Source organism: Electrona antarctica (assembly GCF_951216825.1).
Source record: "Electrona antarctica genome assembly, contig: scaffold_56, whole genome shotgun sequence".
Classification (NCBI taxonomy): domain Eukaryota; kingdom Metazoa; phylum Chordata; class Actinopteri; order Myctophiformes; family Myctophidae; genus Electrona; species Electrona antarctica.
In genome coordinates this window covers 832,773-895,931 of record NW_027638622.1, presented here as the reverse complement: position 1 = coordinate 895,931, position 63,159 = coordinate 832,773, and the positions used below count along the sequence as shown (strand labels likewise).

The 63,159-nt window shown below is 46.0% G+C and overlaps 1 protein-coding gene across 1 annotated transcript; it reads right to left on the bottom strand.

Annotated features, from left to right (window-relative positions):
• Window positions 1-8,997: 8,997 nt before the first annotated feature.
• On the bottom strand, window positions 8,998-42,050 carry LOC306917899 (uncharacterized protein). Its single transcript, XM_079530795.1, has 8 exons — window positions 41,657-42,050; window positions 40,710-41,008; window positions 36,325-36,511; window positions 21,228-21,558; window positions 16,416-16,689; window positions 13,388-13,637; window positions 12,862-13,158; window positions 8,998-12,421 (listed from the first exon to the last, which is right to left on the bottom strand). Exons 1-8 carry the CDS (start codon window positions 41,928-41,930, stop codon window positions 11,550-11,552), a joined length of 2,784 nt encoding a protein of 927 aa, XP_079386921.1. The 5' UTR covers window positions 41,931-42,050; the 3' UTR covers window positions 8,998-11,549.
• Window positions 42,051-63,159: the final 21,109 nt, after the last annotated feature.

Sequence of the window (63,159 nt, the reverse complement as noted above, 5' to 3'; positions counted from 1 at the left end):
CCCTAACCCTAACCCTAACCCTAACCCTAACCCTAACCCTAACCCTAACCCTCTCCACCTCCCTTAGAAAATTGTGGAGAATAAATCCCACATTATTCCTCTATGTCACTTAGGACCTGCTAGTGGGGTTGGCCAGTAAACAGGATGCATAGCACAGTGCCCTTACCCTATTCCCAATAGATCCTTGGCCTTGCCTTGTCTCTGGGTAGACCTAAGCGAGATCCGGGCCTGGATCGCTCGTCCCCGGTCCTCTATAGGGTGTCTCTTTGTCACAACCTAACCCCTAACCCTAACCCTAACCCAAACCCTAACCCTAACCCCCTAACCCCAACCCCAACCCCTAACCCTAACCCCCTAACCCCAACCCTTACCCTAACCCTAACCCTAACCCCTAACCCCAACCCCAACCCTAACCCTAACCCCTAACCCTAACCCTAACCCCTAACCCTAACCCTAACCCTAACCCTAACCCAACCTAAAGGGGTAGTTTAGACTATAGTCATTGGTTAGACCAGTCATTAGTCCTACAACTACAACCTATCTCAAACCCTCACCCTAAACCTAACCTCCCACGGGGCAGCACACCTAAACCTAACCTTAACCCTCACCTCCCACGGGGCAGCACACCTAAACCTAATCTTAACACATGTCTAACCAATGACTAGTCTAAACTAAGTATGCACCCCACCTAAATATGTCATTTTAGTCTGCTTACTAACACAACCTGAACATGTCATGTTAGATAATGATTGTATCAGTTAAGTAAGATGCATAAAAAATGACTCCAGTAGTTCTACAGTTGTGGAGTTTCCTACTTCGTCCATCACTGGCCACCAGGGGGAGTGAGAGAGTTACAGAGAAAGAGGCATAACTTGATTTGTTTTGTTTTTTTCCACAGGGAAGGTTTCCGATTGGAAGAACCACTTCACGGTGGCTCAGAACGAGCAGTTTGACGAAGACTACAAGAAGAAGATGAAAAACACTCGGCTCCAATTCTGCACAACTCTATGAAACCCCTAACTCTACCCTACTGTACCCTAACTGTACCCTAACTAACGCTACATTAATACAATAAAACAATCCGCACGACTCTATGAAAGACCTGGATCACCCCTGAGCCCTCATCATAATTTTTCGACCGCGGTCAAGATCGTGGATTTCACAATATCACGCCAGACTTCCCGGTCCTTCATTGCCATCCCCAGTTCCTGCTTACTGATGCCTGTGTCCCTAGCGATGACATCATGTGTCCCTAGCGATGACATCGGGGAACGACGGTTTTCTACCTCTGGTCTGCTTTGAGGCAGGACTCCAGAGAAGAAGGGAAGATATAACCTCATTGTCAGCTCTGTAGCAGTGGCCGGAAAACTGTGTTCTTCTGAATTGGACTAGTGACGAAACACGGGGAAGGTTGCCGTATATTAGCCTGAGCCCTACCTGTACCCTATCCACCCTAAACCCTAACCCCTACCTGCACCCTAACTGCACCCTAAATTAATAAAACACAACTCTGTGAAAGACCTGTATCACCTAACCCACAACCCTGTATGACCCCTAACCCCTACCTGTACCCTAACTAACCCTAACCCACCCTACCTACAACCCTGTACCAACCCTAACTCTAAATGAATACAATAAAACACAACTCTATGAAAGAAGACTTGTAACCCCTCCCCCTAACCCCAACCAGTCAGTGGCCTTGTGGTTAGAGTGTCTGCCCTGAAACTGGGAGGTCAGGGTTCGATCCCCGGCCGGGTCATACCAAAGACTGTACCAAATGCCAATGCCTGGATTGGGGGTCAGTCCCTGCTTGGCACTCAGCATCAAGGGTTGGATTGGGGGGTCAAATTAACTAATCAAATTGCCTTGGCTGCGCTCACCGCTCCTTGGGTGCGCTCACCGCTCCTTGGCTGCAGCTCACCGCTCCTTGGCTGCAGCTCACCGCTCCTTGGCTGCGGCTCACCGCTCCTTGGCTGCGGCTCACCGCTCCTTGGCTGCGCTCACCGCTCCTTGGCTGCAGCTCACCGCTCCTTGGCTGCAGCTCACCTCTCCTTGGCTGCAGCTCACCGCTCCTTGGCTGCAGCTCACCGCTCCTTGGCTGTGGCTCACCGCTCCTTGGCTGTGGCTCACCGCTCCTTGGCTGCAGCTCACCACTCCTTGGCTGCAGCTCAGCGCTCCATGGCTGCAGCTCAGCGCTCCATGGCTGCGGCTCAGCGCTCCTTGGCTGCGGCTCAGCACTCCTTGGCTGCAGCTCAGCGCTCCATGGCTGCGGCTCAGCGCTCCTTGGCTGTGGCTCAGCACTCCTTGGCTGCAGCTCAGCGCTCCTTGGCTGCGGCTCACCGCTCCTTGGCTGCAGCTCAGCGCTCCTTGGCTGCAGCTCAGCGCTCCTTGGCGTGTGTGACAAATTGTACGACTTTGACCCTATACCCCTACCTGTACTCGAACCCTAACCACCCTAAATTAATACAATTAATCACATCTCTATGAAAGAATAACTGTATTCACTCTAAATGAAGTGAATACGGCATTACAGTGTATTCACTCTAAATGAAGTGAATACGGTATCAGTGTATTCACTCTAAATGAAGTGAATACGGTATCACAGTGTATTCACTCTAAATGAAGTGAATACGGTATCACAGTGTATTCACTCTAAATGAAGTGAATACGGTATCACAGTGTATTCACTCTAAATGAAGTGAATACGGTATCGCAGTGTATTCACTCTAAATGAAGTGAATACGGTATCGCAGTGTATTCACTCTAAATGAAGTGAATACGGCATTACAGTGTATTCACTCTAAATTAAGTGAATACGGTATCGCAGTGTATTCACTCTAAATGAAGTGAATACGGTATCACAGTGTATTCACTCTAAATGAAGTGAATACGGTATCACAGTGTATTCACTCTAAATGAAGTGAATACGGTATTACAGTGTATTCACTCTAAATGAAGTGAATACGGTATCACAGTGTATTCACTCTAAATGAAGTGAATACGGTATCACAGTGTATTCACTCTAAATGAAGTGAATACGGTATCAGTGTATTCACTCTAAATGAAGTGAATACGGTATCGCAGTGTATTCACTCTAAATGAAGTGAATACGGCATTACAGTGTATTCACTCTAAATTAATAAAATAAAATAACTATGAAAGAAATGAGACTCGGATTCACTGTAAAATAATACAATTATTATATGCAGTTGTCTCATATTTATTTGAAACCAGATACTTATATTATGCAGAATGCGGCGCACACACAATATACAACCAATAAGGTTGGAGTAGGATGGATGGGTGGATGGATGGATGGGTGGATGGGTGGATGGATGGGTGGATGGGTGGATGGGTGGATGGGTGGATGGATGGGTGGATGGATGGATGGATGGATGGAGCACTGTTCTTTACACGATTGTCTTTCACAGTAAAATGCATCTTGTATCGTTTGAACTTTGAATACTTTATTTTTATTTATTTTTATTTCATAGACAGTAACAGTATTTACTATTTACACAATCTCTCTTATATGTTGAGTATTTCAAAGATAGTTTCCTCTTGAGTAGCAAAAAATACTTGATTCTAGTGCTCAGGATAAGTGCTGCGTACGTTAGGAGAGTTTCATGTTTATAATAACACGTTTATTATAATGTAGAGTTCTGCAGGAGGTTCTGACGTTCATGTTTATAATAAAACATGTACAACAGGAGGTTCTGAGGTCCAATGCTTTAAAGATGGAGTGCCATGATTTCTTTCCACCCTAAAACATGATCATCAGATCTTATTGTTATATAAGGAGGAATCATTTTTTCAAAAAAGTGTACAGTATTTGTTCAAATGTCGTTTTTATGTGGGCACGCCCACCAGCTCATTAAGTATGCCTGGTTTGCCTGGTGGGTGGTGATGGGTGGTGATCCACCTGAACTGAAGCCGCACCCACAGCTGTAGTTGTATGATAAAGGGGGAGGGGTTAGGGGAGGGGCTGATAATGTGATACTGTCACTATATTACTGTTTATTTCATTGGCCCGTTTGACTGTCAAGGGTTCAGCCTCCAGGAAGAAACCCTAAATACAAAGTTACTACACCATTGCACATCACAACGACTCCAGGGTGTCTAATGAAGTACTGTCACCTCATAGACACATGAAAAACTGGAAAAACACAAACAATTGTGGCACTCCATCTTCAAGCCAGTGTGCCGTGTTGTGTGGTCCACTAGGGGGCGCTCTGTGTATCATTCACATACCGTTACTGTCGGGCAGAAACCTCTGATCTCCATTTTAAGGTTAGTTTATTTCCATAAATGTGATCATCCTAGAGCATCAAAGGAGTTTGTATGACGGTTTGTATGACCGTCAGCAATTCATTTCAATTAACAACTGCACCTCCTCCACTGCCCCAGTCACTCATGGTGTCCCCCAAGGCTCTGTGCTCGGCCCCCTGCTTTTCACCATCTACATCCTCCCCCTTGGTCAGATCCTCCGCCACCACGGCCTTCAATTTCATTGCTACGCAGACGACACACAGCTATACCTCTCCACCTCATCCATCACCCCAGCCACCCACTCCACCCTCACCACCTGCCTCACAGACATAAAAACCTGGATGCAACAAAACTTCCTAAACCCCTCAGCTGCCGAAACCCTCCTTAATGCCTTCATCTCATCCCGACTGGACTACTGCAACAGCATCCTCTATGGCACCACTGCAAAAACCCTCAACAAACTACAATACGTCCAAAACTCAGCTACCCGCCTGCTCACCTCCACCCGCTCCAGAGACCATATCACCCCAGTCCTCCGTGACCTCCATTGGCTCCCCATCAAACACAGAATTGCACAACCTGGCTCCCCCCTACCTCTCCGCCCTCCTCGAACCACACGCACCATCCCGCTCCCTCAGGTCCAGCGATGCCGGCCTCCTTGTGATCCCCAAGAAGATCAGGCTCAAAATCTGGGGCGACTGGGCCTTCTCTGTGGCCGCCCCTACCCTCTGGAATGCCCTCCCCAAACAGATCCGGGATGCCCCCTCACTCCCCACCTTCAAAACCGCACTAAAAACCCACCTGTTCAGACTAGCATTCCCAGGCTGATGTATTTTTAACTTGTTACATGTAATGTTTTACTGGTTTTATTCTTATTTTCTTTCTTCTAATAAAGTTGTCCTTTTCTCTTGTCCCCCCCCCCCCCCCCCCCCCCCGGCCCCCACACATGTAAAGCGTCTTTGGGTATTAGAAAAGCGCTATAGAAGTCCCAGATATTATTATTATTATTAGATCTGCTACTTTTGCTCATTTAGAATTGTAATCCTGATACGTAACAATTTGGGACATGTGAGGTTTCCAGCCGACAGACGTTATATAAAACACTTTGGGATTAGTGTACTTATTAGTGTACGTATTAGTGTACTTATTGGTGTACTGCTAGTGTACTTATTGGTGTACTGCTAGTGTACTTGTCTCCACCAGGCCGAAGGCCGAAGGCGTGGTGGAGAGAGTATGTTTTGCACTCCGTCCGTGTGTGAGTGTGACCGTGTGTCCGTCCGTCCGTCTGTGTACAGCTAATCTCCGGCACCGTTAACTGGATCGGTGTCTCATTTTGCATACACACTCCCTGGATGCCAACGATGAACCTCTGCCCCAAGATCTCCAGAACGACCTGTTATAGCGCCACCAGGAGGCCGACTTTTGAAAAACACATTCTTTGATATTACTCCAGATTCTGTCCAAAAATCCCGCAAATCGTTACACACTATCTCTATAGAGCGTCGAAGTCCCGCCCCCTTTCTTGACGACGCCAGGCCCAGGAAATGAATCACAATGCATTTTTCCCTCATAGACATTTCAAAAAGTATTTATTTAACACAGCCGACGCGAATCGCGTATCAATACGTTATCAATTAATCAAACGTCGGGTGCGAATCACGTATCAATACGTTTCAATCACTTTTTTATAGCATACTTTCATTCATCTTTTTACCCACCCGGACAATGAAGAACCAACCCCCTATCATTGCTGCTTAGTCCCGCTCACGTGATCAGAAAAAAAAAATAATAATAAAAAAAACCCTCCCCTCCTGAAAACAGGAGGGCGGGCCGCTTTACGTGTAGAAGGCATGATCCAGTCGGTGTGTGAAAATAATCAAATTTCACCTAACCTCGCCTCACCAGGCTTTCCTCCACCTATTGGCTTTCACACAACACTATACTACTCGATTCCCCCCTCCCCTCCTGTTTCTCCTGCAGGAGGAGGGCCTTGCGAGATGGGGGCTCTGTCCTGGCTGGCTCTGTCTCTCGGAAAAAAACATGATGAACGGATCGCTGCCTAAACACATATGCACCGGGTCCGATCGACATTGCATTGCGTCTGCAACACACATGGACAGATGCATGTTTCCTTCTTCATACTGTAGCGACCAAACGATCCCCGAGCCTACAATACTACGAACTAACCACAGTATCGAGGGGCCGCCACGACAACAGACAGTGTGCCGTTGGTGGATCACGTATCGCCATGCAGAACAGTCATAATCGGAGATCGCTCGGACGCGTGTGATTGTAACGCTTTTTTATTCATTATAATTGTAGTGATAAGACCGCAATGAACGCATCGGGGACGTAATCGACCCGGGTGTAATGTATAACGAACTTTTCCGCGTCCTAAACCGTGGTGTTGTGATCCGTTGTCGTCGACATCACAGCCGGGTGAATCTTTTTTTTCCCTCCATCGCCTCCAACCTGCATGCCCAGGCATGTTCTCTTGTTAGTAAATATACTTCACTAGCTTGAAAAACAAAATCAGCTGATGATGACAACGCGTCTCACCGTTATACTATAGTTCTGAACCGAACGGTGGAATGGGACTTTTTATAGCCGTACGATCAATACTTTTGCTGCCCAATGTGCCCATGAACCCCCCCCCCCCCCCCCTCCAATGTTTTGCGATCAAGACAATGAGGCAATCATCATCATCATCTAAGAAAGCAGAGTTATGAAGGTTTATAGTCAGACATTGACAGGCAGATATAACAATAAACACAATAAATATGCTATACATCCTATACACCGAATGAAAGCCCTGAATGTGTACTTTTACGAGGAAAAGAGTAAACATTGATCCCATGTACAGTTTGTCATAAATTGGTTACATTGCACATTGCGCCCACCAGATATAACTGCAGAGAAGACATGGACCCGAACTCAATATTCACAAAATAAGGCCTATAGCGACATATAAATACTATATACCGTATGAAACAGAAGACTCTCTGCTTTCATAAGAAAAAAACTTCTACTGTAGTAATAATAAAAATCACACCCATGTGAAGTGAGTGGTGCAACTCTGTCCCATATTCTGTTCTCTGCTTATTCAATACAGCTCGCTATATACGGACTGAGGCAGAAAGTCATGTAAACCTTTTATTTACAGTTTGGTCTGTAAACTTCTACTGTAATAATAAAAATCACACCCCTGTGAAGTGAGCGGTGCAACTGTTCTCTACCGCGCAACTGTAGAGAACAGTTGCACCGCTCACTTCACAGGGGTGTGATTTTTATTATTACAGTAGAAGTTTACAGACCAAACTGTAAATAAAAGGTTTACATGACTTTCTGTCTCAGTCCGTATATAGCGAGCTGTAGTGAATAAGTACAGAACAGTTGCAACGCTCACTTCACAGGGGTGTGATTTTTATTATTACAGTAGAAGTTTACAGACCAAACTGTAAATAAAAGGTTTACATGACTTTCTGCCTCAGTCCGTATATAGTGAGCTGTATTGAATAAGCAGAGAACAGAATATGGTGTTGCACCACTCACTTCACATGGGTGTGATTTTTATTATTACTACAGTAGAAGTTTTTTTCTTATGAAAGCAGAGAGTCTTCTGTTTCATACGGTATATAGTATTTATATGTCGCTATAGGCCTTATTTTGTGAATATTGAGGAGTTCACGTCCATGTCTTCTCTGAAGTTATCTGGTGGGCACAAGCTGCATTCAATAACCAATTACTGTCTAACTGTACATGGGATCAATGTTTACTCTTTTCCTCGTAAAAGTACACATTCAGGGCTTTCATTCGGTGTATAGGATGTATAGGATATTTATTGGGTTCAATTTTATATCTGCCTGTCAATGTCTGACTTTAAACCATCCATAACTCTGCTCGCTGTTCAAGATAACCACTTCCAGGCAAATGCAGGTGTTGCAAAAAGGTCAATATCTCCAGAATGGAACATGGTAAAATCAAAATGTATTTTTTAAATTGAAGTGGACAAGTTCAGCTTTCTTTTGATGTATGCGTGTGATTCTCGCTATAAGAGAACATTTTGCTGTGGGCCCCCGAACAAGGCCTTTGTGCAATGTTAAGCGGTAGCAACATCCAAATAGGCCTGCCGAGATCTTGTAGCAATCAAAGTGTTAAAGACCTTTTAAGCGTCGTACGAAGCCAACTCGAGGCGTGACAAATCATGACAACACACACAATATGTTGGACCAAACAAATAATTACATAGAAGAAAAACAACAAAAAAAGTTTCTAATTCTTTGTTTGGCCCGAAAAATTGTGTTTGTTGTCATGATTTGTCACGACAAGAGTTGGCTTTGTCCGCGGCGTAAACGTCTTTAAATAAATACTTTCTGAAATGTCTATGAGGAAAATGAACGGAGAATCATTTCCTGGGCCCTGGTAGGGGGCGGGACTGCGACGCTCTATAGACATGTGTTCAAGACGGATCTGTCCGATATTTCAGATTCCATCGTAATTGGCTTTCAAAGTTGGCAGGATTGGCCCGTTTTGAACAAAAAGCCTCAAATCATGAACGGAGTGTGCAATTTACGTGAAATCTTTCACAGACTTTCACGGAATAAAATAATCATGAAGCAAAACACATCAACCTCAATACATAATGTGGTGGAATCTCATCTTGTACTTACAGATAATTTTAGCTACACGCTAAAAGCAACAGCTTTAGAACCAGGGGATGAGCGAGTGACGTCAGGACTTTAGAACCAGGATGAGCGAGTGACGTCAGGACTTTAGAACCAGGGGATGAGCGAGTGACGTCAGGACTTTAGAACCAGGATGAGCGAGTGACGTCAGGACTTTAGAACCAGGGGATGAGCGAGTGACGTCAGGACTTTAGAACCAGGATGAGCGAGTGACGTCAGGACTTTAGAACCAGGGGATGAGCGAGTGATGTCAGGACTTCAGCAGCTATGCAGAGTTATCCCGCAGAAAGAGTTTTATACGGATCTATAGACCCTAAGGAAGAGTTTTACACAGATCTAAAACATTAACATGAAAACAAGCACTTATCGTTATGTATGGCACAACGTTTTTTTTTGTTTTAAATAACATACACATTAATTATGCACAATGGATGAAATATAATGGAAAGCAACATGTAACAGTATCAAAGAAATGGAAGTCACTGATGACATCATTACTAATTCATTGTTTAACGTTCCTCACTGTTGTCTAGGGGTGGAGCTCGTTAATGTTAATTGATAACGATCACCTTATCGATCAGGCTTATCGATCAGGCTTATAGTGACGGGTTCTTATCGATCACCTTATCGATCAGGCTTATCGATCAGGCTTATCGAGACGGGTTCTTATCGATCACCTTATCGATCAGGCTTATTGATCAGGCTTATCTATCAGGCTTATCTATCAGGCTTATCGATCACCTTATCGATCAGGCTTATCGATCAGGCTTATCGATCAGGCTTATGGATCAGGCTTATGGATCAGGCTTATGGATCATCTTATCGATCAGGCTTATCGAGCAGGGTTCTTATCGAGCCCACTATCCAGCATTTTCTATTATTTTGTGGAAAGACGGGAGACGATACATTCTGAACAGAACCAGTATCTTTTACTAGGGCCTCAAATACAGTACATTTCTAACAGACAATTGACCTTTTGACCAATAAAATATTATTAAAGAAACTGTTTTGTTTACCCTGGCAGCGCTGGTTGGCAGTTATCAATACACTTTTAGACTGACATGTTTGTGCCAGCATGGATGATTACATTTATTTCTTGATCGCCTCTTGCCATGATTGTTTGAACATGACGTCATGGGCCGCTGTGCTCCATAACAGGCTTGATAAGCCCAAAGCTTATTGATAACGGGTACTCGATAAGCTTGTTATCGGATTTTATCGGGTATCGGGGTATCAAGCTCCATCCCTACTGTTGTCCATGTGAAGATAGACATCATTACTAATTCATTGTTTAACGATATCAACACCCTAGAATGTTACTTCTCTAAAGAAGTCCCATAGAACAATAGAGGGTGACGTCATCATCATAATTAAAACAATAGACGGTATGCAGGTGACATCATCAGGTGACATCATCAGGTGACATCATCAACATACCCAGAACCAAAGTTATGCTGGAACGCGTACCGAGTGGCAAAACAATATGTCCTGGCCTTGACAGCCCATTCATCCAATCAGAAAAGTCCTATCTGATTGACAGCCCATTCATCCAATCAGAAAAGTCCTATCTGATTGACAGCCCTTTCATTCAATCAGAAAAGTCCTTTCTGATTGACAGCCCATACATCTAATCAGAAAAGTCCTTTCTGATTGACAGCCCATCGTGAGGAACAATGCACTTGCCTCCCATAAGGATCCACTCATTGTCGTTTCTTTGCTGCTTGTTTTCTCCGAAAAATACTCCAAAGTTGTTGTTTTAGTCCAAACCACCCGACGTTCAGATGTAAACAGTGATTTCTGATCGCCATGTCACCGCTTGTGGTGAAACCTAACACATGTCGGCTGGTTAGGGTTAGGCTACACCCCATTCGACTGGTATCATGTATTGAATCGGCGAAATCATCCGTTATCAGCACGTTTGAATGGTGCCAAAATGTCCATACTGGCATCCTCACTGTTCAGTATGTCATTATCTGCGATTGTAGCATTGTCATTATCACTGATGTCCTGACGGAAGCGCGCCGTGTCTGGTGGCTACGTGAGGCACCGCCGAGCGAGGCGCTAGCCGAGCGAGTCGCCGTGCCGAGCGTTGCGAAGGCCACCAGACCCGACTCAGCACCGTCCGAGTTACGTCCTGATAGGCAGAGAATAGTATATATTAGTAGCTCCTAGTTGGAAATAGTTGGAAATGACATGTCCACCAGGGGGAAACCTTGACCAGGCTATGTGGTGAGGATGCCAGTATGGACATTTTGGCACCATTCAAACGTGCTGATAACGGATGATTTCGCCGTTCCAATGCAGAGATAACGGTCGAATCCGCTGTAGGCTAACCCTAACCCTAACACATGTCAGCTGGTTAGGGTTAGGCTAACCCTAACCCTAACACATGTCGGCTGGTTAGGGTTAGGCTAACCCTAACCCTAACACATGTCGGCTGGTTAGGGTTAGGCTAACCCTAACCCTAACACATGTCGGCTGCTCCTCCTCTCGTTGTTTTGGGCTGTGTGGGCGGAAATAGAATGGCGCCTATATAGGGGATATAGCTGGCTGCCTGCGGTCATTTCAAATGAACACCAGGGGGCGATGAAAGTGTTAAAGGTCTATAATTTCGCTGCTGACGCTGTTGCTATCGTCCAATCGGCTGACCTCCAGGTAGCTCCGTGACCCCGCACCCCTCCCCCCCCTGCCCCCCCGCAGCCGGTCCGAGTCCGGGGTGAAGAAGGGGCGCGTGTCGTCGCCCCCCTCCCCCTCCCCCCCCTCCTCCCCCTCCCCCAGGGAGGGGCGCTGCAGGGACACGGGACAGGAAGCGGAGGAGGGCAGAGCCCCGCCCCCCCCCTGGTGGGACGGCGTGGGGGGCTCGGTCACCTGCCTGCTGGGCACGCTGCTCATGACGCTGCCTCCCCCTAGAGGCTGGGAGGACTCACTGCTGCTGTCCGAGAGCAGCTGGGGGTCGCTGTTGTTCCGCCGCAGCCAGGGGCCCCCCGGGGGGGGCGAGGGGGGGGGGTAGGGGGACGAGGGCCCCAGGGACAGCGGCTGGAACAGGCTGCCGGCCCCCAGGAGGTGTTCGCGGTGCAGCGCGTCATCGATGCTGCGGCCCAGGTCGATGGGGGAGGGGGGCCGAAGGTCGTACAGCGACAGCGAGGAGTACGAGGGGTCCGTCAGGTCCTTCAGCGGGGGAGGGGCCCCGCGGACCCCCCCCAGCAGGGAGCCCATGGAGGAGCCGTCCCCGCGGTCCGCAGAGCGAGCCCGCAGGTTGCGTCCGTGGTTGCTGTTCTTGCCGCCGTCGTGTTGGTTGCTCTGGTTTCGGATCAGACTCTTGCTGATGTCGGCTCCTCCTCCTCCTCCTCCGGGAGGGGCGGGGCGTTCCTGGAGGCCCGCCCAGTTGTTGGGGGGCGCCTCCCCTCCGGCTCCTCCCCCTGACACGCCCAGCACCCCGTTGCTGTCAGACTTCTTGCAGGACTTCCCTGTAAAGATTTAACATATTCTATATCTATATACATATCTATATACATATCTATATACATATCTATATACATATCTATATACATATCTATATACATATCTATATACATATCTATATACATATCTATATACACCTTTATGTAACAGATTTATTTACAGTGTTAGGAGGTTAGGAGGTTAGGGAGGGTCAGCCGGTCAGTCAGTCAGTGTTAGGAGGTTAGGGAGGGTCAGCCAGCCAGCCAGCCAGCCAGTCAGCCAGCCAGTCAGTCACTCAGCCAGTCAGTCAGCCAGTCAGCCAGTCAGTCAGCCAGTCAGTCAGCCAGTCAGTCAGCCAGTCAGCCAGCCAGCCAGTCAGCCAGCCAGCCAGCCAGCCAGTCAGCCAGTCAGCCAGCCAGCCAGCCAGCCAGTCAGCCAGTCAGTCAGTAGTTCAGAGCTACGGTACCTGTCAGGCTCTGGACTATCTTGGACCAGCAGGTGTGCCTGTGGGACGAGGCTGCGGATTGGCCGGGCGACGGGAGTTCTCCTCCGGTTCGGCCGTCTCCCGGCCCGCCCTCCTCGTTGCCCGGACCCCCGGCGGGCCTCCAGAACGCCCAGGACCCCTCCTCGCTACCCGGACCCCCGGCGGGCCTCCAGAACACCCAGGACCCCAGCAGCAGCAGGGAGAAGCCCCAGGCCAGCTCCAGGAGACGGGCCCAGAAGTGGACCAACCACCAGCCCCAGTTGAAGCGCCTCCACTCCCCTAGAGAGGACAAGGACGAGTTAGAGTTTAACCCATTCTGGGCGGGAACCCTTTTTGGTGTTCTAAGCATTACGTTCTAATTTAGCTATTGAAAAATAGCAGATCTACAAGCTCATAGCGCGGCACCGAGTGCCGCGCTATGAGCTTGTAGGTCTGCTATTTTTTTTAAATCAGGTCCATAGTGACTAAATCCTTACCCAACAGGGTCACATAGTGACTAAATCCTTACCCAGGAGGCCGTAGAGCCACAGCGTGGCGTGGACGTGCAGGCCGCAGCACAGCGCCCCCAGGAGGGCACACACAGCCAGCACCCTGCCCAGAACCAGCCCGGTCCGCCCGCCGCGGGGCCAGGCCTTTCCCTCCGCCTCCGACCCGCCTCCAGACACGCCTCCAGCTGAGGCAGCCGGACAGCGCAGCCGTGGGAACACATAGCAGAGGAAGCCCAGACACACCGACAGACCCCAACAGAGAGACAGGACCTGTAGGGTAGAGGGTAGAGGGTTAGAGACAGCCAGACCCCACCAGAGAGACAGGACCTGTAGGGTAGAGGGTTAGAGACAGCCAGACCCCAACAGAGAGACAGGACCTGTAGGGTAGAGGGTAGAGGGTAGAGGGTTAGAGACAGCCAGACCCCACCAGAGAGACAGGACCTGTAGGGTAGAGGGTACGGGTTAGAGACAGCCAGACCCCAACAGAGAGACAGGACCTGTAGGGTAGAGGGTAGAGGGTACGGGTTAGAGACAGTCAGACCCCAACAGAGAGACAGGACCTGTAGGGTAGAGGGTAGAGGGTACGGGTTAGAGACAGCCAGACCCCAACAGAGAGACAGGACCTGTAGGGTAGAGGGTAGAGGGTTAGAGACAGCCAGACCCCAACAGAGAGACAGGACCTGTAGGGTAGAGGGTAGAGGGTACGGGTTAGAGACAGTCAGACCCCAACAGAGAGACAGGACCTGTAGGGTAGAGGGTAGAGGGTACGGGTTAGAGACAGCCAGACCCCAACAGAGAGACAGGACCTGTAGGGTAGAGGGTAGAGGGTTAGAGACAGCCAGACCCCAACAGAGAGACAGGACCTGTAGGGTAGAGGGTAGAGGGTACGGGTTAGAGACAGCCAGACCCCAACAGAGAGACAGGACCTGTAGGGTAGAGGGTAGAGGGTTAGAGACAGCCAGACCCCAACAGAGAGACAGGACCTGTAGGGTAGAGGGTAGAGGGTACGGGTTAGAGACAGCCAGACCCCAACAGAGAGACAGGACCTGTAGGGTAGAGGGTAGAGGGTTAGAGACAGCCAGACCCCAACAGAGAGACAGGACCTGTAGGGTAGAGGGTAGAGGGTTAGAGACAGCCAGACCCCAACAGAGAGACAGGACCTGTAGGGTAGAGGGTAGAGGGTACGGGTTAGAGACAGCCAGACCCCAACAGAGAGACAGGACCTGTAGGGTAGAGGGTAGAGGGTACGGGTTAGAGACAGCCAGACCCCAACAGAGAGACAGGACCTGTTGGGAAGGAAATTAATGAAGGAACAGTTCAGTACAGGATGAATGAAATAAACTGTAGCCTAGGTTGTCACAGGTTAGGGTTCATCATCATCATTTTTCGACCGCCGATTGTCGAGATCATGGATTTCACAATGCCACGCCAGACTTTCCGGTCCTTCATTGCCATCCCCAGTTCCTGCTTACTGATGTGTTCTTCTGGATCGGACTAGTGAAGAAACACGGGGAAGGTTGCTGTATATTAGATCAGTCGATGGGTGGACTAGTGTAGAAACACAGGGAAGGTTGCTGTATATTAGATTTGTCGATGGGTGGACTAGTGTAGAAACACAGGGAAGGTTGCTGTATATTAGATCAGTCGATGGGTGGACTAGTGTAGAAACACAGGGAAGGTTGCTGTATATTAGATTTGTCGATGGGTGGACTAGTGTAGAAACACGGGGAAGGTTGCTGTATATTAGATCAGTCGATGGGTGGACTAGTGAAGAAACACGGGGAAGGTTGCCGTATATTAGATCAGTCGATGGGTGGACTAGTGTAGAAACACAGGGAAGGTTGCTGTATATTAGATTTGTCGATGGGTGGACTAGTGTAGAAACACAGGGAAGGTTGCCGTATATTAGATCAGTCGATGGGTGGACTAGTGTAGAAACACAGGGAAGGTTGTTGTATATTAGATCAGTCGATGGGTGGACTAGTGTAGAAACACGGGGAAGGTTGCCGTATATTAGATCAGTCGATGGGTGGACTAGTGTAGAAACACAGGGAAGGTTGCCGTATATTAGATCAGTCGATGGGTGGACTAGTGTAGAAACACAGGGAAGGTTGCCGTATATTAGATCAGTCGATGGGTGGACTAGTGTAGAAACACAGGGAAGGTTGCTGTATATTAGATCAGTCGATGGGTGGACTAGTGTAGAAACACAGGGAAGGTTGCTGTATATTAGATCAGTCGATGGGTGGACTAGTGTAGAAACACAGGGAAGGTTGCCGTATATTAGATCAGTCGATGGGTGGACTAGTGTAGAAACACAGGGAAGGTTGTTGTATATTAGATCAGTCGATGGGTGGACTAGTGTAGAAACACGGGGAAGGTTGTTGTATATTAGATCAGTCGATGGGTGGACTAGTGTAGAAACACGGGGAAGGTTGCCGTATATTAGATCAGTCGATGGGTGGACTAGTGTAGAAACACAGGGAAGGTTGCCGTATATTAGATCAGTCGATGGGTGGACTAGTGTAGAAACACAGGGAAGGTTGCCGTATATTAGATCAGTCGATGGGTGGACTAGTGTAGAAACACAGGGAAGGTTGCTGTATATTAGATCAGTCGATGGGTGGACTAGTGTAGAAACACAGGGAAGGTTGCCGTATATTAGATCAGTCGATGGGTGGACTAGTGTAGAAACACAGGGAAGGTTGCCGTATATTAGATCAGTCGATGGGTGGACTAGTGTAGAAACACAGGGAAGGTTGCCGTATATTAGATCAGTCGATGGGTGGACTAGTGTAGAAACACAGGGAAGGTTGCCGTATATTAGATCAGTCGATGGGTGGACTAGTGTAGAAACACGGGGAAGGTTGCTGTATATTAGATTAGTCGATGGGTGGACTAGTGAAGAAACACAGGGAAGGTTGCCGTATATTAGATCAGTCGATGGGTGGACTAGTGTAGAAACACAGGGAAGGTTTCCGTATATTAGATCAGTCGATGGGTGGACTAGTGAAGAAACACAGGGAAGGTTACCGTATATTAGATTACCTGTAGGGTAACGGGTACAGCGGGCGACAGGGCAGGTGACAGCAGGTCCGCGGCCAGCAGCAAGGTGCACTGCAGCACGGCCAGCACGGCGGCCAGCGGGGGGCGCTCCAGAGTGGGCGGCAGCGCCACCACCTCCACCTGGCGCAGCGCCAGCAGCGCCAGCGCAGCCTGGCTCCACACCAGCAGGGGTAGCGGCAGGTTGTAGAGGGCGGTGACCGCCGGGCGGGGGAGGAGGTGGCGAGAGCCGTACGGGTCGATCAGGAAGAGACACGCCCTGGAAGAGACACGCCCCCAGACATTAAAGAGACACGCCCTGGAAGAGACACGCCCTGGAAGAGACACGCCCCCAGACATTAACAGTTTAAGGGCCCCAGACGGAGATCACCGCCAAGTTCAAGTGCACGGTCAGTTGCCCGAGATTGATAAATAGGACGGAGATTAATTATATCAAAACTGGTCGCATCGCTCCACAGCCTAGGAGCGCTTGTTGCCCAATCCTCGGTGACACGTCATTGAAAATGTTCCCTGCCTGTTTAGCGGACGAAAACGAAAATCTTAAAACGTTCATAACTCGATCTAAATCATCCCGTCTAATTCTGAAAAAAGATCCTGTGTTTGACGGCCTTCCGCGGTCCAGTCGCTAGTCACGATAGATTTATTCTTACCTCCCGTTGTTGTCGATCGACTCTAGAGTGGTGTGGCTATTGTTAGCTGCTACACACACACATTCACAACAACTTCCGGTCCACCGGTAAAAGTGGTCCGGGCGCTATAAATGGATGGGCACATTTTATTAATGGATTAAATCATCAGATCAACATACCGTATGGAATGAATTCTGTACTGGCCTCCATATATAGAGATCTAAGGGTGACAGCGGGGGCAGTGTCTTGAGTGTACAGGGTTTGATGAGGGCCCAGGTAGGGACGGGCATTAATATTCGGGCCTGTAAATGTTGATGACATCAGGGATCTCCATATATGGGCTTAATTGCGACAGCAGGTCGCATTTACTATGACATCAGGGATCTTCATCACTGTGATGTCACGAGACCTGGGCACCATATATGGGGCTTTCCCATGTATGGGGATTTTGAGTGACACACTGACTGACGGGAAATGCACGATTCCATAGTTAACTAATATTTAAATACATTATGTATTACCGTTGGCTAGGCACAGAGCTCCACGGTGGGGACTACCTTAGTTCTCCAGCCAGGCACAGAGCTCCGCGGTGGAGACCGTTAGCCAGGCACAGAGCTCCGCGGTGGGGACACTTCATTACCGTAGTCCTCCAGCTAGGAACAGCAGACCGCTAGCCAGGCACAGAGCTCCGCGGTGGGGACTAGTTATTACCTTAGACCTCCAGCCAGGAACAGCAGACCGTTGACCAGGCACAGAGCTCCGCGGTGGGGACTAGTTATAATAATAATAATAAAACTTTATTTGTATAGCACCTTTCATGACATGAAATGCAGCTCAAAGTGCTTTACAGAGCAATGGAGAAAAATAAATAAAAGCAAGGCATAAACATTAAAAAAAAACAAGAGCAGTAATGCAATACAGTGAGGACATGAATAACAAAAGAATTAAAAGATCAATTAAAAGCAAGAGTGTAGAAGTGAGTCTTGAGCTGCGCTTTAAAAATGTCTACAGAGGCTGCCTGTCGAAGGTACAGTGGGAGTTTTTCCACGCCGTCGGCCCGTAGAAGCAAAACGCTGCTTCCCCGTATTTTTTTGTTGCCATTTTTTTAGGCAAAGCGAGCAGGCCCGCAGTGGAAGACCTTAGGGGGGCGGTTTGGGACATATTTAGGCAGGCAGTCATGTAGGTAGGAAGGTGCGAGACCATTGAGAGCTTTATAAACAAAATCAATCCTAAAAACAACCGGAAGCCAGTGCAGTGAAGCCAAAACTGGAGTAATATGTTCTCTCATCTTAGTTCTAGTTAAAACTCTGGCTGCTGCATTTTGGACAAGTTGTAATCTGTTTGTTGTTTTCTTAGGCAGTCCAGAAAAAAGTGCATTGCAGTAATCAAGCCGAGAAAAAACAAAGGCGTGGATTAGCGTTTTTGCATCGTCCAATGACAAATAGGCTCTGATTCGTGCAATATTTCTAAGGTGAAAAAAAGCAATCTTGGTAACATGATTAATGTGTGAATTAAAATTCAATTCAGAATCAATAATGACCCCCAAGTTATTTACTGTACTGTTACTTTCTACAGTCAGGTTGCCAAGTCTGCTTATTATTGATTCTTTCTGCTCACTAGAACCGATTATGAGAACTTCTGTCTTATCCTCATTTAGCTTGAGAAAGTTCTCACTCATCCAGCATTTGATGCTAGACAGACAGGTCAACAACGGGCCTAAGGCACGGGGATCATCTGGAGCTACAGAAAGATATAGTTGGGTATCATCAGCATAGAAATGAAAATTGACTCCGTGATTGGTAATAAGTTCTCCCAACGGCAGTATGTACAGGGAGAATAACAGAGGACCAAGAATCGAGCCCTGAGGAATACCAGAACTAATGTCGTGTTTGTCTGAGTCAAACTCAGCTAGATTGACAAAATAACTTCTGTTTGATAGGTAGGAGGAAAACCAGGACAGGGCCGTACCAGACAAGCCTATCCAGTGCTCCAGACGCTGTATTAAAATGGAATGATCAATCGTGTCGAATGCAGCCGTTAGATCTAGAAGTAAGAGAACGGATACATTTTTCTTGTCAGCAGACACCCTGAGATCATTAATTACTTTTACAAGTGCTATTTCTGTGCTGTGACCTTTCCTAAAGCCAGATTGGAATTTGTTATGCACATTATTGTTCTGTAGAAACACATCCAATTGATGAAAGATGCATTTTTCTAAAACCTTGCCCAGAAAGGGCAGATTAGAAATGGGTCGATAGTTACCCAACACAGAGGGATCAAGATTGTGTTTCTTGAGTAAGGGCCTAACTACAGCAGTCTTCAGTGAGTCTGGAAAGAAGCCTGATTGTAGAGAGCTGTTTACAATTTTTAGGATATCTCCAATCACACTGTCTAAAACCTCTTTGAGAAAGGTGGTGGGAATTGTATCCAATGAACAGGAGGATGAAGTCATCTGTGATATGGTTTTGCGGAGTTCGTCTTCATCAATTGCACAGAATGCCAATAGGCTCCCCCTGGAGAGATCTACCCTGGCACCATTAGCTGCTGTTTGAGGGTTTGAGCTAGCAGCAGCACCATTCATAATATCAGCTCTAATGTTACAAATTTTGTTATCAAAAAAGCATGCAAACTCATTACACTTAGCTTTAGAAGCCGGGAACGACTGCTTGTAGGACTGGGGGGGGGGGGGGGGGTCGTTCAATGGTAGAGAATAAGACTCTGGCATTTTTCTTGTTCTCATTAATAATGCCAGAGAAATATGCCTGCCTTGCCAGACGCAAGGCTTTGTTATAGGCGACTGTCGACTTTTTAAGAATCTCTAGGTGGATGGTGAGTTCTGTTTTTCTCCAAGCTCTACGACATTCTTGCTTCAGTGAGCGTGTTTGCTCATTTATCCAGGGTGTTACTCTGGTGTTTCTTTTTTGTTTTTATAGGAGCCACTATGTCAAGAGCTGACTCTAGTTTAAAGGCGTAGTGAAACGGAAATGGTGGACATTTTATTTTGAAGTTTCAGACGGTCTCAAGTTGAAACACCGCTATGAAGTCTCTGAACCAATCAGAGCGTCGCATCCCTTCAGGCGATGGGACGGTAGCTAGGGACTGTTGCTATGCTATACGCAGCAGCGTGGTGTGTGTTTGTTTACAAATCAAATAGACGGCCAGCTGTACCAGTTTACTGTTATGTGGCTTATTTCTACCCTATAATGTTATCAGATACATATTTTAGCGTGATGATTAAGTTGAAACCGAGTAATACACTGTCTGGATGTTATCTGGAATGGGAATAAAAACGGAGGATTTCTGTAATCAATAGCAGCTGTACTGCACGGATGCGCACATATGGAGAGGATACGGGTGAGCTTCATTTTTATTGGCTTTTATCGATGTGGGCCTAGACACGTCATCACGCAGCAAGTTTTCGTTTTCAGGAAGTAATAAAAAAAATATTTTTATGGACTTTTGATATAAAAACACACAAATAAGAATTGTCCCATTTTTTTGGCATCCATTGTTAGGTATGCTCATATGATGACCACGGAGATGGTCTAAAGGTGTGAAAAACGTATTTTTTATTTCACTACACCTTTAAGATAAAAAAATTGAACCATATCATTCACTGAGGGAGTATCGGACACGGGGGGCCCCAGATGACGAGAGAACTCGTTGGCTGCAGATGAGCTAAAAAAACGCTTTTTTATAGTATATTCAGTGTTGTTTTTCTCTAGATCAGAGACAGTCATATTAAAACACAGCAAGTTATTACCTTAGTCCTCCAGCTAGGAACAGAAGACCGTTGGCCAGACACAGAGCTCCGCGGTGGGGACTAGTTATTACCATAGACCTCTAGCCAGACACAGAGCTCCGCGGTGGGGACTAGTTATTACCTTAGTCCTCCAGCTAGGAACAGCAGACCGTTGGCCAGGCACAGAGCTCCGCGGTGGGGACTAGTTATTACCTCAGACCTCCAGCAAGGAACAGCAGGCCGTTGGCCAGAAACAGAGCTCCGCGGTGGGGACTAGTTATTACCTTAGTCCTCCAGCTAGGAACAGCAGTCCGCTAGCCAGGCACAGAGCTCCGCGGTGGGGACTAGTTATTACCTCAGACCTCCTGCTAGGAACAGCAGGCCGTTGGCCAGGCACAGAGCTCCGCGGTGGGGACTAGTTATTACCTCAGACCTCCAGCTAGGAACAGCAGACCGTTGGCCAGGCACAGAGCTCCGCGGTGGGGACTCCTCATGCCGGGGGACAGCAGCAGGCCCAGAGCGGCTCCAGCGAACAGCAGCAGGAAGAGGCTGGCGGAGCCGTAGACGTGGAGCGGCCAAGCGAACGCCAGCGTCCGCGAGAGGTCGTCCCAGCGCAGCATGGTGCCGTTGGGGGGGGGAGGGGCGGTGGGGGGAGGGGTGGGGGAAGGGGCCGGCCGGCCCAGCGGAGCGGACCGGTTCTTCTGGGTAACGACTCCTCCACCTGGGACCCCCGTGGTGTTACGGAGAAAAGTGTTCCCTGTAGAAATGAGAGACATGCAGTTTAGTGGTGGTGTTATGGAGAAAATTGTTCCCTGTATAAATGAGAGACCTGCAGTTTAGTGGTGGTGTTACGGAGAAAAGTGTTCACTGTAGAAATGAGACATGCAGTTTAGTTCTGAAATGTGAATGTAATAAATATATAAATAAAGTTTATTCTATTATTCTGAAATGTGATGTTTTTGTCATATATTGTAGGCCTATTAACCCATTAAAACCACTTTAACCACTTTTATTTTATTATTTGGCTATTCAGAAATAACAGAAACACAAGCTCAAGGTGCGTCGTGAGCTTGGAGATCTGCTATTTTTGAAAAAAAATGCAAATCTTTGAATATATGAATTTGTGTTAATCAAATCTTTGAATATATGAATTTGTGTTACTCAAATCTTTGAATATATGAATTTGTGTTACTCAAATCTTTGAATATATGACTTTGCTTTTGGCACTTAATGTCATTACATTGAAAAGCCACCAGAGGGGAGTAGTGGACCATAAGACCGTTGCCTGGGCGTAGACTTCATTCAACATTCTCAACAAATCATGTATTCTGTACATTCTCAATAAGTGCTGTACTTATTGTACATACAATACTTATTGTATACAATACAATAAGTATTGTATACAATACAATAAGTGCACGCACGCACGCACGCACGCACGCACGCACGCACGCACGCACGCACGCACGCACGCACGCACGCACGCACGCACGCACGCACGCACGCACTTATTGTATACAATACAATAAGTGCACGCACGCACGCACGCACACACGCACGCACGCACGCACGCACGCACGCACGCACGCAGCTGAGTGTCCTTGAGCAAGACTCATGGTTTCCTCCGCCATTGGTGTGTGTGTGTGTGTGTGTGTGTGTGTGTGTGTGTGTGTGTGTGTGTGTGTGTGTGAACCACTGCCCGCCACATGGAATAACCTTCTCAGATTTCATTCATCTGGAGTCCATCGAGATCAATGCTTAGAGCTCCATGGACCCCCAAACTGATACTATTACACTCAGTAAGGACCCCCAAACTGATACCATTACACTCAGTAAGGACCCCCAAACTGATACTATTACACTCAGTAAGGACCCCCAAACTGATACCATTACACTCAGTAAGGACCCCCAAACTGATACCATTACACTCAGTAAGGACCCCCAAACTGATACCATTACACTCAGTAAGGACCCCCAAACTGATACTATTACACTCAGTAAGGACCCCCAAACTGATACCATTACACTCAGTAAGGACCCCCAAACTGATACTATTACACTCAGTAAGGACCCCCAAACTGATACCATTACACTCAGTAAGGACCCCCAAACTGATAACATTACACTCAGTAAGGACCCCCAAACTGATACTATTACACTCAGTAAGGACCCCCAAACTGATACTATTACACTCAGTAAGGACCCCCAAACTGATACCATTAGACTCAGTAAGGACCCCCAAACTGATACCATTACACTCAGTAAGGACCCCCAAACTGATAGCATTAGACTCAGTAAGGACCCCCAAACTGATACCATTACACTCAGTAAGGACCCCCAAACTGATACCATTAGACTCGGTAAGGACCCCCAAACTGATACCATTACACTCAGTAAGGACCCCCAAACTGATACCATTAGACTCGGTAAGGACCCCCAAACTGATACCATTACACTCAGTAAGGACCCCCAAACTGATACCATTACACTCAGTAAGGACCCCCAAACTGATACCATTACACTCAGTAAGGACCCCCAAACTGATACCATTACACTCGGTAAGGACCCCCAAACTGATACCATTACACTCGGTAAGGACCCCCAAACTGATACCATTACACTCGGTAAGGACCCCCAAACTGATACCATTACACTCGGTAAGGACCCCCAAACTGATACCATTACACTCGGTAAGGACCCCCAAACTGATACCATTACACTCGGTAAGGACCCCCACACTGATACCATTACACTCGGTAAGGACCCCCAAACTGATACCATTACACTCGGTAAGGACCCCCAAACTGATACCATTACACTCGGTAAGGACCCCCAAACTGATACCATTACACTCAGTAAGGACCCCCAAACTGATACCATTACACTCAGTAAGGACCCCCAAACTGATACCATTACACTCAGTAAGGACCCCCAAACTGATACCATTACACTCAGTAAGGACCCCCAAACTGATACCAAACTGATACCATTACACTCAGTAAGGACCCCCAAACTGATACCATTAGACTCAGTAAGGACCCCCAAACTGATACCATTAGACTCAGTAAGGACCCCCAAACTGATACCATTACACTCAGTAAGGACCCCCAAACTGATACCATTAGACTCAGTAAGGACCCCCAAACTGATACCATTACACTCAGTAAGGACCCCCAAACTGATACCATTACACTCAGTAAGGACCCCCAAACTGATACCATTACTCAGTAAGGACCCCCAAACTGATACCATTACACTCAGTAAGGACCCCCAAACTGATACCATTACACTCAGTAAGGACCCCCAAACTGATACTATTACACTCAGTAAGGACCCCCAAACTGATACTATTACACTCAGTAAGGACCCCCAAACTGATACTATTAGACTCAGTAAGGACCCCCAAACTGATACTATTACTCAGTAAGGACCCCCAAACTGATACTATTACACTCAGTAAGGACCCCCAAACTGATACTATTACACTCAGTAAGGACCCCCAAACTGATACTATTACACTCAGTAAGGACCCCCAAACTGATACTATTACTCAGTAAGGACCCCCAAACTGATACTATTACACTCAGTAAGGACCCCCAAAGTGTCAATGTAGTTAAAGGACCACTTCACCACTTTTCAACCTATCTTCATATAATAGGTCCTCACTAATAATCATGAAAAAAATGTTATATGTTGCATGTGCAGTGTGCATGTGCAATGTTATATGTTATGTTATATGTTCATGTGCAGCACTTTGGGTGACCTTCTGGTCTTTGTAAATGTGCTCTATAAATAAAGTTTGATTTGATTTGATTATGGGATGTAGAGATGGGCAAAATACAAATACTGGGTCACAGAATGTATTTAAATACAAAATACAAATACTGGTCTGAGAAATGTATTTGAGATACAAATACGTATTTTGTATTTTGAAAATACATTTTCATTAAAATGTATATAATGATAAGTACATTCATAATTAATTGCCAAATATTAAATTAATGACCTGTCAGAATGTCTAATACATTGAAGGTTATTAAGAATGATACACTTTATATTTTAAGCAAATCAATGTGCTATAACTGTATCAAACAGGACCCACAAAGGAATGGATTGGCCATCTGATTCATCACTGTCACTCCTCTTTGACTTCTACCTCAAGACAAATGTAGAAAGAGATTGATTGATTGATTGATTAGGCCTACCACCAATTTACATTTAAACCAACAATAAAAAACAAGATAAGTAAACAAGATACTAATGACTAAGATGAATAGATTATCAATTAAAGGAGCATTCAGTGATTTGGAAAACCCCCCGGTCTTCCCCGGTAACAAGATGTGCACATGCACGCACTACAGTGGGGAGAAACGCAACAGGCTGTAACAGCACACACACCAAGCCCTGTTCGATCATGATTGGTGGAAGGCCCCTCTCTATCCTGATTGGATGAAGGCTGGGCCACCTAGCCAAAAACGAAACCTACGGTCTTTTGACCCCCCCTCCCCCCCAGGGAGGAACAGGGAGGACCTCCTTATATGCTCAGCACACTCTATAGTAGGGAGGATTATCACAACAAAACAAAAGGAGTGATATTTGAATTAAGTGAAATCACTGAATATACCTTTAATTACCATTAATAATTTAACCTGAACAGCGTGATGTCACAACAAAAGGGCACTTCATTATAATAAAGGCTAAAAGGAACAGTGAGGCTACTAAGGATAAATGAAAGCTGATTTACTATAAACTCGTAAAAGTGGTGACTCATCTAAAATGTAAATGGTCTAGTTTAAAGTATGAATCACCATTTAAGAGTTCAAAGAGGGCATGGACAGGTTTTATATTGAACTGCTGTTTAAAACAAACAGCAGTTGTGCCACTAGGTGGCAACTGTTAATTTTTAATGAGATTAATTGCAGTCATATTTATTATAACATGTTGGTTGTTTGGTGTGCCCTGTTCTGTTCAGTTCCATGTGTCCACATGTTCTGCTTGTCCACAGAGTCAGACATGCCCAGCTCTAAAGCCTCCCTCCACCTTCCACTACTTTACTAATATTTAAATATGTCATGTTGTAAGCTTGCCTTAGCTTGCAATATCCAATAATCATGTTTAGATTAATACACCTTTTATCTCTGTGGAACAAGTAATCATTTAGTTGCAACTTGGAGATGTGAGGTAAAGTCTCATCTCAAGGCCCGTCCTACTCTGCCTCTCATTTGTGGTTCAATGAGTGTAAGCCAATCAGAAGTGACATCACACATTGTGTTGTGTTGTGTGTGGGCCTAAGCACACTTTAGATTCCATGCACGGACAGAAGAAGCTGTATTTTACGTCATTTCCGAGTTTTTAGACAGCTGGTGGATGGAAAAGAAGCTCCACCCCCTCGGCTGACTGCCGCGGAGGAGAGCGTTTCCGGGAATCTGTCAGTCGAGGCAGCTTCTGGAGCTTCTTTTCCATCCACCAGCTGTCTAAAACTCCGGAAAGACGTCGTCAGTCAGCTTCCTTTGGCCGCGCCTGTCGGCTCAAATGTGCCCACGGTGTGTGGGTGCATGTGTTTTGCCCCTACAGTTTAAACCTGAGGCTGTGTAAAATGACATTCAAAAGTTTTTTATGTATTTGAAATACAGAAAATACTAGATCTGAAAGTATTTAGATACAAAATACATCTCATTTCTTCCATCCCAGCAAAATACAAATTACAAAATACAAAAAAGTATTTCAAATACGTATTTCAAATACATGTATTTCAAATACTGCCCATCTCCAACGTTCCACAGCCTATGGGATGTTATAACATCCCATAGGCTGTGGAATGTTATAACATCCTATGGGATGTTATAACGTTATAACATCCTATGGGATGTTATAACGTTCCACAGCCTATGGGATGTTATAACGTTCCACAGCCTATGGGATGTTATAACGTTCCACAGCCTATGGGATGTTTTAACGTTCCACAGCCTATGGAATGTTGTTTTAGCTCTCCACACATTAGGGTGATCTACAAGCTCACACAGCGTCACAACGTGGCGCTCTGTTAGCTTGTAGATCTGATATTTCCGGCGCCCGACCCTGGAGTGCAACGGCGCATAAATCCAGCAATAATATAATCATATAATACACTTCCACGCACGCACGCACGCACGCACGCACGCACGCACGCACGCACGCACGCACGCACGCACAGTGTACATATTCCACTTCCTTCTCGCAGCACAGAGGTGCAGACGCGTCCCAGATGTGCAGATCACATTTCACAGCTGGATGCACTTAACCCCCCCCCCCCCCCCCCCTTTATACACACCTCTACCCTGAGTCCAGACCCTCCAGCTAGAGCACACACACACACACACACACACACACACACACACACGCACACGCACGCACACGCACGCACACACACACACACACACACACACACACACACACACACACACGCACACGCACACGCACGCACACGCGCTTCAGATGTCCACACGTGGACAGGAACAACTCATAAAGATCTCATTTCAGGTTGAAGGACATTCTGTAGCAGAACCTGCTATAGCATTCTGTAGCAGAACCTGCTATAGCATTCTGTAGCAGAACCTGCTATAGCATTCTGTAGCAGAACCTGCTATAGCATTCTGTAGCAGAACCTGCTATAGCATTCTGTAGCAGAACCTGCTATAGCATTCTGTAGCAGAACCTGCTATAGCATTCTGTAGCAGGGTTGTTAGATATGTTGACGTTAAGATGTTTAGTTACTAGTGAAGACTCTAGCAGGGTTTTGATTTTGTCTCTTATATTATGTAATGTTTTTCTTATTACTCTATTGTCATTGTTGTTGTAGAACAGTGCATTGCATGTGTCTTCACCATCTATGAATGGTAGATCTATGCATGGTAGATCTATGAATGGTAGATCTATGCATGGTAGATCTATGAATGGTACATATATGAATGGTAGATCTATGAATGGTAGATCTATGAATGGTAGATCTATGAATGGTGACAAATAAAAGCTTCATTCTTGGATCTCCTTCTCAAACAGTTACACTGTTGTCAAACCTAGTGAATAAACACATCATAGTCCAACTACACGGTTGTCAAACCTAGTGAATAAACACACATCATATGACATCATAATTACTATGATTCACTAACAGAAGGCCTTCCTCTCCGTATTAGGGTTAGGGTTAGGAAGGAGGCCTTCCTCTCCGTATTAGGGTTAGGGTTAGGAAGAAGGCCTTCCTCTCCGTATTAGGGTTAGGGTTAGGAAGGAGGACTTCCTCTCCGTATTAGGATGGGTGTCGCTTTGCCAAGAAAACACTTCACCAGATTCTATGAGCCAAAAAAAACTCTGATTCTATGAGCCAAGTCAGAGCCATCTAATAGAAGAGTTAGGACATCGAGGGGGCAGAAACCGAGCCCTCGAGCGCTGTTCATGCAGCCTGAACTGAGACAAGCTGGAGTTGGAAATACATTGTTTTCAACGAGGGCGGCGCAAACAAGAGCTATTTTAAGCATGTGTGCAACATGACAACTGTTTTAAAGTTTTAAAACACAGTACACAGTAGTTTTAAAGTACAGTAACAACTAAAGTCTCTTTAATGTTTATGTTGTACTACAAAACAATTTAAAATAAAGGGGATTTAAGATCATTAAAGCTGGGCTGTTGCCCTGAGTCCAATGCATTTCGGCCTACTTCCGGTCCAGGACTTGTCCCAGTTGGTTGTCCCCACGCTCAATGTGTAGTCTATGTAGGAGAGCCGTCATTGGACTGCATGAAGCCCCATGAAGTGACCAATAGAAGTCTATGTAGGAGAGCCTCCATTGGACTGAAGCCCCATGAAGTGACCAATAGGAGTCTATGTAGGAGAGCCTCCATTGGACTGAAGCCCCATGAAGTGAACCAATAGAAGTCTATGTAGGAGAGCCTCCATTGGACTGTAGCCACATGAAGTGACCAATAGAAGTATATGTAGGAGAGCCATCATTGGACTGAAGCCCCATGAAGTGACCAATAGAAGTCTATGTAGGAGAGCCTCCATTGGACTGAAGCCCCATGAAGTGACCAATAGAAGTATATGTAGGAGAGCCATCATTGGACTGAAGCCCCATGAAGTGACCAATAGAAGTCTATGTAGGAGAGCCTCCATTGGACTGAAGCCCCATGAAGTGACCAATAGAAGTATATGTAGGAGAGCCATCATTGGACTGAAGCCCCATGAAGTGACCAATAGAAGTCTATGTAGGAGAGCCGTCATTGGACTGAAGCCCCATGAAGTGACCAATAGAAGTCTATGTAGGAGAGCCTCCATTGGACTGAAGCCCCATGAAGTGACCAATAGAAGTCTATGTAGGAGAGCCTCCATTGGACTGAAGCCCCATGAAGTGACCAATAGAAGTCTATGTAGGAGAGCCTCCATTGGACTGAAGCCCCATGAAGTGACCAATATAAGTCTATGTAGGAGAGCCTCCATTGGACTGAAGCCCCATGAAGTGACCAATAGAAGTCTATGTAGGAGAGCCTCCATTGGACTGAAGCCCCATGAAGTGACCAATAGAAGTCTATGTAGGAGAGCCGTCATTGGACTGAAGCCCCATGAAGTGACCAATAGAAGTCTATGTAGGAGAGCCTCCATTGGACTGAAGCCCCATGAAGTGACCAATAGAAGTCTATGTAGGAGAGCCTCCATTGGACTGAAGCCCCATGAAGTGACCAATAGAAGTCTATGTAGGAGAGCCTCCATTGGACTGAAGCCCCATGAAGTGACCAATATAAGTCTATGTAGGAGAGCCTCCATTGGACTGAAGCCCCATGAAGTGACCAATAGAAGTCTATGTAGGAGAGCCTCCATTGGACTGAAGCCCCATGAAGTGACCAATAGAAGTCTATGTAGGAGAGCCGTCATTGGACTGAAGCCCCATGAAGTGACCAATAGAAGTCTATGTAGGAGAGCCTCCATTGGACTGAAGCCCCATGAAGTGACCAATAGAAGTCTATGTAGGAGAGCCTCCATTGGACTGAAGCCCCATGAAGTGACCAATAGAAGTCTATGTAGGAGAGCCGTCATTGGACTGAAGCCCCATGAAGTGACCAATAGAAGTCTATGTAGGAGAGCCTCCATTGGACTGAAGCCCCATGAAGTGAACGCAGTTTGCATAACTCTGTCTATATAAGGCTCTGAGCCAAGTTAGCTTGTAGAATCAGGTCCGTTTGGCAGGAGGAACCGTCTGGTGGTGGGATAGTAATAAATGTGGCTGTTAGGACAAGACAGCCTGACACTGTTGTTAGAGTCTAGAGATATATCTGTAACACTGTTGTTAGAGTCTAGATATATATCTGTAACACTGTTGTTAGAGTCTAGAGATATATCTGTAACACTGTTGTTAGAGTCTAGAGATATATCTGTAACACTGTTGTTAGAGTCTAGAGATATATCTGTAACACTGTTGTTAGAGTCTAGAGATATATCTGTAACACTCTGAAGACAACCTGTTATAGATATATGTAACCCATTTTGGGCGGAAACCCCTTTTGGTGTTAGCATTACGTTATGCTTTAGCAATTGAAAAATAGCAGATCTACAAGCTTGTAGCGCGCCACCGAGTGGCGCGCTACGAGCTTGCAGGTCTGCTGTTTTTTAAAAATTGAAGAACGACTGACATAGAAACATAGCTTTTTCAGAAAACTGTCAGGATGTAGAAGACATTTATAGAATCTGATCTCAGGTCAAAATGGGTTAAAATGGTCTGATCGTTCCCACACGTCGTACACAGGTCTGAATGTGACGCAAAACTGCCCAAAAATCACTTTCACCTAGAAAATCCATTCACATTTTTTATAATTCAGCTGACTGTGGAGACACATGCTGGAACTTTTTACTTTGAAATGTTTTATAGTTTCTTTAGAGTTATTTAATTTACACGCCCAATGCATTCTCAATGGCGAAAACACAAACTTTGGCACCACGTATTAAAAAAAAGAAAAAAATCATGTTTTAGATTTTTTCTTTTTTTTCTTTTTAATATATATATATTTTTTTTTTTCCAAAGACGTCCACAGACGTCTTGGGCAATTGATATTAACTTTTTAGGTGCCAGCAGGGGGAAGCATAAGCACACGTAAGGACTGCCACCCGTCCACTCTAATGCTGCGATCCTCGTTTCCTTTTCCGGGTTCGTTGTCTGCGAACATACTCGTAGATAACACCAGTAGGTACTGATAGAACATACGCGTAGATAACACCAGTAGGTACTGATAGAACATACGCATAGATAGCACCAGTAGGTACTGATAGAACATACGCGTAGATACCACCAGTAGGTACTGATAGAACATACGCGTAGATACCACCAGTAGGTACTGATAGAACATACGCGTAGATAACACCAGTAGGTACCGATAGAACATACGCATAGATAGCACCAGTAGGTACCGATAGAACATACGCATAGATAGCACCAGTAGGTACTGATAGAACATACGCGTAGATACCACCAGTAGGTACTGATAGAACATACGCGTAGATAACACCAGTAGGTACCGATAGAACATACGCGTAGATAACACCAGTAGGTACCGATAGAACATACGCATAGATAGCACCAGTAGGTACTGATAGAACATACGCGTAGATAACACCAGTAGGTACCGATAGAACATACGCATAGATACCACCAGTAGGTACTGATAGAACATACGCGTAGATAACACCAGTAGGTACCGATAGAACATACGCATAGATACCACCAGTAGGTACTGATAGAACATACGCGTAGATAGCACCAGTAGGTACCGATAGAACATACGCATAGATACCACCAGTAGGTACTGATAGAACATACGCGTAGATAACACCAGTAGGTACCGATAGAACATACGCGTAGATAACACCAGTAGGTACCGATAGAACATACGCATAGATAGCACCAGTAGGTACCGATAGAACATACGCGTAGATACCACCAGTAGGTACCGATAGAACATACGCGTAGATACCACCAGTAGGTACCGATAGAACATACGCGTAGATAACACCAGTAGGTACCGATAGAACATACGTGTAGATAACACCAGTAGGTACCGATAGAACATACGCGTAGATAACACCAGTAGGTACCGATAGAACATACGCGTAGATAACACCAGTAGGTACCGATAGAACATACGCGTAGATAACACCAGTAGGTACCGATAGAACATACGCGTAGATAGCACCAGTAGGTACCGATAGAACATACGCGTAGATAACACCAGTAGGTACCGATAGAACATACGCGTAGATAACACCAGTAGGTACCGATAGAACATACGCGTAGATAACACCAGTAGGTACCGATAGAACATACGCGTAGATAACACCAGTAGGTACCGATAGAACATACGCGTAGATAACACCAGTAGGTACCGATAGAACATACGCGTAGATAGCACCAGTAGGTACCGATAGAACATACGCGTAGATAACACCAGTAGGTACCGATAGAACATACGCGTAGATAACACCAGTAGGTACCGATAGAACATACGCGTAGATAACACCAGTAGGTACCGATAGAACATACGCGTAGATAACACCAGTAGGTACTGATAGAACATACGCGTAGATAACACCAGTAGGTACTGATAGAACATACGCGTAGATAACACCAGTAGGTACCGATAGAACATACGCGTAGATAGCACCAGTAGGTACCGATAGAACATACGTGTAGATAACACCAGTAGGTACCGATAGAACATACGCGTAGATAACACCAGTAGGTACCGATAGAACATACGTGTAGATAACACCAGTAGGTACCGATAGAACATACGTGTAGATAACACCAGTAGGTACCGATAGAACATACGCGTAGATAGCACCAGTAGGTACCGATAGAACATACGCGTAGATAACACCAGTAGGTACCGATAGAACATACGCGTAGATAACACCAGTAGGTACCGATAGAACATACGCGTAGATAACACCAGTAGGTACCGATAGAACATACGCGTAGATAACACCAGTAGGTACCGATAGAACATACGTGTAGATAACACCAGTAGGTACCGATAGAACATACGCGTAGATAACACCAGTAGTTACCTATAGAACATACGCGTAGATAACACCAGTAGGTACTGATAGAACATACGTGTAGATAACACCAGTAGGTACCGATAGAACATACGCGTAGATAACACCAGTAGGTACTGATAGAACATACGTGTAGATAACACCAGTAGGTACCGATAGAACATACGCGTAGATAACACCAGTAGGTACCGATAGAACATACGCGTAGATAACACCAGTAGGTACCGATAGAACATACGTGTAGATAGCACCAGTAGGTACCGATAGAACATACGCGTAGATAACACCAGTAGGTACCGATAGAACATACGCGTAGATAACACCAGTAGGTACCGATAGAACATACGTGTAGATACCACCAGTAGGTACCGATAGAACATACGTGTAGATACCACCAGTAGGTACCGATAGAACATACGCGTAGATAACACCAGTAGGTACCGATAGAACATACGCGTAGATACCACCAGTAGGTACTGATAGAACATACGCGTAGATAACACCAGTAGGTACCGATAGAACATACGCGTAGATACCACCAGTAGGTACTGATAAAACATACGCGTAGATAACACCAGTAGGTACCGATAGAACATACGCGTAGATAACACCAGTAGGTACCGATAGAACATACGCGTAGATAACACCAGTAGGTACCGATAGAACATACGCGTAGATAACACCAGTAGGTACCGATAGAACATACGCGTAGATAACACCAGTAGGTACCGATAGAACATACGCGTAGATAGCAGTAGGTACCGATAAAACATACGCGTAGATAACACCAGTAGGTACCGATAGAACATACGCGTAGATAACACCAGTAGGTACTGATAGAACATACGCGTAGATAGCACCAGTAGGTACCGATAGAACATACGCGTAGATAGCAGTAGGTACCGATAGAACATACGCGTAGATAGCAGTAGGTACCGATAAAACATACGCGTAGATAGCACCAGTAGGTACCGATAGAACATACGCGTAGATAGCAGTAGGTACCGATAGAACATACGCGTAGATAGCAGTATGTACCGATAAAACATACGCGTAGATAGCACCAGTAGGTACCGATAGAACATACGCGTAGATAGCAGTAGGTACCGATAGAACATACGCGTAGATAGCACCAGTAGGTACCGATAAAACATACGCGTAGATAGCACCAGTAGGTACCGATAGAACATACGCGTAGATAACACCAGTAGGTACCGATAGAACATACGCGTAGATAGCACCAGTAGGTACCGATAAAACATACGCGTAGATAACACCAGTAGGTACCGATAGAACATACGCGTAGATAACACCAGTAGGTACCGATAGAACATACGCGTAGATAACACCAGTAGGTACCGATAGAACATACGCGTAGATAACACCAGTAGGTACTGATAGAACATACGCGTAGATAGCACCATAGAACATACGCGTAGATAGCACCAGTAGGTACCGATAAAACATACGCGTAGATAGCACCAGTAGGTACCGATAAAACATACGCGTAGATAACACCATAGAACATACGCGTAGATAGCACCAGTAGGTACCGATAGAACATACGCGTAGATAGCACCAGTAGGTACCGATAGCCTAGCTACGTTTATGAACGTAGATGGCAGCGAAAAAGGGGGGGTGGGGTTGGGGGGAGACTGACGTGCTCTATGTGTCATAATTGTCCTTTTCTGTCTACATTTCCACAGCACCCCCCCCCTCTCTCTCTCTCTCTCTCCCCCCACCCCCCCCCTCTCTCTCTCTCCCCATGTTGTTCCATCTGGTTTCCATTACACCCTCTCCCCCTCCCTCCCTCTCTCCCTCCCCCTCTCCCTCTCCCTCTCTCTCTCTCTCTCTCCTCTGAGCACATTCTGGACCATATTTCGTGCCACCCTGAGTAGACCCCCTGCCCCCCCCCCCCCCGCTCTCTCTCTCTGTCAGAACTCTCTCTCCTCCACTTCATACCTTCCTTTTTACTTTTGTAAAAGAGTAATAATAAAACTAATCTGAGCCCGACTTCTCGCCCACGCTGTCTCATTCCTACTCCTTCCAGAAACATAAATAAATATATATTCCAGCTGTGAAAATACTTCCTTTCCTCCTGATCACAGGAAGAGGAAACTCCAGCTCCTCCTGATCACAGGAAGAGGAAACTCCAGCTCCTCCTGATCACAGGAAGAGGAAACTCCAGCTCCTCCTGATCACAGGAAGAGGAAACTCCAGCTCCTCCTGATCACAGGAAGAGGAAACTCTTCAATGAAGACATTGTTTTTCTTCTTGTTTTTTAATTACCCATTAAACTTTATTAAAGCGTCTGTCGTTTTAGAAACATAGAATAAAACTCTTAGGATTTAGAACAGTGGTTCTAAAAAACAGCAGATGTACAAGATCACAGCGTGTCACTTCATGCTACGCTGCAAGCTTGTAGATCTGCTGTTTTTGAACGCTATGGAAGCATGACTGCATGAGACTGCTGCTCAAAGCCCCAACATGCTGGAGAGCAAGTCGGGGTGCATACTTAGTTTAGACTAGTCATTGGTTAGACATGGGTTAAGGTTAGGTTTAGGTGTGCTGCCCCGTGGGAGGTTAGGTTTAGGGTGAGGGTTTGAGATAGGTTGTAGTTGTAGGACTAATGACTGGTCTAAACAATGACTAGTCTAAACCAAAAACTGTCTAAACTAAGTACTGCACCCGAGCAAGTCAGATGTTAGTAGAAATAAACGTACCCACTTGCCCTGCTGTGCTACGAAACCTGGTGTATAGATGTATGTACATGTCAACACTGAAACCTGGTGTATAGATGTATGTACATGGGTTAGGGTTAACACTGAAACCTGATGTATACACTATACAGTAGATGTTTGTTAACACACTGTTCAACCTGCTAAGAGCTCTGTTTTCATCTACTCTCCAACCTGCTAAGAGCTGTTAGGCTAACATCTATTTTCTAAGAGCTCTGTCAGGCTATCATCTACTCTCCAACCTGCTAGGAGCTCTGTTTTCATCTACTCTCTAAGAGCTCTGTCAGGCTATCATCTACTCTCCAACCTGCTAGGAGCTCTGTTTTCATCTACTCTCTAAGAGCTCTGTCAGGCTATCATCTACTCTCTAAGAGCTCTGTTATCATCTACTCTCTAAGAGCTCTGTCAGGCTATCATCTACTCTTTAAGAGCTCTGTTTTCATCTACTCTCTAAGAGCTCTGTCAGGCTATCATCTAAGGCGCTATGGAGCCACCTGCGCTCTAGCCTGTATGTACAGAGCTGATGCCTACTTATGTCCCCCTTGTTTGTTTATGCTTTGTTCATTTTGAGTTTGTTTACTTTGTCTTGTGTTCTGCCCTATGGACCCCCCTGTGAGTGTCTTGAATACAGTTTGAATTGAAATTGAATCATTATTGATTTAAAATTTTGACACGAAAACTACAGAAACCCAGAAGCCTCTTTTCTTACCCGTCTCAGTTGACTGTGCGGTTGTGGTTGTGGTAGTTCTTCGTGGCTGCGTAGCGTTCGTGGGCTGAGCGGTGGTCCCGGTGGGCTGAGTGTTGGTCCCGGTGTTTAGGTAGGCTGCAGGTGTGGTGGTTCCTCCTCGTATGGTGGAGGTGTGGGGCTGCGTGGTGGTTCCTCCTCGTATGTTGGGCTGTAACGATTACAAATGTAATATTTGTCATTGCAGGAGTGGTGGTTCGCGAGTGGAATAGTAAGAGAGCGGCGACACGCTTTCATCTCACCGCAAAGCGGGGTGCTATGGGCTATAGTTCCACACATTGGAACTATCCCATTGAGACAAAGAGGGGTGCTATGGGCTATAGTTCCACACATTGGAACTATCCCATTGAGACAAAGCGGGGTGCTATGGGCTATAGTTCCACACATTGGAACTATCCCATTGAGACAAAGAGGGGGGCTGTGGGCTATAGTTCCAAACATTGGAACTATCCCATTGAGACAAAGGGGGGTGCTATGGGCTATAGTTCCAAACATTGGAACTATCCCATTGAGACAAAGGGGGGTGCTATGGGCTATAGTTCCAAACATTGGAACTATCCCATTGAGACAAAGAGGGGGGCTGTGGGCTATAGTTCCAAACATTGGAACTATCCCATTGAGACAAAGGGGGGTGCTATGGGCTATAGTTCCACACATTGGAACTATCCCATTGAGACAAAGGGGGGTGCTATGGGCTATAGTTCCACACATTGGAACTATCCCATTGAGACAAAGGGGGGTGCTATGGGCTATAGTTCCAAACATTGGAACTATCCCATTGAGACAAAGGGGGGTGCTATGGGCTATAGTTCCAAACATTGGAACTATCCCATTGAGACAAAGAGGGGGGCTGTGGGCTATAGTTCCAAACATTGGAACTATCCCATTGAGATAGAATGAACACTTCCACATTCCATTGTTACAATGGGAGTCAACGCTAGTGTCACCACTCTCTTACTAGATTACTCTGGGTGGTTCCTCCCTGTGTGGTGGAGCTGTCACCATTAATTACAAACTTAAGTTAATTGTATGTTGGCTTTGCACTGAACATTGAAACGTTACATTTTGCCTTTTAAGTTTCGTAATCACATTGAGGAGAGACTTCCTAATGACTTACTAATCAAAGCAGGTGCGTCGGCGACAAAGCAGCAGACTGCAGTCTTTCCACCTTCCTCATGCCTGAGGAAGGTGGAAAGACCGAAACGGTGCATTATTAAACATAAATAAAAAGCTGTGTGCGGTTCCCTCCCTCTCCCTCCTTCGTAATCACAAACTGCACAGGGCAGAAATTACACATACCTTAACTTAAAGCTGCTATAATCAATTATGTCAACATTTTAATGACTTTGTTTTTAGTAATGAGTAAAATGCCCCCAAAAATGTAGTCTCTGTGACACATCTAGGGGCCACAATATGCATTCAAAGATGTTCCTAGAAGCTGGCTGGGTCTGAATACCAAAAAAAGAATCATTATAACAGACATATTATTGCTTATAACAGCTTTAAATATACAACAAAATCACTGACATGTTTAATTTTTTTTCTTGCACAAAATTGTGCAGATCTGCTAGTTCTTCTATTTTAAAAAAAAAAAATCAAAATGTGTGGACATTTTTCAACGTGTAAACAATTGACGATTATGAAAAACAATTTGTGATTATCGCAAAACATTGTGATTATAATGGTAAATGGTGCATTTATATAGCGCCTTTATCCAAGGCGCTTTACATAGATTGTGGATTGCATTCACACATCCACACACACATTCACACACCTTTACATATATTGAGCATTACATTAACCCATTCACACACACATTCACACACCGATGGTGGAGGAAACCATGCAAGGCCAACCTGCACATCAGGAGCAATCAGGGGTTCAGTCTTGCTCAAGGACACTTCGACACTAACTCTGGGGGAGCCCACAGGGATCAAACCAAGGAAACTCTTCTCCACTTTCTCCTCCCTCCTTAAACCCCCTCCCCCCACTCAACCCTCATCCCTCACCTTTGCCACCTACTTCGAAAAGAAGGTTGATGATATCAGTAGCTCCTTTACCCCCCTCCCCCATAAAGAAGCACTCGACTCAACCAATGCTAACCATAACATCAACCATGCATGTCCTCCTTCTCTCCTCTATCCCCAGACGAGGTCCTGAAACTAGTCACATCCACTAGACCTACCACCTGTCCTCTCGACCCCGTCCCGTCTCCAATCTTCCAGACCATCGCACCTGACCTGCTCCCCTTCATCACCTCCATCATCAACATCTCAGTAACCTCAGGCTGCGTCCCATCTGCCTTCAAGTGAGCCAGGGTATCACCACTCCTCAAAAAAACAACTCTTGACCCCTCAGATGTCAAGAACTACAGACCGGTATCACTCCTTTCCTTTCTTTCCAAAACCCTTGAACGTGTTGTCTCTAACCAGCTTTCTCTCCATCTCTCACAGAACAACCTGCTGGATCCCAACCAGTCAGGATTCAAGAAGGCACACTCCACGGAAACTGCACTCCTCGCAGTCACAGAAGCACTACACCCTGCGCAGGCTGCTTCCCACTCTGCAGTCCTGATTCTCCTAGACCTATCGGCGGCATTTCACACAGTGAACCACCAGATGCTCCTAGACACCCTAGCTGATCTAGGCATCGGCGGGACGGCGCTGAAGTGGTTCTCCTCCTACCTCTCGGACCGGACCTACCAGGTTTCTTGGAAAGGTTTGCTATCATCCCCCCGTACCCTCCAAACTAGGGTCCCACAGGGATCTGTACTTGGTCCCCTCCTCTTCTCACTGTACACTAAATCCCTTGGCACTATCATCTCTGCTCACAATATATCCTATCACTGCTATGCCGATGACACACAACTGTTTCTATCCTTCCCCCCCTCTGCCACCCAGGTGGAAGAGTGCATCACTGCATGCCTGGCTGACATCTCACAGTGGATGTCTTCCAACCACCTCAAGTTGAACCCAGACCAGACTGAGCTTCTGTTCTTCCCAGCTAAGTCCTTCCCTATGCGGGAGCTAACTATCTCCGTAGACAACGCCCTGGTAAAGTCTGTCCCGACAGCCAGGAACCTTGGTGTTGTCCTGGACAGTCAGCTCTCGTTCAAAACACACATCACAGCTGTCACTCGATCCTGTAGGTTTACACTCCATAACATACGACGAATTAGACCGTTCCTCACCCAGGAGTCAGCCCAGCTCCTAATCCAGACAGTCTTGTAAAAACTTGACTATTGCAACTCCCTCCTTACTGGCCTACCGGCATGTGCACTTAAGCCCCTCCAACTGATCCAAAATGCCGCAGCTCGCTTGGTCTTCAACCAGCCAAAATTCTCCCCCCTTCTCCGCTCCCTCCATTGGCTCCCGGTCGCTGCCCGCACAGAATACAAAACTCTGATGCTGGCATTCAAAGCAACCAAAGGCATGGCTCCCCCATATCTCACAAGTATGATCGTACCATACAAACCCTCCCGCGCACTCAGATGAGCCAACGCAGGGAAGCTGGAGGTACCTTCACTAAAAACGCTGGAACAACGCTCCACACGTCCCAAACTTTTCTCCCTTCTGGCTCCAAAACTATGGAATGCACTTCCCATCACAGTCAGAACTGCAGCCTCACTCCCAATCTTCCGCCGTAGACTGAAAACCCACCTCTTCAGACTCTACCATGGCCCGTAGCACTTGCCCTAGCCTAGCCCCTTAGATAGCACTTTATGTAGACTTAGGTAGTATTTTAAACAGACTTATAGCTTGTTACGTAGACAGCACTAGAATTGCATTTTTATGTAGTCATAGAACTTTTTAGTACACATACGTATAATATATAATATAGTATAGTATGTATAGTTTACATAGATACTCCACTGTTACGTTCTTAGTTTACGCTTGAGTCATGATAACTACTTTTTATATATGTGATGTATGCCATGCTTTTGTTATTTGTTTTTGTTATTGCTTAATGTAAATCGCTTTGGATTAAGAGTGTCTGCTAAATGCCTAAATTGTAAATTGTAAATTGAACCGGGAACCTTGTGGTTCCCATCCAGCCACTCTACCCCTGAGCCACGGCCTAGTACCTGTGTGGTGTTGGACTGATTATCATCCTAGTCCTGTGTGGTGTTGGACTGATTATCATCCTAGTCCTGTGAGGTGTTAGACTGATTATCATCCTAGTCCTGTGTGGTGTTGGACTGATTATCATCCTAGTCCTGTGTGGTGTTGGACTGATTATCATCCTAGTCCTGTGTGGTGTTGGACTGATTATCATCCTAGTCCTGTGAGGTGTTAGACTGATTATCATCCTAGTCCTGTGAGGTGTTAGACTGATTATCATCCTAGTACCTGTGTGGTGTTGGACTGTGGGTCAACGCTGGGACTGTCAGGTTCTCTCTGTGAAGAGGAGGAGGTGGTATTGGTTTCTCTCTGTGGAGAGGAGGTGGTGGTGTTGACGTGGGGACTGGGTGAAGCTTTCTCCTCGGAGGTGGGTTTGGAGGTTAAGGATTCTATGGAGCTGGGTTTGGAGGTTCTGTGTTCCACGGTGCTAGAGGAGGATTCTACGGAGGTGGGTTTGGAGGTGGGGGGTCCAACGGTGCTACTGGAGGATTCCTGCCTCGTTGAGCGAGTGTTGGCTGTAAGTTCACCTACAATACAGATGGATGCATTATGATAATGGCATAATCAACCTCATATTCTGATACTAATTATTGCTATAAAGGACTGGTTTTCAACCCTTTTCACATCAAGGTCCATTATTTATTCATCAGTTGAGCCACGGACCACCATTTGATGACATTTAGCCACCATGCGCTGACATGCAACAGGACATAACACACCGCTGGGACAAATGCTAAAACCGTTTTGTTGCGTCTCGACATATTGGTGTGGTTTGGGCTTCGGGAGACCCTGAACACATTTAGTCTACATATAAACAGTTTAGTGTTAGCGTTAGCCTAACGCTAGTCGTTACTGAACACATTTAGTCTACATATAAACAGTTTAGTGTTAGCGTTAGCCTAACGCTAGTCGTTACTGAACACATTTAGTCTACAAATAAACGGTTTAGTGTTAGCGTTAGCCTAACGCTAGTCGTTACTGAACACATTTAGTCTACATATAAACAGTTTAGTGTTAGCGTTAGCCTAAACCTAGTTGTTACTGAACACATTTAGTCTACAAATAAACGGTTTAGTGTTAGCGTTAGCTGTTACTGAACACAGTCTACATATAAACGGTTTCTCTTGGTAATACAGATCTATTTATAGCATGTGAATCATGAAGTAATGTCTAACCTGTCAGTAGTCGTGCCCGTGCCGTTGTGGGTGTAGCCGTAGGGTCAAACGGTGCAGCCGTAGGGTCAAACTGTGCAGCCGTAGGGTGAAGTGTAGCGTTGGTTTCAGGCCGAGAGGCTGATGGAGTTGACACAGTGATGGTTGATGGAGGTGACAGAGTGATGGTTGATGGAGGTGACAGAGTGATGGTTGATGGAGGTGACACAGTGATGGTTGATGGAGGTGACAGAGTGACGGTCACAGCGAGCGCCGTCGGCTTCTGGGCTGCAGCCATTTTTAATGAGGAGCCTTGGTGCGGACGAGTGGTCTGAAACCGAGACGTTTCCGTGCCAGGCGTGTCGGGTTCCGCTGCTCCAGCGCGCTCTATGCCCAGCGCCGTCGGAACCGGAGCACTTCCCCCTGAGCCCCCCTCCTCCTCCTCTCTCTGTGGGCGTGGCCCTGAGCCCCCCTCCTCCTCCTCTCTCTGTGGGCGTGGCCCTGAGCCCCCCTCCTCCTCCTCTCTCTGTGGGAGTGGCCGGGCCTCGGAGCCGCCCGGTGCCGTCACTGCATGGGGGTTAATTTGATTAGATTGTATCAGAAGTTATCAATTAATCAAACTGTATTAAAGAGACCATGAGACTTATTGATACCGGGTACTCGATAAGCCCAAAGCTTATTGATAACGGGTACTCGATAAGCCCAAAACGTATTGATACCGTGTACTCGATAAGCCCAAAGCTTATTGATCCCGGGTACTCGATAAACCCAAAGCTTATTGATAACGGGTACTCGATAAGCCCAAAACGTATTGATACCGTGTACTCGATAAGCCCAAAGCTTATTGATCCCGGGTACTCGATAAACCCAAAGCTTATTGATACCGGGTACTCGATAAGCCCAAAACGTATTGATACCGGGTACTCGATAAGCCCAAAGCTTATTGATACCGGGTACTCGATAAACCCAAAGCTTATTGATAACGGGTACTCGATAAGCCCAAAACGTATTGATACCGGGTACTCGATAAGCCCAAAGCTTATTGATACCGGGTACACGATAAGCCCAAAGCTTATTGATAACGGGTACTCGATTAGCGTTTTTCGGTTATCGAGCTCCATCCCAACATGTATAGCCCTTTATCTCTGAATAACGTCTCAGATTGAGCTGGATTGAACAACGCAACCATGTTAGCGCCTTAAAATATGAATGCTTCTAAGGACTCTTAAATAGACGATGATCACGTTAGCTTTAGCCGATCGTCGCTAACTGTTTTTGTTGGACCAGAAACGGTCTTCTTCTTCATGTGAAATAAAGCGAGTCTATGGTGGCGGTAGCAACAGCGCCCCCCACGGGTTTTAGTGGCGGGTTATGAGTTAATAAAGTATTCAATCAATCAACCAATCATGTAACAGTCTTACCAGTGACATCACTGGAGGGCGTGGTGGTGACACTGGGCCGAGGTAACGTCGCACCTATCGTAGTCCGGCTGAACGCCACCTCAGTCCTGATTGGCTGAGAGGCGGTGGGCGGGGTCAGCAGAAAGGAGAGGGTTCTTCCCACTCGGGGCTCCTCAGGAACCTCGTTGCCCCGGACCGCCCCGTCATCGAAGGGGGTGTAACCGGTGGGCGGGGCTAGGGAGGGATCGGGGGAGGTGCTGACGACGGCATGGGAGGAGCCATGGTGGAGGGAGGAGAGGAAGAGGAGGAGGAGGGCGGCCATGTTGTTCCTCTGAGGGGCGGAGCTTCAAAGGGTGGGTGGGTCCGCTGTCAGACCATCTCCCCATGCGGAGCTCCTCTCTCTGTTGACGGAGAATAAATAATTAATCTGATGATGTTTTAAAGAAATCATGACATTTCTGAGGCCATTCATGTTTCTAGAAGATGCTTCTAAACTTGTATTCTATCGCTAGTTTTGATCACTTCAAATACTCTTTCATCTTAACCCATTCTAGACGGGAACCCCTTTTGGTGTTTTAACTAAGCATTACTATTTTTGAAAAACCGTGAAAATGCGGCACAAATCTTTGAATATATATTCTTTCAGAGCGGACGTTTTATTTTGACGTCAGGCCTAAATGGGTTAAAATAACTAATGACCAAAAATAGCCGATCTACAAGCTCACAACACAGTGTTGTACGGTGGTGCAGATAATCAGGGACAGTCTAACGGCCCTCCTGTCCTGGTGCAGATAATCAGTGAGTGTCTAACGGCCCTCCTGTCCTGGTGCAGATAATCAGTGAGTGTCTAACGGCCCTCCTGTCCTGGTGCAGATAATCAGTGAGTGTCTAACGGCCCTCCTGTCCTGGTGCAGATAATCAGTGAGTGTCTAACGGCCCTCCTGTCCTGGTGCAGATAATCAGTGAGTGTCTAACGGCCCTCCTGTCCTGGTGCAGATAATCAGTGAGTGTCTAACGGCCCTCCTGTCCTGGTGCAGATAATCAGTGAGTGTCTAACGGCCCTCCTGTCCTGGTGCAGATAATCAGTGAGTGTCTAACGGCCCTCCTGTCCTGGTGCAGATAATCAGTGAGTGTCTAACGGCCCTCCTGTCCTGGTGCAGATAATCAGTGAGTGTCTAACGGCCCTCCTGTCCTGGTGCAGATAATCAGTGAGTGTCTAACGGCCCTCCTGTCCTGGTGCAGATAATCAGTGACAGTGTGTTTATGTAATGCTGACTCAGAGGTCATAAGGTCAACTCCAACACCCCAACGTCCTTATATGGTCCTTCCTCCTCCTGCAGTAGAAAGTGACCGAGTACTCAAGATCTACAGCTTGTAGATCTGATATATAGATGTATAACAGCAGATCTACAGCTTGTAGATCTGATGATGAGGTCATTCTAATATGTTTGTAAATTCTGACTACAGGATTCTACTTGTTGTAACAAAGTATTTATACCTTATAGTAATATAGATACTTGTACTGAAGTACAACATGTGACTCAGGACAGGGTGTGGTGGTTCGGTGTACAGTTACACACACACACACACACACACACACACACACACACACACACACACACACACACACACACACACACACACACACACACACACACACACACACACACACACACACACACACACACACACACACACACACACACACACACACAAACCTGTGTGTTGCGTAACCCACAGTCTGACCATGCATGGCAGAAAGAAAGCCAGATGGTTTCACTCATGGAGGCAGATGTACCCTCGCCTCCTATTCCCTTACCTCCTATTCCCTCACCTCCTATTCCCTCACCTGATATTCCCTTACCTCCTATTCCCTTACCTCCTATTCCCTCACCTCCTATTCCCTCGGTGAGGGAATAGGAGGTAAGGAAATAGGGAATAGGAGGGACAGTCAGCGTGAGGGACAGTCAGCTCTCGTTCAAAACACACATCACAGCTGTCACTCGATCCTGTAGGTTTACACTCTATAACATACGACGAATTAGACCGTTCCTCACCCAGGAGTCAGCCCAGCTCCTAATCCAGACAACAGTCTTGACAAAACTTGACTTGTAACTCCATTACTGGCCTACCGGCATGTGCACTTAAGCCTCTCCAACTGATCCAAAATGCCGCAGCTCGCTTGGTCTTCAACCAGCCAAAATTCTCACATGTCTCCCCCCTTCTCCGCTCCCACCATTGGCTCCCGGTCGCTGCCCGCACAGAATACAAAACCCTGATGCTGGCATTCAAAGCAACCAGAGGTATGGCTCCCCCGTATCTTGCAAGTATGATCGAACCCGACAAACCCTCCCGCGCACTCAGATCAGCCGACGCAGGGAAGCTGGAAGTACCCTCACTAAAAACGCCGGGACAACGCTCCACACGTCCAAAACTCTTCTCCCTTCTGGCTCCAAAACTATGGAATGCACTTCCCATTGCAGTCAGAACTACAGACTCACTCCCAATCTAAACTATGGAATGCACTTCCCATTGCAGTCAGAACTACAGACTTACTCCCAATCTAAACTATGGAATGCACTTCCCATTGCAGTCAGAACTACAGACTCACTCCCAATCTAAACTATGGAATGCACTTCCCATTACAGTCAGAACTACAGACTCACTCCCAATCTAAACTATGGAATGAACTTCCCATTTAATACAGTCAGAACTACAGACTCACTCCCAATCTAAACTATGGAATGAACTTCCCATTACAGTCAGAACTACAGACTCACTCCCAATCTAAACTATGGAATGAACTTCCCATTACAGTCAGAACTACAGACTCACTCCCAATCTAAACTATGGAATGAACTTCCCATTACAGTCAGAACTACAGACTCACTCACAATCTAAACTATGGAATGAACTTCCCATTACAGTCAGAACTACAGACTCACTCACAATCTAAACTATGGAATGAACTTCCCATTACAGTCAGAACTATAGACTCACTCCCAATCTAAACTATGGAATGAACTTCCCATTGCAGTCAGAACTACAGACTCACTCCCAATCTAAACTATGGAATGAACTTCCCATTACAGTCAGAACTACAGACTCACTCACAATCTAAACTATGGAATGAACTTCCCATTACAGTCAGAACTACAGACTCACTCACAATCTAAACTATGGAATGAACTTCCCATTACAGTCAGAACTACAGACTCACTCCCAATCTAAACTATGGAATGAACTTCCCATTGCAGTCAGAACTACAGACTCACTCCCAATCTAAACTATGGAATGAACTTCCCATTGCAGTCAGAACTACAGACTCACTCCCAATCTAAACTATGGAATGAACTTCCCATTGCAGTCAGAACTACAGACTCACTCCCAATCTAAACTATGGAATGAACTTCCCATTGCAGTCAGAACTACAGACTCACTCCCAATCTTCCACCGTAGTCTGAAAACCCACCTCTTCAGACTCCATCATGGCCCGTAGCACTTGCCCTAGCCCCTTAGATAGCACTTTATGTAGACTTAGATAGCATTTTATACAGACTTATAGCATGTTATGTAGACAGCACTAGAATTGCATTTATGTAGTCATAGCACTTTATAGTATATAGGCCTATAGTATAGCACGTATAGTTTATATGTATAGTTTAATTATTTAGATGTTCCACTGTTACGTTCTTAGCTTACATATGTTTCATGATAACTACTTTCTATGTATGTGATGTATTGCCATGCTTTTTGTTATTGCTTAATGTAAGTCACTCTGGATTAAGAGCGTCTGCTAAATGCCTAAATTGTAAATTGTTTTGTTGAATCTAGTGTCTCACACCTTCCAGGAGGTCCCCGGTCCCGGACCCCCTGGAACCCCGTATAGGATCCCTGGGGGGTCTCCGGGCGGACCCCCACTCTGAGAACTAGAGAGCCATACAGTAGTACATTATAGCACAACATGTGTCTTATGAAAACACACCAGCTCCTCAACAAGCTCTATACTGTAGCTACTAACACCTCCTCCAGCTCTATACTGTAGCTACTAACACCTCCTCCAGCTCTATACTGTAGCTACTAACACCTCCTCCAGCTCTATGCTGTAGCTACTAACACCTCCTCCAGCTCTATACTGTAGCTACTAACACCTCCTCCAGCTCTATACTGTAGCTACTAACACCTCCTCCAGCTCTATACTGTAGCTACTAACACCTCCTCCAGCTCTATACTGTAGCTACTAACACCTCCTCCAGCTCTATACTGTAGCTACTAACACCTCCTCCAGCTCTATACTGTAGCTACTAACACCTCCTCCAGCTCTATACTGTAGCTACTAACACCTCCTCCAGCTCTATGGTGAGTCAGAGAAAATACATCCCCTGCAGCCCACACTTTGGTTTCAGTCTGTGATGCGCGCGCACGCACGCACGCACGCACACGCACACACTAGGAGAAAGATAGATACCCCTGGGGGGCATCTTTCTACCGCCCCCACCCCAACCCATGCACACGCACGCACGCACGCACGCACGCACGCACGCACGCGCACACACACACACACACACACACACACACACACACACACACACACACACACACACACACACACACACACACACACACACACACACACACACACACACACACACACACACACACCGTCTATGGAGTCCATAGACTCCATAGTGATAGTCCATAGACTCCATAGTGATAGTCCATAGACTCCATAGTGATAGTCCATAGACTCCTTCAGTGATAGTCCATAGACTCCATAGTGATAGGCCAGACTCCAGACTCCATAGTGATAGTCCATAGACTCCATAGTGATAGTCCATAGACTCCTTCAGTGATAGTCCATAGACTCCTTCAGTGATAGTCCATAGACTCCTTCAGTGATAGTCCATAGACTCCTTCAGTGATAGTCATACATGTGATTCAGTGTGAGGTGTTTTAGTCCATAGAGTCCAAACTCATACATGTGATTCAGTGATAGTCCATAGACTCCAAACTCATACATGTGATTCAGTGTGAGGTGTTTTAGTCCATAGACTCCAAACTCATACATGTGATTCAGTGTGAGGTGTTTTAGTCCATAGACTCCAAACTCATACATGTGATTCAGTGTGAGGTGTTTTAGTCCATAGACTCCAAACTCATACATGTGATTCAGTGTGAGGTGTTTTTTGTGTGCAGTGATTTGTGTGAGGCGTTATACGAATATGCAAAGAATGTGTGTGTGTGGGCATGCGTGTGTGTGTGTGTGTGTGTGTGTGTGTGTGTGTGTGAGTGAATGAAACTGTACTCACACTCTATGATCTTATCTTTCTGTTCACTGCTTCTATCCACACAGTACGCAGCCCTGAATTACACACGGTCGATTGGTCAATCGCTGAATTCAGCGGTGTGTTATTAATAACAGACCGCTCCGCTCTATAACAGGCCGCTCTATAACAGAACGCTCTATAACAGAACGCTCCGCTCTATAACATACCACTCTATAACAGACCGCTCTATAACAGACCGCTCTATAACAGACCACTCTATAACAGACCACTCTATAACAGACCGCTCTATAACAGACCGATCCGCTCTATAACAGACCACTCCGCTCTATAACAGACTGCTCTATAACAGACTGCTCTATAACAGACTGCTCTATAACAGACTGCTCTATAACAGACCGCTCTATAACAGACTGCTCTATAACAGACCGCTCTATAACAGACCGCTCTATAACAGACTGCTCTATAACAGACCGCTCTATAACAGACCGCTCTATAACAGACCACTCCGCTCTATAACAGACCGCTCTATAACAGACCACTCCGCTCTATAACAGACCGCTCCGCTCTATAACAGACCGCTCTATAACAGAACGCTCTATAACAGAACGCTCTATAACAGAACGCTCTATAACAGAACGCTCTATAACAGACCGCTCTATAACAGACCGCTCTATAACAGAACGCTCTATAACAGAACGCTCCGCTCTATAACATACCACTCTATAACAGACCGCTCTATAACAGACCGCTCTATAACAGACCGCTCTATAACAGACCGCTCTATAACAGACCACTCTATAACAGACCGCTCTATAACAGACCACTCCGCTCTATAACATACCACTCTATAACAGACCGCTCTATAACAGACCGCTCTATAACAGACCACTCTATAACAGACCGCTCTATAACAGACCACTCTATAACAGACCGCTCTATAACAGACCGCTCTATAACAGACCGCTCTATAACAGACCGCTCTATAACAGACCACTCCGCTCTATAACAGACCGCTCTATAACAGACCGCTCTATAACAGACCACTCCGCTCTATAACAGACCGCTCTATAACAGACCACTCTATAACAGACCACTCTATAACAGACCACTCTATAACAGACCGCTCTGCTCTATAACAGACCGCTCTATAACAGACCGCTCTATAACAGACTACTCCGCTCTATAACAGACCGCTCCGCTCTATAACAGACCACTCTATAACAGACCGCTCTATAACAGACCGCTCCGCTCTATAACAGACCGCTCTATAACGGACCGCTCTATAACAGACCGCTCTATAACAGACCGCTCCGCTCTATAACAGAACGCTCTATAACAGACAGCTCCGCTCTATAACAGACCGAACTATAACAGACCACTCTATAACAGACCGCTCTGCTCTATAACAGACCGCTCTATAACAGACCACTCTATAACAGACCGCTCTATAACAGACCGCTCTATAACAGACCGCTCTATAACAGACCACTCCGCTCTATAACAGACCGCTCTATAACAGACAGCTCTATAACAGACCGCTCTATAACAGACCGCTCTATAACAGACAGCTCTATAACAGACAGCTCTATAACAGACCGCTCTATAACAGACCACTCCGCTCTATAACAGACCACTCTATAACAGACCGCTCTATAACAGACCACTCTATAACAGACAGCTCTATAACAGACCACTCTATAACAGACCGCTCTATAACAGACCACTCTATAACAGACAGCTCTATAACAGACCACTCCGCTCTATAACAGACCACTCCGCTCTATAACAGACCACTCTATAACAGACAGCTCTATAACAGACCACTCCGCTCTATAACAGACCGCTCTATAACAGACAGCTCTATAACAGACAGCTCTATAACAGACCACTCCGCTCTATAACAGACCACTCTATAACAGACCACTCCGCTCTATAACAGACCACTCTATAACAGACCGCTCTATAACAGACCGCTCTATAACAGACCGATCCGCTCTATAACAGACCGCTCTATAACAGACCGCTCTATAACAGACCGCTCTATAACAGACCGCTCTATAACAGACCGCTCTGCTCTATAACAGACCACTCTATAACAGACCACTCTATAACAGACCGCTCTATAACAGACCGCTCTATAACAGACCGCTCTATAACAGACCGCTCCGCTCTATAACAGACCACTTGTTTCATTTCATTACCGTAAGTTAGGAAATAACTCGTTTTGTTGTGTGTTGGGTCAATTTAATAAATGTATCTATTAGGTAGCTGTGTAATACATGGAATAATGTCTGGCTAGGTGGTCGTTGTAGGGAGATAATTCACCTCCTTTATGTAAGGGATAATGTCTGGCTAGGTGGTCGTTGTAGGAGATAATTCACCTCCTTTATGTAAGGGATAATGTCTGGCTAGGTGGTCGTTGTAGGGAGATAATTCACCTCCTTTATGTAAGGGATAATGTCTGGCTAGGTGGTCGTTGTAGGGAGATAATTCACCTCCTTTATGTAAGGGATAATGTCTGGCTAGCTGGTCGTTGTAGGAGATAATTCACCTCCTTTATGTAAGGGATAATGTCTGGCTAGGTGGTCGTTGTAGGGAGATAATTCACCTCCTTTATGTAAGGGATAATGTCTGGCTAGGTGGTCGTTGTAGGGAGATAATTCACCTCCTTTATGTAAGGGATAATGTCTGGCTAGCTGGTCGTTGTAGGAGATAATTCACCTCCTTTATGTAAGGGATAATGTCTGGCTAGGTGGTCGTTGTAGGGAGATAATTCACCTCCTTTATGTATTACATAAAGCAGGTGAATTATCTCCCTACAACGACCACCTAGCCAGACATTATCAAGGGATAATGTCTGGCTAGGTGGTCGTTGTAAGGGATAATGTCTGGCTAGGTGGTCGTTGTAGGGAGATAATTCACCTCCTTTATGTAAGGGATAATGTCTGGCTAGGTGGTCGTTGTAGGGAGATAATTCACCTCCTTTATGTAAGGCATAATGTCTGGCTAGGTGGTCGTTGTGGGGAGATAATTCACCTCCTTTATGTAAGGGATAATGTCTGGCTATAGGTGGTCGTTGTAGGGAGATAATTCACCTCCTTTATGTAAGGGATAATGTCTGGCTAGGTGGTCGTTGTAGGGAGATAATTCACCTCCTTTATGTAAGGGATAATGTCTGGCTAGGTGGTCGTTGTAGGGAGATAATTCACCTTCTTTATGTAAGGGATAATGTCTGGCTAGGTGGTCGTTGTAGGGAGATAATTCACCTCCTTTATGTAAGGGATAATGTCTGGCTAGGTGGTCGTTGTAGGGAGATAATTCACCTCCTTTATGTAAGGGATAATGTCTGGCTAGGTGGTCGTTGTGGGGAGATAATTCACCTCCTTTATGTAAGGGATAATGTCTGGCTAGGTGGTCGTTGTAGGGAGATAATTCACCTCCAGGGTAAAATAGCTCGAACCAGTGCTGATTATTTCGTTAGGACCCACTACAGTGGTGTTCGATACACACTCTCTGTTACCCCCTTAATCAGGTCTGACCACCACTTCATAACCTTCTCCCTCTCTCTCTCCACCCTCCCGCCCAAACCTACTAACCCTCCGAACACCACCACCCGATGCAATCTCAAGTCCCTAAACCCCTCCTCCCTCTCATCCTCTATTCTCTCCTCTCTACCCTCCCTGGAGTCCTTCCTCTCTCTCTCACCTAACACTGCAACCTCATCCTTCCTCTCCTCTATCTCATCGGCATTCGACCAACACTGCCCGCTCTCATCCAGGCCAGCTCGCTCATGTCCACCGGCTCCCTGGTTATCTGAAACTCTCAGATCTGAACGAACACCTCTAAGGGCAGCCGAAAGAAGGTGGCACAAGACAAAGCTACCTGATGACCTTTCCCACTTTCACTCACTCCTCTCTGCCTTCTCCCTCTCACTAACCACTGCTAAAACCTCTTTCTACCACACCAAAATCCAATCCTGTACTTCTAACCCAAGGAAACTCTTCTCCACTTTCTCCTCCCTCCTTAAGCCCCCTCCCCCCACTCAACCTGCATCCCTCACTGCTGATGTTTTTGTCAACTACTTTGAGAAGAAGGTTGACGATATCAGCAGCTCCTTTCCCCCCCTCCCCCATAAAGTGGCATCTGACTCAACCAACACTAACCCCAACTTACCATGCATGTCTTCTTTCTCTCCTCTTTCCCCAGACGAGGTCCTACAACTAGTGACATCCACTAGACCTACCACCTGTCCTCTCGACCCTGTCCCGTCTCCAATCTTCCAGACCATCGCACCTGATCTGCTCCCCTTCATCACCTCCATCATCAACACCTCAGTAACCTCAGGCTGCTTCCCATCTGCCCTCAAGTCAGCCAGAGTAACTCCACTCCTCAAAAAACCAACCCTTGACCCCTCAGATGTCAAGAACTACAGACCGGTATCACTCCTTTCATTTCTGTCTAAAAGCATTGAACGTGTTGTCTCCAACCAGCTCTCTCTCCATCTCTCACAGAACAACCTGCTGGATCCCAACCAATCAGGATTCAAGAAGGCACACTCCACAGAAACTGCCCTGCTGGCAGTCACAGAAGCACTACATGCTGCCCAGGCTGCTTCCCACTCTGCTGTCCTGATTCTCCTAGACCTATCGGCGGCATTTGACACAGTGAACCACCAGCTGCTCCTAGACACCCTAGCGGATCTAGGCATCGGCGGGACAGCACTAAAGTGGTTCTCTTCCTATCTCACCGACCGGACCTACCAGGTTTCCTGGAAAGGTCTGCTATCATCCCCCCGAACCCTCCAAACTGGGGTCCCACAGGGATCTGTACTTGGTCCGCTCCTTTTCTCACTGTACACCAAATCCCTTGGCACTATCATCTCTGCTCACAATATATCCTATCACTGCTATGCCGATGACACACAACTGTTTCTATCCTTCCCCCCCTCTGCCACTCAGGTGGAAGAGCGCATCACTGCATGCCTGGCTGACATCTCACAGTGGATGTCCTCCAACCACCTCAAGCTGAACCCAGACAAGACTGAGCTTCTCTTCTTCCCAGCTAAGTCCTGCCCTATGCGGGAGCTAACTATTTCCGTAGACAACGCCCTGGTAACGTCTGTCCCAACAGCCAGGAACCTTGGTGTTGTCCTGGACAGTCAGCTCTCGTTTAAAACTCACATCACAGCTGTCACTCGATCCTGTAGGTTCACACTCTATAACATACGACGAATTAGACCGTTCCTCACCCAGGAATCAGCCCAGCTCCTAATCCAGACAACAGTCTTGTCAAAACTTGACTATTGTAATTCGCTCCTTACTGGCCTACCGGCATGTGCACTTAAGCCTCTCCAACTGATCCAAAACGCCGCAGCTCGTCTGGTCTTCAACCAGCCAAAATTCTCACATGTCTCCCCCCTGCTCCGCTCCCTGCACTGGCTCCCTGTCGCTGCCCGCACAGAATACAAAACTCTGATGCTGGCATTCAAAGCAACCAAAGGTATGGCTCCCCCATATCTTGCAAGCATGATTGAACCCTACAAACCCTCCCGCGCACTCAGATCAGCCAACGCAGGAAAGCTGGAAGTACCCTCACTAAAAACGCCGGGACAACGCTCCACACGTCCCAAACTCTTCTCCCTTCTGTCCCCAAAACTGTGGAATGCACTCCCCGTTGCAATCAGAACTGCAGCATCACTCCCAATCTTCCGCCGTAGTCTGAAGACCCACCTTTTCAGACTCCATCATGGCCCATAGCACTTATCCTACCCCCTTAGATAGCACTTTTTAGACTTAGATAGCATTTGAAACAGACTTATAGCATGTCATGTAGACAGCACAATAATTGCATTGTATGTAGTCATAGCACATCATAGTACATATGTATAGCATAGTATATATGTTTAATATGTATAGTGTCATTATATAGATATGTTCTAGTTACGTTCTTAGCTTACGCATGTTTCTTGATAAATGCATTTTATATATGTGATGTATTCCCATACTTTTGTTCTTGCCTAATGTAAGTCGCTCTGGATTAAGAGCGTCTGCTAAATGCCTAAATTGTAAATTGTAAATTGTAAACTTAACCGGGATGTGGAAACCTCTACTTCAATGCTCTACGAGTTGCTTAGCCATTAGCCAGTTATTCTGTCTCATCTAGAAGACTCGTACCCAAGGTAATACAAGCCATTCAAGGTATATGGGTTGTAAAGCCAGATACCTTGATTCGTATATGTTGACCTGTTGGAGATACCGCGTGCGTTGCCTGGAATCCGGTTTAGAAGCCATGGGAGCCGCCTTTTATGCTGTGCAAGTCTAGTGTTACGATGATGTCACCACTGTGTATATCCATCTTTGGAGTTTCTACATTAATCTGATGTCAGCGCTGGATATCGCTGTTGTGTCCATATATGGGACTATGGGTTATTCCATATATGAAACTATGAATTACCACCTAGGCAGACATTATCCACCTTCTGTCATTTCCTGCCATTCCCACAACCATAATATACAGAGAAACATGGCATATTTTGGATATAGTTTGAATTGGTGATTAAACATGATGAATTAATTTTTAAGCTGTGATTCATTTGTGCGTGTGCGTGTGCGTGTGCGTGTGCGCGTGTGCGTGCGTGCGTGCATGTACACGTGCCTGGGGTTGCATAAGTAAAGTAAGGTACACGTAGCCGCAGTGAGGTCAGCCAAGGTGTCCATATCACCTTAACCTTAACTCTATACATACTAAACACACCTATCACCTTAACTCTATCACCTTAACTCTATCACCTTAACTCTATCACCTTCTGTCTAAACACACCTATACCAGTATCACCCTGACCCCATACATCCAAGTACAAAACGCTGATGCTGGCATTCAAAGCAACCAAAGATATGGATCCCCCATATCTGGGAAGTCTGATCGAACCAAAATGGCTCCAAAACTATGGAATGAACTTCCCATTGCAGTCAGAACTACAGACTAACTCCCAATCTAAACTATGGAATGAACTTCCCATTACAGTCAGAACTACAGACTAACTCCCAATCTAAACTATGGAATGCACTTCCCATTACAGTCAGAACTACAGACTAACTCCCAATCTAAACTATGGAATGCACTTCCCATTACAGTCAGAACTACAGACTCACTCCCAATCTAAACTATGGAATGAACTTCACATTACAGTCAGAACTACAGACTCACTCCCAATCTAAACTATGGAATGAACTTCCCATTGCAGTCAGAACTAGAAAAAGTGCCCTTCTGGGCACAGGCCTCCACCAGGAGGATAGGAGTGTGTGTGATGTTTGGCAAAATGTTTAGGAGTAATTTCTTGCAACAATTTTCTTCATTTTGTTGAGGAAATGCAGAGCCAGATCACTCATAGCATCTCTGAGGATAGAATTCTGGATGAGCAGGACATGTGCAGCATTTTGTACAAAACGGGCTACTCCTGAGAACTTTGGAAGGCAATCTTAGCTAATCAGTGTAGAATCTGAGAAATCCAACAGGCTCGTCTTGATCACATGACTACAGAGATCATGTGTACCGATTTGCGTGAGATTTGGATGAAATCTGTGCGACTAACATAAACAATGTGTTTTGCAGAAATCGGCCTCATGGTGGCGCTATAACCGGCAGATGTGGAGGGATGCAGGGAAAATGTTTTTCCATGGCCTCTAGGGAGTGCACATACATAAGTTGTCGATGCAGTTATAGGTAAAAACAGGAATTGGCCTGTTATAGCGCCACCATGAGGCTGATTTTGGAAAAAAAATGTGGCATGTCGTCCTCGGCCTAGTGGTAATGTGCTTGTATAATTTCATGGAAATTGGACACCGTTTGTGATTTGTGGCATTTTGTTCGAAACGGACCAATAATGTGAGTTTTGGAAGCCAATCTTAGCCAATCAGGATGGAAGATGGGGAATTGTGCAGATCTGTGTTGATCACATGACTATGGAGATAGTGTATACCGAATTGTGTGATGTATGGATAAAATGTGTATGAGTTATCTACAGAAATGTGTTTTGCCTAAATCGGCCTCATGGTGGCGTTATAACAGACCGTTGAGGAATATTTGGGGCAGAGGTTCGTCGTTGGCATCCAGGGAGTGTGTGTGCAAAGTTTGGCATGGATCGGGCCAACGGTGCCGGAGATTAGCTGATAACGGACGGACGGACGGACGGACGGACGGACGGAAGGAAGGACACACACACACACACACACACACGGACGGAGTGCAAAACATACTCTCTCCCCATGCCTTCGGCCTGGTGGAGACAACTACAGACTCACTCCCAATCTAAATTATGGAATGAACTTCTCATTGCAGTCAGAACTACAGACTAACTCCCAATCTAAATTATGGAATGAACTTCCCATTGCAGTCAGAACTACAGACTCACTCCCAATCTAAACTATGGAATGAACTTCCCATTACAGTCAGAACTACAGACTAACTCCCAATCTAAACTATGGAATGCACTTCCCATTACAGTCAGAACTACAGACTAACTCCCAATCTAAACTATGGAATGCACTTCCCATTACAGTCAGAACTACAGACTCACTCCCAATCTAAACTATGGAATGAACTTCACATTACAGTCAGAACTACAGACTCACTCCCAATCTAAACTATGGAATGAACTTCCCATTGCAGTCAGAACTAGAAAAAGTGCCCTTCTGGGCACAGGCCTCCACCAGGAGGATAGGAGTGTGTGTGATGTTTGGCAAAATGTTTAGGAGTAATTTCTTGCAACAATTTTCTTCATTTTGTTGAGGAAATGCAGAGCCAGATCACTCATAGCATCTCTGAGGATAGAATTCTGGATGAGCAGGACATGTGCAGCATTTTGTACAAAACGGGCTACTCCTGAGAACTTTGGAAGGCAATCTTAGCTAATCAGTCGTTGGCATCCAGGGAGTGTGTGTGCAAAGTTTGGCATGGATCGGGCCAACGGTGCCGGAGATTAGCTGATAACGGACGGACGGACGGACGGACGGACGGAAGGAAGGACACACACACACACACACACACACGGACGGAGTGCAAAACATACTCTCTCCCCATGCCTTCGGCCTGGTGGAGACAACTACAGACTCACTCCCAATCTAAATTATGGAATGAACTTCTCATTGCAGTCAGAACTACAGACTAACTCCCAATCTAAATTATGGAATGAACTTCCCATTGCAGTCAGAACTACAGACTCACTCCCAATCTAAACTATGGAATGAACTTCCCATTGCAGTCAGAACTACAGACTCACTCCCAATCTAAACTATGGAATGAACTTCCCATTGCAGTCAGAACTAAAGACTCACTCCCAATCTAAACTATGGAATGAACTTCCCATTGCAGTCAGAACTACAGACTCACTCCCAATCTAAACTATGGAATGAACTTCACATTACAGTCAGAACTACAGACTCACTCCCAATCTAAACTATGGAATGAACTTCCCATTGCAGTCAGAACTAGAAAAAGTGCCCTTCTGGGCACAGGCCTCCACCAGGAGGATAGGAGTGTGTGTGATGTTTGGCAAAATGTTTAGGAGTAATTTCTTGCAACAATTTTCTTCATTTTGTTGAGGAAATGCAGAGCCAGATCACTCATAGCATCTCTGAGGATAGAATTCTGGATGAGCAGGACATGTGCAGCATTTTGTACAAAACGGGCTACTCCTGAGAACTTTGGAAGGCAATCTTAGCTAATCAGTGTAGAATCTGAGAAATCCAACAGGCTCGTCTTGATCACATGACTACAGAGATCATGTGTACCGATTTGCGTGAGATTTGGATGAAATCTGTGCGACTAACATAAACAATGTGTTTTGCAGAAATCGGCCTCATGGTGGCGCTATAACCGGCAGATGTGGAGGGATGCAGGGAAAATGTTTTTCCATGGCCTCTAGGGAGTGCACATACATAAGTTGTCGATGCAGTTATAGGTAAAAACAGGAATTGGCCTGTTATAGCGCCACCATGAGGCTGATTTTGGAAAAAAAATGTGGCATGTCGTCCTCGGCCTAGTGGTAATGTGCTTGTATAATTTCATGGAAATTGGACACCGTTTGTGATTTGTGGCATTTTGTTCGAAACGGACCAATAATGTGAGTTTTGGAAGCCAATCTTAGCCAATCAGGATGGAAGATGGGGAATTGTGCAGATCTGTGTTGATCACATGACTATGGAGATAGTGTATACCGAATTGTGTGATGTATGGATAAAATGTGTATGAGTTATCTACAGAAATGTGTTTTGCCTAAATCGGCCTCATGGTGGCGTTATAACAGGCCGTTGAGGAATATTTGGGGCAGAGGTTCGTCGTTGGCATCCAGGGAGTGTGTGTGCAAAGTTTGGCATGGATCGGGCCAACGGTGCCGGAGATTAGCTGATAACGGACGGACGGACGGACGGACGGACGGAAGGAAGGACACACACACACACACACACACACACGGACGGAGTGCAAAACATACTCTCTCCCCATGCCTTCGGCCTGGTGGAGACAACTACAGACTCACTCCCAATCTAAATTATGGAATGAACTTCTCATTGCAGTCAGAACTACAGACTAACTCCCAATCTAAATTATGGAATGAACTTCCCATTGCAGTCAGAACTACAGACTCACTCCCAATCTAAACTATGGAATGAACTTCCCATTGCAGTCAGAACTACAGACTCACTCCCAATCTAAACTATGGAATGAACTTCCCATTGCAGTCAGAACTAAAGACTCACTCCCAATCTAAACTATGGAATGAACTTCCCATTGCAGTCAGAACTACAGACTCACTCCCAATCTAAACTATGGAATGAACTTCCCATTGCAGTCAGAACTAAAGACTCACTCCCAATCTAAACTATGGAATGAACTTCCCATTACAGTCAGAACTACAGACTCACTCCCAATCTAAACTATGGAATGAACTTCCCATGTTGAACTTCCCGTCCCCTATGTTGTACTAATACATGTAATACTATGTTGTACTAATACATGTAATACTATGTTGTACTAATACATGTAATACTATGTTGTACTAATACATGTAATACTATGTTCTACTAATACATGTAATACTATGATGTACTAATACATGTAATTAAGGCTGTCAAAGTTAACGCGTTAATCGTGCGTTAACTCAACGTCCTTTTAACGGCGTTAATTTAATTAACGCGCGATTAACGCACGGTGAAGTTTGACAGAACGGTTGAGAGACGCATGCATCTGAATGCAGGCAGGCAGATTCCAATAGCCCCGCCTCTCTCTCATCCCCCCCCCCACTCTCTCTCTACTATTCCCACACTCAGTCCGGCCGTCAGTACTATAGGGCTGCGCACAGTTGAGCTGTGAGCAGAGGCTGAATGCCTCCGTTCGGCTCGTTATTAATTAATTTGCTTCACAATGTGTTGGATCAGAAGCTCTTTGAAGTGGGCATTGGGCAAAAGCAAAACTCTGGCAGTTTTGGTTGACAAACATAGTTAGTTAGTTGTGGAAGCTTGATGCTAATCATGCTACACAGACCATGCTAATGAGTGCTAAAGCTAATGTTGACTTGCAGGAGAGAGGGGCAGGGGCTCTCGTGTGTGTGTGTGTGTGTGTGTGTTGAGTTTATGATTTTGTTTCCCCCTTCCATGGCATTTGCAATAAAGCAAGCATTCTCCCATGTTGAGTATTTAAAACTTGAAAAGACCACCAGTGGTCCCTGAGGGGATTCCAGGTGGCCCACAGCTAAATGATGGAGGGTTGGTAACCAAATGAACCCTTATAGATCTTTAACTCTCAAGAGTTGAATAATTGTTAAACAAATGCATTACTTAAAGTTAATTTACAAGAAGTCTACACAATTAGAGAACTTAGAAATGTTTTTATTTTGATCAACATACATCAATACAGTTCTTTAGTTTGGGTCTGGAAGGCTAAATGTCATCAAATGGTGGTCCGTGGCTCAAATGCAGAATAAATAATGGACCTTGATATGAAAAATCTTAAAAACCACTGATTTAAGGTATATTTAGAACGGATAAAAAATATGCGATTAATTTGCGATTAATCGGCGATTAACTATGGGCAATCATGCGATTAATCGCGATTAAATATTTTAATCGACTGACAGGCCTAATACTATGTTGTACTATACTAATACATGTAATACTATGTTGTACTAATACATGTAATACTATGTTGTACTAATACATGTAATACTATGTTGTACTATACTAATACATGTAATACTATGTTGTACTAATACATGTAATACGCACATGTTACATATTGGGGAGAGAAAGTGGTAAAAAGAAAAAAATAAGAAAACTACAACTGCAATAGAGAAATAGACAGACAGACAGACAGACAGACAGACAGACAGCTTGTAGATCTGACATCTGTGCTGCACATAAACACGTAGAAACCGGCCCTGAACATCCTTCACAGTTCCATTTGGTATCTGTGCGTGTGTGTGTGTGCGTGTGTGTGTGTGTGTGTGCTTGTGTGTGTGTGCGTGTGTGTGCGGTCACTGTCGTCATTCTCACAATGACTCCTTTTATCCAGAGCAGGAAATGCCCGAGGATATTATTATCCACACACACACACACACACACACACACACACACACACACACACACACACACACACACACACACACACACACACACACACACACACACACACACACACACACACACACACACACACACACACACACACACACACACACCGAGCGGCTATGAATGACTTCCTGCTGCTTGACAAATCACACAACCTCTGACCTCTGATTCACTACACCTGTCACTAACCCCGCCCACATTCACTACACCTGTCACTAACCCCGCCCACATTCACTACACCTGTCACTAACCGTTGAGCCGCTTCTACTCTACGGCTCCGAGACACTTTCAAAGAAACTAGAGAAACGGTTGGATGGCACTTTTACACCCACCTTCTACTGAGAGGATGGCACTTACACCCACCTTCTACTGAGAGGATGGCACTTACACCCACCTTCTAATGAGAGGATGGCACTTACACCCACCTTCTAATGAGAGGATGGCACTTACACCCTCCTTCTAATGAGAGGATGGCACTTACACCCACCTTCTAATGAGAGGATGGCACTTACACCCTCCTTCTAATGAGAGGATGGCACTTACACCCTCCTTCTACTGAGAGGATGGCACTTACACCCTCCTTCTAATGAGAGGATGGCACTTACACCCTCCTAATGAGAGGATGGCACTTACACCCTCCTTCTAATGAGAGGATGGCACTTACACCCTCCTTCTAATGAGAGGATGGCACTTACACCCACCTTCTAATGAGAGGATGGCACTTACACCCACCTTCTAATGAGAGGATGGCACTTACACCCTCCTTCTAATGAGAGGATGGCACTTACACCCACCTTCTAATGAGAGGATGGCACTTACACCCACCTTCTAATGAGAGGATGGCACTTACACCCTCCTTCTACTGAGAGGATGGCACTTACACCCTCCTTCTAATGAGAGGATGGCACTTACACCCTCCTTCTACTGAGAGGATGGCACTTACACCCTCCTTCTACTGAGAGGAAGGAGGGTGCTCTTACACCCTGCACTTACACCCTCCTTCTAATGAGAGGATGGCACTTACACCCTCCTTCTACTGAGAGGATGGCACTTACACCCTCCTTCTAATGAGAGGATGGCACTTACACCCTCCTTCTAATGAGAGGATGGCACTTACACCCTCCTTCTAATGAGAGGATGGCACTTACACCCTCCTTCTAATGAGAGGATGGCACTTACACCTGCCTTCTAATGAGAGGATGGCACTTACACCCTCCTTCTAATGAGAGGATGGCACTTACACCCTCCTAATGAGAGGATGGCACTTACACCCACCTTCTAATGAGAGGATGGCACTTACACCCTCCTTCTAATGAGAGGATGGCACTTACACCCTCCTTCTAATGAGAGGATGGCACTTACACCCTCCTTCTAATGAGAGGATGGCACTTACACCTGCCTTCTAATGAGAGGATGGCACTTACACCCTCCTTCTAATGAGAGGATGGCACTTACACCCTCCTTCTAACGAGAGGATGGCACTTACACCCTCCTTCTAACGAGAGGATGGCATTTACACCCGCCTTCTAATGAGAGCGCAAAATCTGTCTTGGAAGAGCCACCCATCGACTGATCTAATATACGGCAACCTTCCCCGTGTTTCTACACTAGTCCACCCATCGACTAATCTAATATACGGCAACCTTCCCTGTGTTTCTACACTAGTCCACCCATCGACTAATCTAATATACGGCAACCTTCCCTGTGTTTCTACACTAGTCCACCCATCGACTGATCTAATATACGGCAACCTTCCCTGTGTTTCTACACTAGTCCACCCATCGACTGATCTAATATACGGCAACCTTCCCAGTGTTTCTACACTAGTCCACCCATCGACTAATCTAATATACGGCAACCTTCCCCGTGTTTCTTCACTAGTCCGATCCAGAAGAACAGTTTTCCGGCCACTGCTACAGAGCTGACAATGAGGTTATATCTTCCCTTCTTCTCTGGAGTCCTGCCTCAGGGCGGACCAGAGGTAGAAAACTGTCGTTCCCTGATGGGACACATGATGTCATTGCTAGGGACACATGATGTCATTGCTCGGGACACATGATGTCATCGCTAGGGACACATGATGTCATCACTAGGGACACATGATGTCATCACTAGGGACACATGATGTCATTGCTAGGGACACATGATGTCATTGCTCGGGACACATGATGTCATCGCTAGGGACACATGATGTCATCGCTAGGGACACATGATGTCAT

What these genes read in the sequence shown, in the direction of transcription:
- LOC306917899 (XM_079530795.1), bottom strand. Translation starts at nt 41,930, where the DNA reads ATGGCTGCAGCCCAGAAGCCGACGGCGCTCGCTGTGACCGTCACTCTG. An exon ending in CACAGTCCAACACCACACAG is followed by an intron (nt 36,512 to 40,709) that starts GTACTAGGATGA and finishes TAATCGTTACAG; the next exon opens with CCCAACATACGAGGAGGAAC. An exon ending in CTGTACCCGTTACCCTACAG is followed by an intron (nt 13,638 to 16,415) that starts GTAATCTAATAT and finishes TCTACCCTACAG; the next exon opens with GTCCTGTCTCTCTGTTGGGG.